Source organism: Nyctereutes procyonoides, unplaced genomic scaffold (genome assembly GCF_905146905.1).
Source record: "Nyctereutes procyonoides isolate TBG_1078 unplaced genomic scaffold, NYPRO_anot_genome, whole genome shotgun sequence".
Lineage (NCBI taxonomy): Eukaryota > Metazoa > Chordata > Mammalia > Carnivora > Canidae > Nyctereutes > Nyctereutes procyonoides.
The window spans coordinates 93,572-165,371 of record NW_026575091.1 but is presented as its reverse complement, the minus strand read 5'-3'; the positions used below and the strand labels follow the sequence as shown (position 1 = coordinate 165,371).

General features: G+C 43.9%; 2 protein-coding genes and 2 gene segments (V, D, J or C); 1 reads left to right on the top strand and 3 right to left on the bottom strand.

The window, feature by feature from the left end:
* Positions 1-7,894: 7,894 nt before the first annotated feature.
* On the bottom strand, positions 7,895-8,486 carry LOC129514709 (immunoglobulin heavy variable 3-74-like). The segment is given in 2 exon segments: positions 7,895-8,274; positions 8,378-8,486. Coding segments are annotated over 2 exon segments (426 nt in total).
* A 21,827-nt stretch (positions 8,487-30,313) lies between these two features.
* LOC129514728 (immunoglobulin heavy variable 3-74-like) lies at positions 30,314-30,840 on the bottom strand (the record flags this gene model as incomplete). The annotated part of the segment is given in 2 exon segments: positions 30,314-30,621; positions 30,721-30,840. Coding segments are annotated over 2 exon segments (354 nt in total), but the record flags the coding sequence as incomplete, so codon positions are not given.
* Positions 30,841-34,335: 3,495 nt separating this feature from the next.
* On the bottom strand, positions 34,336-54,487 carry LOC129514708 (disintegrin and metalloproteinase domain-containing protein 21-like). Its single transcript, XM_055333444.1, has 5 exons — positions 52,343-54,487; positions 44,648-44,669; positions 42,274-42,399; positions 35,271-35,434; positions 34,336-34,380 (listed from the first exon to the last, which is right to left on the bottom strand). The coding sequence occupies exons 1-5, from the start codon at positions 54,485-54,487 to the stop codon at positions 34,336-34,338; spliced, it is 2,502 nt and encodes an 833-aa protein (XP_055189419.1).
* A 2,854-nt stretch (positions 54,488-57,341) lies between these two features.
* Positions 57,342-62,874, top strand: LOC129514707 (disintegrin and metalloproteinase domain-containing protein 29-like). The gene is made up of 2 exons (XM_055333443.1): positions 57,342-59,459; positions 62,815-62,874. Exons 1-2 carry the CDS (start codon positions 57,342-57,344, stop codon positions 62,872-62,874), a joined length of 2,178 nt encoding a protein of 725 aa, XP_055189418.1.
* The last annotated feature ends 8,926 nt before the right edge of the window (positions 62,875-71,800 follow it).

Genomic DNA, 71,800 nt, shown 5'->3' with positions numbered 1-71,800 from the left:
CCTCAAGAATTAAAGATAGAGGGATCCCTGGGTCGCGCAGTGGTTTAGCGCCTGCCTTTGGCCCAGGGCACGATCCTGAAGACCCAGGATCAAATCCCACGTTGGGCTCCCAATGCATGGAGCCTGCTTCTCCCTCTGCCTGTGTCTCTGCCTCTCTATCACTCTCTCTCTGTGATGACTATCATAAAAAAAAGAATTAAAGATAGAGCTACCAGAGGTCCCTGGGTGGCTCAGTGGTTTGGCACCTGCCTTTGACCCAGAGCGTGATCCTGGAGTCCCAGGATCAAGTCCCACATCGGGCTCCCTGCATGGAGCCTGTGTCTCCCTCTGCCTGTGTCTCTGCCTCTCTCTCTCTCTCTCTGTGTGTGTGTGTCTCTCATGAATGAATACATAAAATCTTTAAAAAATAAAAATAATAAAAAATAAAAAGGAAAGATAAGAAAACAAAAGATGCTGTATTTTTCAAATGTTTTTTCTGCATCTAGGATGCAGAAAGGATCATTTGGTCTTTTTTGTTTTAAAGATTTTATTTATTCATGAGACACACACAGAGAGGCAGAGACACAGGCAGAGGGAGAAGCAGCTCCTTGCAGGGAGCCTGATGTGGGACTCGATCCCAGGACCCCGGGATCACACCGTGAGCAGAAGGCAGATGCCCAACCAGTGAGCCACCCAGTAACCAGATCAATTGGTCTTGTCTGTTCTTTTATAATGTATTATATTGAATGATTGGCAGATATTGAACCGCCTTTGCATCCCAGGGATAAATCCCACTTGGTCTTGGTGAATAATCCTCTTAATGGATCCTACCCACTAGTATCTTGGTGAGAATTTTGGCTCCGTATTCATCAGGGATATTGATCTGTAATTCTTCTTTTTAGTGGGATCTCTGTCTCGTTTTTGGATCTGCTAATGCTGGCCTCATAGAACGATTTAGGAAGTTTTCCTTGTATTTCTTTTTTTTTTTTTTTTGGAACAGATTCAGAAGAATTGTTATTAATTCTTCTTTAAGTGTTTGTCAAATTCCCCAGGAGGCCATCTAGCCTTGGACTGTTTGTTGAAAGACTTAATTACTTTTTGATCTTCTTTGCTGGTTATGGAACTGCAGCTTTTCCATTTCTTCCTGTTTCAATTTTGGTGGTTTGTCTTTTTCTAGGAATGCATTCATTGCTTCTAGATTGCTTAATTTGTTGGCATATAATTTCTCATAATATGTTCTTATAATTGTGTTTTTTTTCTGTTTTGGTTGTGATCTCTCCTCTTTCATTTATGGTTTTATTAATTTGGGTTGGTACTCTTCTTTTTGATAAGTCTGCACAGGCATTTACCAATTTTATTAATTTTTTCAAAGAAACAGCTCCTACTTCCATTCATTTATTTTACTGTTTGTTTTTTTACTTCTGTATCATTGATTTCTGCTCTAATTTGATTATTTCACTTCTCCCACTGGATTTAGGCTTTCCTTGCTGTTCTTCCTCCAACGCCTTTAGGTGGAAACTTAGCTTGTGTACTTGATACTTTTCTTCTTTCTGGAGGAAGGCCTGTATTGCTCTTTCCTTCACTCTGAAGACTGCTTTTGCTATACCCTAAAGGTTTCTAAGGGTCGTGGTTTCATGTTCATTACTTCCATGTATTTGATTTAATTCTTCTTTAATTTCTTGGTTGACCCATTCCTTCTTCAGTAGGAAGTACGTTTACCTCCATGTATTTGTGTTCCTTCCATATTTTTATGGTGGTTCCCTTCTAGTTTCATCGCATTGTGGTCTGAAAGTGTGCATGGAATGAATTCAGACTTTCTGTACCATTTGAGACTTGATGTGTGACCCTCTATGTGATAAATTCTGGAGTATTACCCGTGTGCCCTGAAGAAGAATGTGAATTTTCTCGCTTTAGGATGGAATACTGCATATATATCTTTAAAGTTCATCTGGTCCAATGTGTCATTCAAAGCCCTTGTTTCCTGGTTGAGCTCCTGCTGAGATGATATATACCTGCCATCAGTGGGACATTAGTGTCCGCACTGTTATTGTATTATTATCACTGATCCCCGGGACACAAGGCTGGTTCAACACTCGTAAAACAATCAGTGTGATTCATCATATCAGCAAGAGAAAAACCAAGAACCATATGATCCTCTCATTAGATGTATTATTATCACTGAGTTTCTTTAATTTTGTTGTTAGTTCACTTATATACTTCAGTGCTTCCAAGTTAGAGTCATAGATATTTACAAATGTTAGACACTTCTATTATGATATAGTGTCTTTCTTCATCTCTTATTACAGTCCCTGGTTTAAAATCTAGTTTGTCAGATATAAGGATGGCTACCCCAGGTTTCTTTTGATGTCCATTGACATGATAAAGGGTTCTTTACCCACTCACTTTCAATCTGGAGTTATCTTTGGGTCTAAAACGAGTCTCTTGTAATTGGTGTATCAATTTTTTTTTAAATCCGTTCTGATACCTATGTCTTTTTTATTGGACCAGGGGAAATGTACTCAACATTTAAAGAAGAGTAAATGCCTATTCTCAATCTATTTCAAAAAATATGAATGGAAAGAGTACTATGAAACTCATTCTTTTTTTTAATAAATTAATTTTTACTGGTGTTCAATTTACCAACATACAGAGTAACACCCAGTGCTCATCCCGTCAAGTGTCCCCCTCAGTGCCCATCACCCACTCACCCCCACCCCCCGCCCTCCTCCCCTTCCACCACCCCTAGTTCGTTTCCCACAGTTAGGAGTCTTCATGTTCTGTCTCCCTTTCTGATATTTCCCACACATTTCTTCTCCCTTCCCTTCTATTCCCTTTCACTATTATTCATATTCCCCAAATGAATGGGACCATATAATGTTTGTCCTTCTCCGATTGACTTATTTCACTCAGCATAATACCCTCCAGTTCCATCCACGTTGAAGCAAATGGTGGGTATTTGTCGTTTCTAATGGCTGAGTAATATTCCATTGTACACATAAACCACATCTTCTTTATCCATCATCTTTCGATGGACACCGAGGCTCCTTCCACAGTTTGGCTACTGTGGACATGGCTGCTAGAAACATCGGGGTGCAGGTGTCCCGGCGTGAAACTCATTCTTGAGGCCAGCATGACCTTGATTCCAAAACAAGACAAAGACCTCACCAAAAAGAATTACAGGCAAATATCTCTGAAAGGTATGGATGGAAACTTTCTCAATAAAATACTAGGAAATTGAATTCAACATTACTTTAAAGGAATTTTTCACCAGGACCAAGTGGGATTTATTACTGGATTGCAGGGGTGGTATTACGCTAAGTGAAATAAGTCATCCAGAGAAAGAGAAATACTATATGTTCTCACTCACATGGAATTTAAGAAAGAAAAGAGATAAAAATGATAAAGGGGAAAAAGTAAAAAGGGAGAGAGGGAAACAAGCCATTAAAAGCTCTTATTGGTAGGCAACAAACTGAGGGTTGATATTGGGAGATGGATTGGAGATGGGATAGACAGGTGAAGGGAATTAAGGAGGGCACTTGTGATGAGCAGTGGTTGTTGTATGCAAGCCATGAATCACTGGATTCTACTAACAACAATGCTCCTAACAACATTTAAATAAAAAAATAAAAGGAAATGAGGGAGATGTTGAAAAAAGGAAGACACATTTCTTAGGTTCATCAGAAAGCAGAGTTTATAGAGGGAACCATTGGCTCAAACTACAGAATGGCATGTGCCTCCACAGACACAGCTGAGGTCTATGTGCCTTGCACAGAAGCCATAGATTTCCATAGAAGTGAGCTTGTTTCCAGGTGAGATTATCATTGGATTCCTGGGCTGAGTGAGGTATATTTCCCTCTTGAATGGAGATGAGCATCATCCCACCCATCGAGAGCCTGAATAGAACAAAAGTCAGCGGAAGGTAGACTTCACCCGTTTTCATTCTACTTCAATGCCTGTGTTGGTCACCTCCTGTTACCTTCTCTTACTCCTATACTGAGCAATATGCCAGTACACCTGGTTTTCAGTCCAACAGACTCATAAAGATGTATACTACTGTCTTTCCTCTGTCTGCAGATTGCAAAGGACAGACCATGGGACTTCTCAGGCTCCATGATCACATGATATATTTATATATATATTTTTTCCAGGTGAAATTTCATCTGGAAAGTAAGGAGAGTCCTACTTTCTGTATATTCTTGTTGGCATTTGGTATTATCAATCTTTTTGTATTTTAGCCATTATTAGTGGACATGTGAGGATAAACATATTTACATATATCACTTATCTCTTTCTGGAAGAATAGAAGATTACTCTGACACATGCTCCTGGAAAAACTGCTGAGATTACTGCCACCATCATGGATAAGGAAGTTTTAGGGGTGGTAAGGCTCACTCCATGCTTATTCACCACTCCTATTTAGGCTGCATAAGCTGTTAGGAGCTGTGGTAGCCGGGTATAGGTAAATCATAGCCTTGGATTTCAAGATTTTGGAGTAAATCCCTGCCATTATCTGCAGATTGTGACTCTTTTGCTAAATAGCTCCTATCTGTTCCCAGATCTTGGAACCTAAGGGTTGAAACCTGGGTCACTAAGTTACCCTGCACATTGGACCGCTCACCTTGAACTGGGTATTATTGACTAACTCAGCCATAATGTTTGTCATGCACAGTGACCCTACTTCATAAAAAGGGAGAAGATTTGGAGTCTGAGGAGATCCTGAAGACACAGCATGCCACATGAAATAGTTTCAAAATGCTCATGATCCCCAGTTGAGCTCCACTACCTTCTCTCTCCCAACCTGCACCTGTGGTCTGATGAGGAAAGTCCTACAAATAAGTCAAAGAGGAAAAAAATAGTTGAACCTAGTCCACATGAGTTTCTGCATACTATTCAGAAACCAGTTAAAGGCAGAACTCACGAGTCTTATTATGTTTTCCCCAACCCTGAAGCACCTGGTTTTTTAGAAGAGAAATTTCCTAATGAAGACACGATCACAGCACTAACTCAGCGACAATATCTTGCAAATTTGAGGCAAAGTTGAGGTCCTTCAGGAAATGAAGATTTAGTCATCTTGCCAGGTAATGGATTGGGACAGGCTGAAGAGCTGGCTGACAACAAAGATAATATATTATTGATAGAAGATGAAAGTAATTATAAATAGCAGTTTTCATCCTTTTCCAGTTACAGAAATGAGGACCTTAGCTATCATGCATATTTCCTCATTTTTAAAAAAATTTTTTTCAAATTTTTATTTATTTATGATAGTCACAGAGAGAGATGGAGAGAGAGGCAGAGACACAAGCAGAGGGAGAAGCAGGCTCCATGCACTGGGAGCCCGACGTGGGATTCGATCCCGGGTCTCCAGGATCGGGCCCTGGGCCAAAGGCAGGCGCCAAACCGCTGCTCCACCCAGGGATCCCTATTTCCTCCTTATTTTTCTGTAAATACGTGTGTGTGTTTGTTTTCTTCCCTGATTTACTTTTCCATTTGACATAGATGTATTGACTTTATATCACTGCATTTAAGAATTCTTAATTTTGCATCATAATAGTTCAGTTGAGGGATATTGAGAAGAGTAAGCACCACTTAAGAGCTTCGCCTGCTCTTCTGGGGATGGGGTTTGTGTGTTTTTCATTGCATGCAGAATACTTGTCTCATATAAGGTGAAATCATGACCTTATTATTTGCTTTAGTTGCAGAATGAATGTGATTTGAGGAGATGCATATGTATGCCTAAGTTTCCAGAAGGCTGACTAGTCAGTGATGGTTAACTCTCTGTGTCAAAGTGACTGGGATGTGGGTGCCCAGAGTAAGCATCATTTCTCTGGGTGTCTGCGATGCTGTTTCCAGAAGAGATTGGTATTTGCATCCATGGTCACTGTGTAAGTGGGCATCATTCAACCCATTAAGATTCTGAATAGAATGAAAAGCAGAAGGAGGAAGAATTCACTCATTTTTCCTTCCTGCATTCATGCCTGTATCGGAACATTGGATCCTCCTTCCCTGGGACTGAGAGTTACACCGTCAGGTCTCCAGGTTCTCAGACTAGATAGCAGTGCACAATCACATGAGAAAACTCCACTAGCTTTCCAGGGTCTCCACCTTGGGATCGGAGATCATGGAACTTCTCAGCCTACTCAGTCATATGAGCCAATGGATGACGGGTTCTGTTCCTCAGGAGAGCCCTGCCTATCTGTATGGAGATTCTAGTATGTCTTGTGGTTTACAATAACTGAAAAATACGTCACACATATAAAGGCTTGAGAAGCAAAATTCTCTGAAGGAAGTGTCATGTTGTGTGTTTGGGACAAGAAGGGGGTGATGATAGTGAGGAGCTATGAGATCCTGAAGAGATCACCTGATCCAGGAAGGGAGAGACCCCTGGTCCTTGAACACATAAAGGGGAATCCTGCTTCTGCTCATCCTGGGGCAATCCTACAAGTCTTTTTTTTTTTTTTTTAATCCTACAAGTCTTGCAGAAGCAAGAGTGCAGATGAGAATCTCCGGATGATGTCATCTTTCCAAAACACAGAGCAATAAAGATTTTGACTAATGAATAAATAGAGTACATTTGAGTGAAAAATAAAAATTAATTTATGTATGATATGTGGACATATTGAAGTCAGATATGGATAACCAAAATCACTGATATTTTGTCCATCATTAAATTTTATTATTTAGGAATAATTTATGGAGCTATTTTATTTTTATTAATGTTTATTAATTTTTTACTAATAATAGCATTTGATAGTATTAAAATATTTACTATATTTTATCATTATTTATTAAAATATTTAATGAATAGGTTACCCTACAGATTTGTGTATTTACCCATTTATAGTTGTATATTAAAATCCAATAACTGTGTAATTAGAAATATCAATAAATATTAATAAAGCTCTGAAAGGATAAGAGGAGATAGTTACAAATTATTATTTCTTCCAAATTGATATTTTTATCTTTTATTTCCAGAGAGCGCTCAAAATATATTTGTGTTGAGCTTAAAAATTATTACAAAGTAAAGCCTAACAATCACAAGATAATACTAAAAATATCACAACTGGTAAAAATCCAGACCCACAAACATATTTTTCTAGCAGAAAAGAAAAACAATTCACCTGCACTTGTAACTTTACCTACGCTGTATTTGGTGTATCCTGAGCGCCCCCTGGTGCCCTGAGCGCCCCCTGGGGACCAGACAGTCCCCTGCTGACCTGAGCGCCCCCCTGGTGCCCTGAGCGCCCCCTGGGGACCAGACAGTCCCCTGCTGACCTGAGCGCCCCCTGGTGCCCTGAGCGCCCCCTGGGGACCAGACAGTCCCCTGCTGACCTGAGCGCCCCCCTGGTGCCCTGAGCGCCCCCTGGGGACCAGACAGTCCCCTGCTGACCTGAGCGCCCCCCTGGTGCCCTGAGCGCCCCCTGGGGACCAGACAGTCCCCTGCTGACCTGAGCGCCCCCTGGTGCCCTGAGCGCCCCCTGGGGACCAGACAGTCCCCTGCTGACCTGAGCGCCCCCTGGTGCCCTGAGCGCCCCCTGGGGACCAGACAGTCCCCTGCTGACCTGAGCGCCCCCTGGTGCCCTGAGCGCCCCCTGGGGACCAGACAGTCCCCTGCTGACCTGAGCGCCCCTCTGGTGACTGAGCGCCCCCTGGGGACCAGACAGGCCCTTGCTGACCTGAACGCCCCCTGGTGACCAGACAGTCCCCTGCTGACCTGGGTGCCACCTGGGGCCCTGAGAGCCTCCTGAGTGCCCCCTGGTGCCCTGAGCAACTGCCAGTGACCTGAGCTCCTCCTAATGACTTGACCACTCCCTGGTCACCTGAGTGCCCCCTAGCGCCCTGAGCATCCCCTGGTGTCCTGAGCACCCCCTGGTGACCTGAGAATCTCCTAAGTGCCCCCTGGTGACCTGAGCATCCCCTACAGCCGAGTCCTGCTTGTGTCCCTGCGCGGAGGTTTGTGTCTGGGCTCACTCTGAGGTCCCCTCACTGTGCCCCTCGCACAGTAATACACGGCCGTGTCCTCGGCTCTCAGGCTGTTCATCTGCAGATACAGCGTGTTCTTGGCGTTGTCTCTGGAGATGGTGAATCGGCCCTTCACAGCGTCTGCATAGCTTGTGCTACTTCCATCATAGCTAATACCTGCGACCCACTGCAGCCCCTTCCCTGGAGCCTGGCGGACCCAGCTCATGTCATAGTCACTGAAGGTGAATCCAGAGGCCACACAGGAGAGTCTCAGGGACCCCCCAGGCTTCACCAGGTCTCCCCCAGACTCCACCAGCTGCACCTCACCCTGGACACCTGCAGACACAAGACATCCTGGTCAGGAAATTGTCTCACATCCTCTGTTTCTCTCACTCACCTCCACTCACATACTCAAGGTCTTTGGTTCTCCCTGAATTACCTTTTAAAATAGCGACAAGGAAAACCCAGCCGAGCACAGACTCCATGGTGGTTTGTCTGTGTTCTGTCCTGATCACTGAATGGTGTCACCTAGAGATCCTGGGGCTGGGTCTTCTCTCCCAGCTGCAGGGTCAGGGCTGGGCTGATTTAATCAGCAGATGGAGGGCCCTATTTGCATGCCCTCTGACTATATAGGCAAGCTCCAGACTTAGATTTGATCTTACAAGTCATAAACAAGGATTGCATCACAATTCTAGGTCACTTTGTGTAGATGGTGCTGTGAATATAGGAAGTTCTAATCTGTCAAAGTAGTTATCTTTGCATTTCTGTGTGCCTTTTTTACAGACGTTCATTAATGCAGTTCATTTTTAGTAGATGATTTTGTATCCCTATTGAAGTTTAATCATGAATATTTGTTTTTGTTATTTCTGTTTTTTTTTAAAAAAGACTTTACTTATTTATTCATAAGAGACCCATAAGAGAGGCAGAGACATAGCAGAGAGAGAAGCAGGCGCCCTACAAGGAGCCTGATATGGTACATGATCCTGGATGCCTGGATCATGCCTTGAGAGAGGCAGACACTCAAACCACTGAGCCAAATATTTATTTTTGATACCAGTGTAAAGAGGATTGTTTTGTTAATTTTATATAGATAGTTTGTTGTTAGTGTGTAGAAATTAGCTTTATCGTATATGTTGAGTTAACATCCTGAATTTTCCCTGAGCTAATTAGTTACTTCTAAGTGTTTTTTGTAAGATTTGTCCTCATTCACTATGTATAAGACAATGTCGTATGCAGGCAAATTATTTTTCTTCCTGTTGACTGATTTTAATATATTTTATTTTTTTATTGCCTAATTTCTATGGTAATCTTCGAGTTAGGGTCAAAAAAGTTTTCCCTCTGTCAGCCCGGGTGGCTCAGTGGTTTAGCACCGCCTTTAGCCCAGGGCCTGATCCTGGAGTACCAGGATCGAGTCCCACCTCGGGCTCCCCGCATGAAGCCTGTTTCTCCCTCTGCCTTTCTCTCCCCTCTCTGTGTTTCTCATGAATAAGTGAATAAAATCTTTAAAAAATGTTTTCCTTCTTTTCTGTCAGATTCTTTGCTCTAATATTTGGTTTGATATATGGCAAATCTAGGAATGCCTGGGGGGCTCAGCGATTGAGTGCCTATCCTCAGCCCAGGGCATGATCCTGGAGTACATGGACCAAGTCCTACATCAGGCTCCCTTCATGGATCCTGCATCTATCTCCTTCTGCCTGGGTCTCTGCCTCTCTCTCTCTCTGTGTGTGTGTCTTTCATGAGTAAACAAATAGAATCTAAAAAAAGATATATGGCAGATCTAGGAGAGCAAATGAATTTAGTTTTGCATGCGAATGAGCTTCCTATATATATGGTGTGATGTGGGAACTCAGGACAGGACAGGAAGTTTGTTCACAACTTCTGCCCAATTCTGATTAGAGATACATGGTGGCTGTTGAGCTTGATAAGTTCATTGTAGCTTTTTTAAAATTTCTTTTTATTGGAGTTCAATTTGCCAACATTAACATAACACCCAGGGCTCATCCCATCAAATGCCCCCCTCAGTGCCTATCACCCAGTCACCCCCAACCCTGGCCCAACTCCCCTTCCACTGCCCCTTGTTCGTTGCCCAGAGATAGGAGTCTTCATGTTCTGTCTCCCTCTCTGATATTTCACACTCATTTTCTCTACTTTCCCCTTTATTCCCTATCACTATTTTTTATATTCCCCAAATGAATGAGACCATATGTTTGTCCTTCTCCGATTGACTTACTTCACTCAGCATAATACCCTCCAGTTCCATCCACGTTGAAGCAAATGGTAGGTATTTGTCGTTTCTAATGGCTGAGGAATATTCCATCGTATGCATAGACCACATCTTCTTTATCCATCATCTTTCGATGGGCACCGAGGCTCCTTCCACAGTTTGGCTATTGTGGACATTGCTGCTAGAAACATTGGGGTGCAGGTGTCCCGGCGTTTCATTGCATCTGAATCTTTGGGGTAAATCCCCAGCAGTGCAATTGCTGGGTCGTAGGGCAGGTCTATTTTTAACTCTTTGAGGAACCTCCACACAGTTTTCCAGAGTGGCTGCACCAGTTCACATTCCCACCAACAGTGCGAGAGGGTTCCCCTTTCTCCACATCCTCTCCAACATTTGTGGTTTCCTGCCTTGTTAATTTTCCCCATTCTCACTGGTGTGAGGTGGGATCTCATTGTGGTTTTGATTTGTATTTCCCTGATGGCAAGTGATGCGGAGCATTTTCTCATGTGCATGTTGGCCATGTCTATGTCTTCCTCTGTGAGATTTCTCTTCATGTCCTTTGCCCATTTCATGATTGGATTGTTTGTTTCTTTGCTGTTGAGTTTAATAAGTTCTTTATAGATTTTGGAAACTAGCCCTTTATCTGATATGTTATTTGCAAATATCTTCTCCCATGCTGTAGGTTGTCTTTTAATTCTGTTGACTGCATCCTTTGCTGTGCAAAAGCTTCTTATCTTGATGAAGTCCCAATAGTTCATTTTTTCTTTTGTTCCTTTTGCCTTCGTGGATGTATCTTGCAAGAAGATACTGTGGCCAAGTTCAAAAAGGGTGTTGCCTGTGTTCTCCTCTAGGATTTTGATGGAATTTTGTCTCACATTTAAATCTTTCATCCATTTTGAGTTTATCTTTGTGTATGGTGCAAGAGAGTGGTCTAGTCTCATTCTTCTGCATGTGGATGTCCAATTTCCCAGCACCATTTATTGAAGAGACTGTCTTTCTTCCAGTGGATCGTCTTTCCTCCTTTGTCGAATATTAGTTGACCATAAAGTTCAGGGTCCACTTCTGGGTTCTCTGTTCTGTTCCATTGATCTATGTGTCCGTTTTTGTGCCAGTACCACACTGTCTTGATGACCACAGCTTTGTAGTACAACCTGAAATCTGGCCTTGTGATGCCCCCAGATATGGTTTTCTTTTTTAAAATTCCCCTGGCTATTCGGGGTCGTTCCTGATTCCACACAAATCTTAAAATAATTTGTTCTAACTCTCTGAAGAAAGTCCATGGTGTTTTGATAGGGATTGCATTGAACGTGTAAATTGCCCTGGGTAACATTGACATTTTCACAATATTAATTCTGCCAATCCATGAGCATGGAATATTTTTCCATCTCTGTGTGTCTTCCTCAACTTCTTTCAGAAGTGTTCTATAGTTTTTAGGGTATAGACCCTTTACCTATTTGGTTAGGTTTATTCCTAGGTATCTTATGCTTTTGGGTGCAATTGTAAATGGGATTGACTCCTTAATTTCTCTTTCTTCAGTCTCATTGTTAGTGTATAGAAATGCCATTGATTTCTGGGCATTGATTTTGTATCCTGCCACGCTGCCAAATTGCTGTATGAGTTCTAGCAATCTTGGGGTGGAGGCTTTTGGGTTTTCTATGTAGAGTATCATGTCATCGGCGAAGAGGGAGAGTTTGACTTCTTCTTTGCCAATTTGAATGCCTTTAATGTCTTTTTGTTGTCTGATTGCTGAGCCTAGGACTTCCAGTACTATGTTGAGTAGCAGTGGTGAGAGTGGACATCCCTGTCTTGTTCCTGATCTTAGGGGAAAGGCTCCCAGTGCTTCCCCATTGAGAATGATATTTTCTGTGGGCTTTTCGTGGATAGCTTTTAAGATGTTGAGGAATGTTCCCTCTATCCCTACACTCTGAAGAGTTTTGATCAGAAATGGATGCTGTATTTTGTCAAATGTTTTCTCTGCATCTATTGAGAGGATCATATGGTTCTTGGTTTTTCTCTTGCTGATATGATGAGTCACATTGATTGTTTTACGAGTGTTGAACCAGCCTTGTGTCCCGGGGATACATCCTACTTGGTCATGGTGAATAATTTTCTTAATGTGTTGTTGGATCCTATTGGCTAGTATCTTGTTGAGAATTTTTGCATCCATGTTCATCAGGGATATTGGTCTGTAATTCTCCTTTTTGGTGGGGTCTTTGGTTTTGGAATTAAGGTGATTCTGCCCTCATAGAATGAATTTGGAAGTACTCCATCTCTTTCTATCTTTCCAAACAGCTTTAGTAGAATAGATATGGTTTCTTCTTTAAACATTTGATAGAATTCCCCTGGGAAGCCATCTGGCCCTGGACTCTTGTGTCTAGGGAGGTTTTGATGACTGCTTCAATTTCCTCCCTGGTTATTGGCCTGTTCAGGTTTTCTATTTCTTCCTGATCTAGTTTTTGAAATTTGCGTCTTTCCAGGAATGCATCCATGTCTTCTAGATTGCCTAATTTATTGGCATATAGCTGTTCATAATATGTTTTTAAAATCGTTTTCATTTCCTCTCTCCTTTCTCATTCATGGTTATATTAATTTGAGTCTTCTCTCTCTTCTTTTTAATAAGGTTGGCTAATGGTTTATGTATCTTATTAATTCTTTCAAAGAACCAACTCCTGGTTTCTTGATCTGTTCCACAGTTCTTCTGGTCTCGATTTCATTGAGTTCTGCTCGAATGTTTATTAACTCCCTTCTTCTGCTGCGTGTAGCATCTATTTGCTGTTTTTTCTCTAGCTCCTTTAGGTTAAAGGTTAGCTTTTGTATTTGAGTTCCCTCCAGTTTTTGGAAGGATGCTTGTATTGCGATGTATTGCCCCCTCAGGACTGCTTTTGCTGTATCCCAAAGATTCTGAATGGTTGTATCTTCTGAATATTCTGAATGTATCCCAATATTCTGAATGGTTGTCATTAGTTTCCAGGAATCTTTTTAAGTCGTTTTTAATTTCCTGGTTGACACTGTCATCTTATAGCAGGATGGTCCTTAATCTCGACGTGTTTGAAATCCTTCCAAACTTCCTCTTGTGATTTAGTTCTAATTTCAAAGCATTATGGTCTGAAAATATGCAGGGGATGATCCCAATCTTTTGTTATCAGTTCAGACCTGATTTGTGACCCAGTATGTGGTCTATTCTGGAGAAGGTTCCTTGTTCACTTGAGAAGAATGTGTATTCAGTTGCTTTTTTACTTTTATAAATTTATTTTTATTGTTGTTCATTTTGCGAACATATTGAAAAACACCCAGTCCTCATTTCTTCAAGTGTCCCCCTCAGTGCCCATCACCCAGTTACCCCCACACCCCTTCCACCTCCCCTTCCACCTCCCATAGTTCATTTCCTAGAGTTAGGAGTCTCTCATGTTCTGTCTCCCATCAGTTGTGTTTAGATATAAAGTTCTGTAAATATCTGTGAAATCCATCTGGTCCAGTGTATCTTTTAAAGCTCTTGTTTCTTTGGAGGTGTTGTGCTTAGAAGATCTGTCAATTGTAGAAAGCGCTACATTCAAGTCACCAATTATAAGTGTATTATTATATAAGTATGTCTTAACTTTGTTTATTAATTGATTGATATACTTGGCAGCTCCCACAATCACGGCATAAATATTCATGATTTTTAGGTACTCTTGTTGGATAGATCCTTTGAGTATGATATAGTGTCCATGTTCATCTCTTACTACAGTCTTTGGGATAAACTTTATCTGATATAAGAATGGCTATCCCTGCTTTCTTTTGAGGAGCATTTGAATGGTAAATGGCTCTCCAACTTTTTTTTTCAGGCTGTAGGTGTCCTTACATCTAAAATGAGTCTCTTGTAGACAGGAAATAGATGGGTCTTGCTTTTTTATCCAGTCTGAAACCCTGCGCCTTTTGATGGAGTCATTAAGCCCATCCACGTTCAGAGTTACTATGGAAAGACATGAATTTAGTTTCATCATGATACCTATTCAGTCCCTGCTTTTGCAGATTGTTCCCTTTGACCTCCTCTTTCTATTACAGAGTCACCCTTAGTATTTCTGCGGAGCTGGTTTGGTGATCACACATTCTTTCAGTTCCTGCCTGTCTTGGAAGCTCTTTATCTCTCCTTCTATTCTGAATGAGAGCCTTGCTGGATAAAGTATTCTTGGCTGCATGTTTTTCTCATTTAGGACCCTGAATATATCCTGCCAGCCCTTTCTGGCTGGCCAGGTCTCTTTGGGAGTTCTGCTGTTAATCAAATATTTCTCCCCATAAATGTTAGAGATTTCCTTGCTGCTTTAAGGATCTTCTCTTTATCTTTGGAATTTGCAAGCATCACTATTAAATGTCAAGGTATTGAGCAAATTTTATTGATTTTAGGGGGATCTCTCTATCTTCTGGATCTGAATGCCTGTTTCCCTTCCTAAGTTCTGGAAGTTTTCAGTTATGATTTGTTCAAAAACACATTCTGGACCTCTGTCCCTTTCAGCGCTCTTGGGAACCTCAATTAAATGTAGATTTTTTCCTTCTGAGGCTTTCATTTATTTCCCTTAATCTATCGTCATGATCTTTAAATTGTTTTTCTCTTTTTACCTCAGTTTCACTCCTTGCCATCAACTTGTCTTTTATGTCACTTACTCATTCTTGTACCTCGTCAACCCTCGTTGTAGCCTCCAGTTTGGATTGCATCTCATTTAATTGATTTTTAATTTCAGCGTCATTAGATCTAAATTCTGCAGTCTTGAAGTCTCTTGAGTCTTTTATGTTTTTTTCTAGAGCTACCAGTAGCTTTATAATTGTGCTTCTGAATTGGCTTTCTGATGTTGAATCGTAATCCAAATTTTGTAACTCTGTGGGTGAGAAGACTGTTTCTGATTCTTTCTTTTGAGGTGAGTTTTTCCTTCTATTCATTTTGCTCAGTGCAGAGTGGCCAAAAACAAGTTGTATTGGGAAAAGGAGAAAAAGAGAGAAGAGGAAGAAGAAAAGAAAAAGAAAAAATAAAAGGAAGGAAAAAAAAGAGGAGAGAGGAAAAAAAACGGGACGGGAGGGGGGGAAGCAAACAGAGACCAAAAAACAAAAAACAAGGGGGAGTATCCTCTGATTCTGTATACTGTAAATCCCTGATTCTGTATACTGTAAATCCCTCAACTTCCAGTGCTGCTGGAAAGTGTCAATAATTTTTCCCCCCTGTCCGTCTAGCTGGTCTTCTGGGGAGGGGCCTGCTGTGCTGAATCTCAGGTGTTAGCACTTGGGGGAGCTGCTCAGCCCCCAACCTGGTGCAGGGTTCAGTGAAGGTTGTTTAACCTCTTTATCCTATGAGGTCACTGTGAGGCTCAGTGGGGGTTGTTTACCCTGGGAGGGCCCAGGAGGAACAACCACAGTGGCGGCAGCCTGCTCTGGAGCCCTGGAGTCAGCTCCCGCAGTAGCTACAGAGCTCTCAGTCTGCAGGGGCCTGAATGCTCTGGGGCGGGGCCACTGATCTGCTCAGCTTGGGGCAGGAGTGTCCTCGCTGTCCTGTGCCCTCCTGGCTTCTGCCTGTCCGGGGGGGAGCACCGGATCCTGAGCTGTGTCCGCGGCACCCTGTGATCCTGGGCCTGCGCTGTTGGATTCGTGCTCCTGGCCGTGCCACCCCCTCTGCGGAGCTGCTGCCTGAGCCCCTCTGAGCTGCTCCCTGGGCCGCGTAGCCCCCTCCACACTGAGCCTCCACCCAAGCCCCTCTGAGCTGCTCCCGAGTCCAGCCAACCTGCGGCAGCCCTTTAGGGAGCTCGGCTGCAGGGTGTGGTGCACTTTCCCCGGGGTGTAGGTCCTCTTTTCGTGCCCCAGGGAACCTGAGGGCATCCCCGCCCTCCTGGAGTCCTGATGTAACTCCCTGTGAGCGCCTTTCCACCCAGGAAGATTGGTGAAACTCCTGCTTCTGTCCTGGGGACACTCGCCCCAGCCTTAGCCTGGCTCCTCGTGGGACCCCTCCCCCTTGGATGCCTTTTGTTTCTTTATTTCTTTTCCCCCCATCTTCCTACATTGATAGAAGTGTGAACTCTTCTCACAGTAGCATTCCAGCTGTTCTCTCTTTAAATCTCAGGCAAATTCATAGGTTTTCAGGATGATTTGAAAGTTATCTAGGTAACTTGGTGGGGACAGGTGACTTGGGGACCCTGCTCTTACGCCATCTTGCTCCCTCCTCCGGTATTGGGGATAATATTCATTTGGCTTTGTGAGCTTTCCGAGCAGACTTGTTGACTTTGCCAGCTTCACCTGCCTCTTGTCCATTTCTTTGATGACACCCACAGCAACCACCTGTCTCCTGTCACGAACAGCAAAACAGCCAGAGGAGTAGAGTCAGAGAATCTCTTAACACACGTAGGCTTGCCAGGAACCATATCAACAATGGCATCATCCCCAGATTTCAAGAACTTGGGACCATCTTCCAGCTTTTTTCCAGAACGACAATCTATCTTCTCCTTCAGCTCAGCAAACTTGCAAACAATGTGAGCTGTGTGACAATCCAGTCCAGGTGCATATCCAGCACTGATTTGGCCTGGATGGTTCAGGATAATCACCTGAGCCATGAAGTCAGCTGTTTCCAGGGGTGGGTCATTTTTGCTGTCACCAGCCATGTTGCCATGACGAACATCTTTGACAGATACGTTCTTTTTTTTTTATGATAGTCACAGAGAGAGAGAGAGGCAGAGACACAGGCAGAGGGAGAAGCAGGCTCCATGCACCGGGAGCCCGACATGGGATTCGATCCCGGGTCTCCAGGATCACGCCCTGGGCCAAAGGCAGACACCAAACCACTGTGCCACCCAGGGATCCCGACAGATACGTTCTTGACATTGAAGCCCACATTGTCCCCAGGAAGAGCCTCACTCAAAGCTTCATGGTGTATTCCGACAGACTTTACTTCAGTTGTAACATTGACCGGAGCAAAGGTGACTACCATGCCAGGCTTATGAACACCAGTCTCCATTCCACCCACTGGGACAGTACCAATACCACCAATTTTGTAGACGTCCTGGAGAGGCAGACGCAAGGGCTTATCAGCTGGACGAGTTGGCGGCAGAATGCAACCTAGAGCTCCAAGCAGTGTGCTTCCACGGGCACTCCCATCTTTACAGGGGACTTTCCATCCCTTGAACCAAGGCATTTTAGCACTTGGCTCCAGCATGTTGTCACCATTCCAACCAGAAATTGGCACACATGCTACTGTGTCAGGGTTGTAGCCAATTTCCTTAATGTAGGTGATGACTTCCTTAACGATTTCCTTGTATCTCTTCTGGCTGTAGGGTGGTTGCGTGGAATCCATTTTGTTGGCACCAACAGTTAGTTGTTTTACACCCAGTGCATAAGCCAGAGGGCATGCTCATGGGTCTGCCCATTCTTGGAGATACCTGCTTCAAATTCACCAACACTAGCAGCCACAATCAGGACAGCACAGTCAGGACAGCACAGTCAGCCTGGGATGTGCCTGTAATCATGTTTTTGATAAACTCACTGTGTCCTGGGGCATCAACGATGGTCACATAATACTTGCTGGTCCCGAAGTTCCACAGGGGGATATCAATGGTGATACCAAGTTCATATTCAGCTTTCAGTTTATCCAAGACCCAGGCATACTTGAAGGAACCCTTTCCCATCTCAGCAGCCTCCTTCTCAAATTTTTCAATAGTTCTTTTGTCAGTTCCACCACATTTGTAGATCAGATGGCCAGTAGTGGTAGACTAGCCCAAATGTATGTGTCCAATGATGATGATGTTGATGTGAGTCTTTTCCTTTCCCATTTTGGTTTAGGTTTAGTGGTGGTTTTCATGACACCCATGTTCTGGCAGTTAACCCATTGTGAAAAAGCAGAATATGCTTTTGGAACCTAATCCATTACAGAGACAGAATTGCATCCTTAAATGGAGAGGAGGTAAAATCAGAGAATTTGTCTTTTTTTAAAGATTATATTTATTTATTCATGAGAGACACACAGAGAGAGGCAGAGACACAGGCAGCGGGAGAAGCAGGCTCTATGCAGGGAGCCTGATGTGGGACATGATCCTGAGATTCTAACACACCCTTGGCCGAAGGCAGGTGTTCAACCGCTGAACCACACAGGCGTCCCAGAGCATTTGTCTTATTCAGCATCTTCCAGGTCCTGAATTGATGAGGGCTCAGGAGCCCCCGATCATTTCCCCAGAGGGTGAGGGACACTGAGACCCAGAGGCAGATAAAAGTCCAAAGAGGCTCTAAACGTGGATCTGTTCTCAGGCACAGAAACTGCAGAGCCTGACAGGAGAGCCCTCACTTCCCAGCCTCACTCTGCACTGTTCCTGGGGCTGGAACCTGTGGTCAGAGGGTCCTGAGGACCCCAAGGGACCAGATACCTCCTCCTCACCAGGGCTCACTGCTCCCCTACCTGGTGGTCCACGTTCTCAGTTCACAGGGGTCCTGAGCCATGGAATGTACACAGACCTACTGTTTCCAGAGTAGTGCACCAGGTGCATCCCCACCAACAGTGCAAAAGAGTCCCCCTTCTCTGCATCTTCACCAGCATCTATTATTTCCTGACTTGTTAATTTTAGCCATTCTGAGCAGTGTGAGCTGATATCTCCTTGTGGTTTTGATTTGTATTTCCCTGAACCTGAGTGATGTGGAGAATTTTTCATGTGTTTCTTGGCCATTTATATATCTTTTTTGAAAAATGTCTGTTTGCGTCTTCTGCCCATTTCTAGACTAGATTCTTTGTTCATCGAATGTTGAGTTTTCTAAGTTCTCCATAGATTTTGGATATTATCTCTTTATCTGATTCATCATTTGCAAATATCCTCACTCCCTCTGTAGGCTGTCTAGGTTTCTTAACCGTTACCTTTGCTGAACAAAATTTTTATTCTATTGAACTGCAAATAGTTTATTTTTACCATTGTTTCCCTGGTTTTTGGAGATACATCATGCAAGAAATTACTGTGGCTGAGGTTAGAGAGATTGCTACTTGTGTTATTCCCTAGGATTTTGAGTAATTCCTGGCTCACATTTAGCTCTTTACTCCATTTTGAGCATATTTTTAAGTCATCTAAGAAACTGGTCTAGTTACAGTCTTCTGTTTATGGCTGTACAAGTTTTCCTATGCCATTTTTTTTAAAGAGAATATCTCTTCTCCATCGGCTATTCTTCCCTGTTTTGTCAAAGATAAGGTGACCAGGGACATCTTGGTGGCTCAATCGCTGACTGTCTGTCTTTGACCGGGGTCGTGATCCCAGTGGTCTTGGGATGGAGTCCCGCATCAGGATCCCTCCAGGGACCCTGCTTCTCTTCTGCCTGTGTCTCTCCCTCTCTCTGTATCTCTCATGAATAAATAAATAAAATCTTAAACACATAAAAACAAGAGAACAGAAAGATAAGTTGACCATAGAGTTGAAGGTCCTTTTCCGAATTCTCTATTCTGTTCCATTTATCTATGTGTCTGATTTTGTGCCAGTATCATACTGTCTTGATGACCACAGCTTTGTAATACAGCTAAGTCCAGAAATATCAGGACTCAAGTTTTGGTTTTCTCTTTCTACATTCCTTTGCTATGTGGTGCCTTTTATGCTTCTATACAAATTTTTGGATTTTCCTTCTATTTTTTCTATATTTTTTTATTGGAGTTTGATTTGCAACATATACTATAACACAGTACTCATTCCGTGAAGTGCTTCCCTGTGCCCATCACCCAGTCACCCCATCCCTCCATCAACCTCTCTTCCACTACCCGTTGTTCATTTCCCAAGATAGGAGTCTCTCATGTTCTGGCTCCCTCTCTGATATTTATCACTCATTTCTCTCCTTTCCTCTTTAATCCTTTTCAGTATTTCTTATATTTCCCATATGAGTGAAACCATATAATGTTTGTCCTTCTCCAATTGACCTACTTCACTCAGCATGATACCCTCCAGTTCCATCCACAATTAAGCAAATGGTGGGTATTCGTCATTTCTCATGGCTGAGTAATATTCCATTGTATACATAGACCACATCTTCTTTATCCATTAATCTTTGGATGGACACAGAGGCTCCTTCCACAGTTTGTCTATTGTGGACATTGCTGCTATAAACATTGGGGTGCAGGTGTTCCAGCGTTTCACTGCCTCTGGATCATTGGGGTAAATCTATTCTGGAGAAAGTTCCATGTGCACTTGAGAATAATGTGTATTCAGTTGAGTTTGGATGTAAAGTTCTGTAGATATCTGTGAAATCCATCTGGTCCAGTGTATCATTTAAAGCTCTCATTTCTTTGGAGATGTTGCACTTAGAAGACCTATCAAGTATAGAAAGCACTAGATTGAAGTCACCAAGTATAAGTGTATTATTATCTAAGTATGTCTTAATTTTGGTTATTAATTGATTGATATATTTGGCAGCTCCCACATTCGGGGCATATATATTGAGGATTGTTAAGTCCTCTTGTTGGATAGATCTTTTAAGTATGATATAGTGTCCCTCTTCGTCTCTCACTACTGTCTTCGGAGTGAATTTTAGTTTATCTGATATAAGGATGGCTACACCTGCTTTCTTTTGAGGACCATTTGAATGGTAAATGGTTCTCCAACCTTTTATTTTCAGGTTGTAGGTGTCCTTCTGTCTAAAATGAGTCTCTTGTAGACAGCAAATAGATGGGTCCTGCTTTTTTTATGTAGTCTGACACCCTGTGCCTTTTGATGGGGTCATTAAGCCCGTTCACGTTCAGAGTTACTAATGACAGATATTATTTTAGTGTCATCATGATACATATTCAGTCCCCGTTTTTGTGGATTGTTCCACTGAACTTCTTCTTAAAGGGGGATTTTAAGAGTCCCCCTTAAAATTTCTTGCAGAGCTTGTTTGGAGGTCACATATTCTTTCAGTTCATGCCTGTCTTGGAAGCTCTTTATCTCTCCTTCCACAGTTCTGAATGAGAGCCTTGCTGGATAAAGTATTCTTGGCTGCATGTTTTTCTCATTTAGGACCCTGAATATATCCTGCTAGACCTTTCTGGCCTGCCAGGTCTCTGTGGAGAGGTCTGCTGTTACCCTAATACTCCTTCCCATAAGAGTCAGGGATTTCTTGTCTCTTGCTGCTTTAAGGATCTTCTCTTTATCTTTGGAATTTGCAAGCTTCACTATTAAATGTCAAGGTGTTGAACGGTTTTTATTGATTTTAGGAGGGGATCTCTCTATTTCCTGGATCTGAATGCCTGTTTCCCTTCCCAGGTTAAGAAAGTTTTCAGCTATGATTTGTTCAAATACATATTCTGGCCCTGTGTCCCTTTCGGCACCCTCGGGAACCCCCATTAAATGTAGGTTTTTCTTCCTCAGGCTGTCATTTATTTCCCTTCATCTATCCTCATGATTTTTTAATTGTTTGTCTCTTTTTTCCTCAGTGCCCTCTGTGCCATCAGCTTGTCTTCTATTTTTTTAAATAACAAATTTATTTTTTATTGGTGTTCAATTAGCCAACATACAGAATAACACCCAGTCCTCATCCTGTCAAGTGCCCCCCTCAGTGCCCATCACCCATTCACCCCCACCCCCCGCCCTCCTCCCCTTCCACCACCCCTAGTTCCTTTCCCAGAGTTACGAGTCTTCATGTTCTGTTTCCCTTTCTGATATTTCCTACCCATTTATTCTCCCTTCCATTCTATTCCCTTTCACTATTATTTATATTCCCCAAATGAATGAGACCATATAACGTTTGTCCTTCTCTGACTGACTTATTTCACTCAGCATAATACCCTCCAGTTCCATCCATGTCCAAGCTAATGGTGGGTATTTGTCATTTCTAATGGGTGAGAAATATTCCATTGTATACATAAACCACATCTTCTATTTTGTGGTCTTTTTAAAAAATAAATTTATTTTTTACTGGTGTTCAATTTACCAACATAAAGAATAACACCCAGTGCTCATCCCGTTAAGTGCCCCCCTCAGTGCCCACCACCCATTCACCCCCACCCTCACCCTCCTCCCCTTCCACCACCCCTAGTTCATCTTTATGTTCTATCTCCCTTTCTGGTATTTCCCACACATTTCTTCTCCCTTCCCTTATATTCCCTTTCACTATTATTCATATTCCCCAAATGAATGAGAACATACACTGTTTGTCCTTCTCCGATTGAATTACTTCACTCAGCATAATCCCCTCCAGTTCCATCCATGTTGAAGCAAATGTTGGGTATTTGTCGTTTCTAATGGCTGAGGAATATTCCATTTTATACATAAACCACATCTTCCTTATCCATCATCTTTCGATGGACACTGAGGCTCCTTCCACAGTTTGGCTATTGTGGACATGGCTGCTAGAAACATCGGGGTGCAAGTGTCCTGGCGTTTCATTGCATCTGTATCTTTGGGGTAAATCCCTAACAGTGCAATTGCTGGGTCGTAGGGCAGGTCTATTTTTAACTCTTTGAGGAACCTCCACACAGTTTTCCAGAGTGGCTGCATCAGTTCACATTCCCACCAACAGTGTAAGAGGGTTCCCCTTTCTCCACATCCTCTCCAACATTTGTGGTTTCCTGCCTTGTTAATTTTCCCCATTCTCACTGGTGTGAAGTGGTATCTCATTGTGGTTTTGATTTGTATTTCCCTGATGGCAAGTGATACGGAGCATTTTCTCATGTGCCTATTGGCCATGTCTATGTCTTCCTCTGTGAGATTTCTCTTCATGTCTTTTGCCCATTTCATGATTGGATTGTTTGTTTCTTTGGAGTTGAGTTTAATAAGTTCTTTATAGATCTTGGAAACTAGCCCTTTATCTGATACGTCATTTGCAAATATCTCCTCCCATTCTGTAGATTGTCTTTTAGTTCTGTTGACTGTATCCTTTGCTGTGCAAAAGCGTCTTATCTTGATGAAGTCCCAATAGTTCATTTTTGCTTTTGTTTCTTTTGCCTTCGTGGATGTATCTTGCAAGAAGTTACTGTGGCTGAGTTCATAAAGGGTGTTGCTTGTGTTCTCCGCTAGGATTTTGATGGAATCTTGTCTCACATTTAGATCATTCATCCATTTTAAGTTTATCTTTGTGTATGGTGCAAGAGAGTGGTCTAGTTTCATTCTTCTGCATGTGGATGTCCAATATCCCAGCACCATTTATTGAAGAGACTGTCTTTCTCCAGTGGATAGTCTTTCCTCCTTTATCGAATATTAGTTGACCATAAAGTTCAGGGTCCACTTCTGGGTTCTCTATTCTGTTCCATTGATCTATGTTTCTGTTTTTGTGCCAGTACCACACTGTCTTGATGACCACAGCTTTGTAGTACAACCTGAAATCTGGCATTGTGATGCCCCTAGATATGGTTTTCTTTTTTAAAATTCCCCTGGCTTTTCGGGGTCTTTTCTGATTCCACACAAATCTTAAAATAATTTGTTCTAACTCTCTGAAGAAAGTCCATGGTATTTTGATAGGGATTGCATTAAACGTGTCAATTGCCCTCGGTATCATTGACATTTATTTTTTATTTTTTTAAATTTTTTTATTTATGATAGTGAGAGAGAGAGAGAGAGAGAGAGAGAGAGAGAGAGAGAGAGAGGCAGAGATACAGGCAGAGGGAGAAGCAGGCTCCATGCACCGGGAGCCTGACGTGGGATTCGATCCCGGGTCTCCAGGATCGCACCCTGGGCCAAAGGCAGGCACCAAACCACTGCGCCACCCAGGGATCCCAACATTGACATTTACACAATATTAATTCTGCCAATCCCTGAGCATGGAATATTTTTCCATCTCTTTGTGTCTTCCTCAATTTCTTTCAGAAGTGTTCTATAGTTTTTAGGGTATAGACCCTTTACCTATTTGGTTAGGTTTATTCCTAGGTATCTTATGCTTTTGGGTGCAATTGTAAATGGGATTGACTCCTTAATTTCTCTTTCTTCAGTCTCATTGTTAGTGTATAGAAATGCCATTGATTTCTGGGCATTGATTTTGTATCCTGCCACGCTACCAAATTGCTATATGATTTCTAGCAATCTTGGGGTGGAGGCTTTTGGGTTTTCTATGTAGAGTATCATGTCATCGGCGAAGAGGGAGAGTTTGACTTCTTCTTTGCCAATTTGAATGCCTTTAATGTCTTTTTGTTGTCTGATTGCTGAGGCTAGGACTTCCAGTACTATGTTGAATAGCAGTGGTGAGAGTGGACATCCCTGTCTTGTTCCTGATCTTAGGGAAAGGCCCCCAGTGCTTCCCCATTGAGAATGATATTTGCTGTGGGCTTTTCATAGATGGCTTTTAAGATGCCGAGGAAAGTTCCCTCTATCCCTACACTCTGAAGAGTTTTGATCAGGAATGGATGCTGTATTTTGTCAAATGCTTTCTCTGCATCTAATGAGAGGATCATATGGCTCTTGGTTTTTCTCTTGCTGATATGATGAATCACATTGATTGTTTTACGAGTGTTGAACCAGCCTTGTGTCCCGGGGATAAATCCTACTTGGTCATCGTGAATAATTTTCTTAATGTGTTGTTGGATCCTATTGGCTAGTATCTTGCTGAGAATTTTTGCATCCACGTTCATCAGGGATATTGGTCTGTAATTCTCCTTTTTGGTGGGGTCTTTGTCTGATTTTAAGATTAAGGAGATGCTGGCCTCAAAGAACGAGATTGGATGCATTCCATCCCTGTGTATCTTTCAGGTCAGCTTTAGTAGAATTAATATTTTTTCTTCTTTAAACGTTTGATAGAATTCCCCTGGGAGGCCCTGTGGCCCTGGACTTTTGTGTCTTGGGAGGTTTTTGATGACTGCTTCAATTTCCTCCCTGGTTATCGACCTGTTCAGGTTCTCTATTTCCTCCAGTTCCAGTTTGGTAGTTTGTGGCTTTCCAGAAATGCGTCCATATCTTCTAGATTGCCTAATTTATTGACATATTGCTGCTCATATTATGTTTTAAAAATCGTTTATATTTTCTTGTTCTTAGTTTGATGTCTCCTTTTTCATTCATTATTTTATTAATTAGAGTCTTTTTTCTTTTAAACAAGGTTGGCTAATGGTTTATCTATCTTAGGAATTCTTTCAAAGAACCAACTCTGGTTTTGTTAACCTGTTCCACATTTTCTGGTCTCTATTTCTTTGAGTTGTGCTCGAATCTTCTTTAACTCTCTTCTGCCCGTTGTAGGTTTCATTTGCTATTCTTTCTTCAGTTCTTTTAGGTGCAAGGTTAGCTTGTACATTTGGTTTTTTTCCAATTTTTTGAGGAATGCTTGTATTGTGATGTATTTCCCTCTCAGGACTGCTTTTGCTGTATCCCAAGTTTTGAAGGGTTGTATCTTCAGTCTCATTAGTTTCCATGACTCTTTTTTTTTAAATTTTTATTTATTTATGATAGTCACAGAGAGAGAGAGGCAGAGACACAGGCAGAGGGAGAAGCAGGCTCCATGCACCGGGAGCCCGATGTGGGATTCGATCCTGGGTCTCCAGGATCGTGCCCTCGGCCAAAGGCAGGCGCCAAACCGCTGTGCCACCCAGGGATGCCTCCATGACTCTTTTTAATTCTTCTCTGATTTCCTGGTTGAGCCTTTCATCTTTTAGCACAATGACCTTTAATCTAGACGTGTTTGAGCTTCTTCCAAAATTCCTCTTGTGATTGAGTTCAAGTTCTGAAGCATTATTGTCTGGAAATATGCAGGAAACAATCCCCATCTTTTGGTAGCAGTTATCCCCATCTTTTAGTAGCAGTTTAGATTTGATTTGTGACCCAGTATGTGATCTATTTTGGAAAAAGTTCCATGTACACTTGAGAAGAATGTGTATTCAGTTGCGTTTGGATGTAAAGTTCTGTAAATATCTTTGAAATCCATCTGGTCCAGTGTATCATTTAAAGTTCTTGTTTTTTTGGAGATACTGTACTTAGACTATATCTCATTTGCAGAAAGGTCTGTGTTGAAATCTATTGATAGTAGTGTATTATTATCTACCTATGTATTTCCTTTGATTATTAATTAATTGACATACTTGGCAGCTCCCACATTTGGGGCATAAATATTCATGATCGTCAGGTCCTCTTGTTGGATAGATCCTTTAAGTATGATATAGTGTCCCTCTTCATCTCTTACTACAGTCTTTGGGATAAACTTTATCTTACATAAGGATGGCTACCCCTTCCTTCTTTTGAGAACCATTTGAATGGTAAATGGCTCTCCAACCTTTTATTTTCAGGCTGTATGTCTTAAATGGGTCTCTTGTAGACAGCAAATAGATGGGTATTGCTTTTTTATCCAGTCTGAAACCCTGTTTCTTTTGATGGGATCATTAAGCCCATTCACTTTCAGAGTTACTTTTGAAAGATATGAATTGCTGTCATCATGATACCTATTCAGTCCCTGTTTTTGTGGATTATTTCTTTGGGTGCCCTCTTCCTTTCATAAAGTCCCCCTTAACATTTCTTGCAGAGATGGCTTCATGGTCACACATTCTTTCAGTTTCTGCCTATCTTGGAAGCTCTTTATCTCTCTTTCTATTCTGAATGAGAGCCTTGCTGGATATATGATTCTTGGCTGTATGTTCTTCTCATTTAGGACCCTGAATATATCCTGCCAGCCCTTTCTGGCCTGCCAGGTCTCTGTGGAGAGGTCTGCTGTTAACCTAATACTTCTCCCCATAAAGTTTAGGGATTTCTTGTCTCTTGTTGCTTTAAGGATCTTCTCTTTATCTTTGGAATTCGGAAGCTTCACTATTAAATTTCGAAGTGTTGAATGCTTTGTATTTATTTTCTGGGGGATCTCACTATATCTCCCAGTTCTGAATGCCTGTTTCCCTCCCCAAATTAGGGAAGTTCTCAACTATGATTTGTTCAAATATGTTTTCCGGTCCTCTGTCCCTTTCAGCGCTCTCTGGAACACCAATTAAATGTAGATTTTTCCTTCTGAGGTTGTCATTTATTTCCCTTAACCTTTCCTCATGATCTTTTAATTGTTTTTCTCTTTTTTCCTCAGTCCCCTCCTTGCCATCAACTTGTCTTCTATGTCACTCACTCGTTCTACCTCGTTATCCTTCATCGTTAGGACCTCCAATTTGGATTGCATCTCATTTAATTGATTTTTAATTTTGGCGTCATTAAATCTAAATTCTGCAGTCATGAAGTCTCTTGCATCCTTTGTGCTTTTTTCTAGAGCTACCAGTAGCTTTTTAATTGAGCTTCTGAATTGACTTTCTGACATTGAATTGTAATCCAAATTCTGTAATTCTGTGGCAACGAGTACCATTTCTGACTCTTTTGTATATAGTTCAATGCAGTGTGGATATAAAGGAGTTGTACTGGAAAAAAAGAAGAGAAAAAAAGGAGGGGTATCCTCCGGTTCTTTTTTCTTTTCTTAAAGACTTTATTATTTATTTATTTATTCATGAGAGATGAGAGAGTCAGAGAGAGAGAGAGAGAGAGGCAGAGATACAGGCAGAGGGAGAAGCAGGCTTCATGCAGGGACCCTGATGTGGGAGTTGATCCCGAGACTCCAGGATCATGCCATCGGCAAAAGGCAGGCGCTAAACCCCTGAGACACCCAGGCATCCCCTCCTCTGGTTCTATATACTGTAAATCTCCCAACTTCCCCTGGAGCTTTCCAGTGCTGCTCAGTCAATAATTTGGTCTTTCCCTGTCCTTTCAGCTGGTCTTCTGGGGGATGGGTCACTGTGCTGATTCTCAGGTGTGTGCACCTGGGGGAGATGCCTGCCTTCCACTGGGTGCTGGGCTCAGTGGGACCTGTTTACCCCATGAGGCCCTTGTACCTTAGTGACCCCGCCCCTCCCAGGTATTGTGTGACACCAGGAGGAACAAGCCCTTGGCGGTGGCCATGTCTCCAGCCCTGGAGTCAGGTCCCACAGTAGCTACCCAAGTCTCCCAGTCTGAACTGGCCTGGATGCTCCGGGGGTGGAGGGGGGGGCGCTGGTCTGCACAGGTTGGGGGCGCCCAGTGGCAGAAGCATCCTCATTGTCCTGTGCCCTACCCGTCTCCACCTGCCCTGGAGGTGTGCAGTTTCCTGGGCTTTTTCCACTGTGCTGCTGGATTCGTGCTCTCCGGCTCAGCTCCAAAAGGCAGCAGGGTGCAGCCCCCTCTGTCCAGAGCCACCTCCTGAGCTTCTCCAGAGGCCTCGCCTGGTGCACGCTCCAGCCGTTTACTGAGATCGGCCCACAGTTGTGGCGCATCCTCCCCAGGAAGGCACTTCCTCTGTTAGTGACTCCAGGAGACTGGAGGCTCCATGGCCCCTCCTGTGGTTCTGCCTGAATTCCCTGCTAAGCCCTTTTGTGTCCGGGAAGAATCCGGTGTTGATTTTTGAAGTTCCTGCTTCTCTGGGACTGCACTTTCCTGTCCCAGAGATTTTTCTGCCTGGCCTTAGTGTGGCTCATCCCGGTGCCACGCCCCCACTTGATTCTTTTTTTCCCCCACCTTCCTACCTGTAAGAAGCACAAACTCTTCTCTCTGCAGCGTCCCAGCTGTTCTCTCTTTAAATCTCAAGTTGAATTCATAGGTTTTCAGGATACTTTGAAAGTTAACTATGTAAGTTGGTGGGGACAGGTGACTTGAGGACACTACTCCTCTGCCATCTTGCCCCGCCCCCTCTTCACTGCTTTCAAGACACTAATTTTAGTCCCAAAGTCACCTTCAGATTAAGAGTTTGTGGAGAATCATTTATCTTGCTAGTGGTCATGAAAGAACACTGGGTTAACTATCCTTTTTATAAAAGATATTTATTTATTCATGAGAGGTGGGAGAGAGAGAGAGAGAGAGAGAGAGAGAGAGAGAGAGAGAGAGAGAGGTAAAGGGAGAATCAGGCTCCCTGTAGGGAGCCCAATGTGGGACTTGATCCTGGATCCTGGGATTCCACCCTGAGCTGAAGGCAGATGCTCAACCAGTGAGCCATGCAGGGGTCTCAGAAGCCATCCTTTGTTTAGCCAACTGCATTCAATCCAAAGGCTGAAATAAGAAATGAAGAAGGACATTATATCCTAAAATGTGTCTATCCAACATAAAGATCTAAAAATCGTATATATTTATGCCCCAATATGAGAGCAGGCAATTATCTAAATGCAGTAATTACAAAATTAAAGAAACTCATTGGCTATAGAACAACAATAATAGGATAATTTACAAACCCACTCAAATTAGTGGACACATCATCTCAGTAAAAGATCAACAAGGAAACATGGGCTTATAATGACACAGTGGACCAGAAGGAGTTTTGTGTTATTTATTTGGGTTCTTTCTCTTTTCTTTTTGATAAATACAGGTCAAGGATTCTCAATTTTATTGTTTTTTTTTCCAACCAGGCTCTAGTTTCTATGACCAGTTGTTTTTGAGATTTTATATCATTGATTTTAGCTCTAATCTTTACTATTTCCTTCCTCCTGCTGAGTTTTGGTTTCAGTTGTCCTTTCTCCAGCTCTTTAGCGATTGGGCTAGGTTTTTTATTTGAGATTTTCCTTGTTTCTTGAGGCAGATGTGTACAGCTGTCTACTTCTCTATATGGACCAACTCTAATGCAGATAAATTAGGTAAAGGTGATAATGGTTTTATACTGTCGTGTGTGTGTGTGTGTGTGTGTATGTGTCTGTGTTTGTGTGATTTTCAGACCCCACATCCACATATGTCCTGGTGGGGGTTCCACTGCTTTCATAGGCTGTCAATGGCATTGAGGCTGTGAGCATGGTCCAAGATAGCGACCCCACCAGGGGCCTTTGTTCTGTTGCTTGGATTGTTGTTGCCTCTGTAGCCCCATATCCAGCAAGCACTTTATGCTGCTTCTAGCAAGCTTGTTCCTTGAGCTGGGTGGTCTGTGATGCACAGTGAGTACATCTGTGACTATTGCAAAGCTTAATTATATGAGAATCAGGATATTTGTAAATTTTTGGTATTTAAGAACAAGACTAAGTCAAATGTAGTTGACTCTGTATTTTCTGCATGTTAGTATATTCGTCTTCCTATGACAACTATGTTTGTGAGTTAGAGATGAATAGTTGTGAACAGAATCCTGTGTCCAGAGAGGCCTCCTGGGGGAAACTGATCCATGGAGAGGAATCCCAGGCCCCTACAGAAAACCTTCTCAGAACATTCATCTGCACCTGCTCCTGGACCTTCAAGACAGAAGTGGTGAGGAGTGTGCACCCCCTGGTGGTCCCGATCCCCTTCTACAGGGAGGTTTGTGTCTGGGCTCACACTGAGGTCCCCTCACTGTGTCCTTTGCACAGTAATACACGGCCGTGTCCTCGGCTCTCAGGCTGTTCATCTGCAGATACAGCGTGTTCTTGGCGTTGTCTCTGGAGATGGTGAATCGGCCCTTCACAGCGTCTGCATAGCTTGTGCTACTTCCATCCTTGTTAATGTGTGAGACCCACTGAAGCCCCTTCCCTGGAGCCTGGCGGGCCCAATACATGTAGTAACTACTGAAGGTGAATCCAGAGGCCACACAGGAGAGTCTCAGGGACCCCCCAGGCTTCACCAGGTCTCCTCCAGACTCCACCAGCTGCACCTCACCCTGGACACCTGCAGACACAAGACATCCTGGTCAGGAAACTGTCCCCCGTCCCCTGTTTCTCTCACCGCCACTCACAGACTCAAGGTCTCTTGTTCTCCATGAATTACCTTTTAAAGTAGCAACAAGGAAAACCCAGCTGAGCACAGACTCCATGGTGAGTTGTCTGTGTTCTGTTCTGATCCCTGAATGGGATCACCTGTGGATCCTGGGGCTAGGGCTCCTCTCCCAGCTGCAGGGTCTGGGCTGGGCTGGTTTAATCAGCGGAGGGAGGGCCCTATTTGCATGCCCTCTGACTATATCTTTAGATCTTGACTAAAATTCATTCTAACAATTTGATAGCAACGACTGCATTACCTGCGCAGATCATTGTGCAGATGGCGCTGTTGAAATATGAAGTTCTAATCTGTGAGCAATGCTAACTTTGCATTTCTGTTTCCCTTTTAAAAAGTCCTTCATCAAATAGGTCATTTTCAGTATGGTATTCTACCTTTATTAAATTTAATCCTAAATATTTATTTTTGATGCCAGTGTAAAGGGGATTTTTAAAAATTTTTATATAGATAATTTTTTTAGTGTGAAGAATCCTATCTTCCTTTTAATTGTTGATTTTATATTCTGAATATTCCCTGAAATCGTTATTTAACTATAAGCATTTTTGGAGTTTGTAGAGTTTTCCCCTGTAGCAGATCATGTCATATGGATATAAATATTTTTTCTGCCTCTAAAGTGATTGATTATTATTTTTTTATTGCCTTATTCTCTTGGATAGGTCTTCAATTTGATGGGGCAGAAATATTTCTTTTCTTCTGGTTTCTTTGGTCTAATAGCTCAGTAGACATAAGTCAGATATAGGGAGAAATGTATTTCATTTTGCACGTGCATGAGCTACATGAATATGACAGCCAGGCAATGACCACAGTAGGCAGCCCTTTTGCTTGTGACAATAAGTGATTGGGTTTGTGGAGATTTAAGGCCAGGATTTGGATTTGAGTCGGTGAATGAGTGAGGAACTGGCAAAGTTTCATCACAGCCTTCTGGGTACTACGTTACCTACTCTGGTGCTGAGGATGGTTCTCCCAACAATCCTCAGACATCACATTACTCCCTATACAAATGTATTTTAGAGGCACATTTGGTACATCGTTGTGTGACTGGCATAACATCAGACATGATCACAGCGCAGCACATTACGGAGCCCAGAAGTAAATGTGTGCATATACAGTCAGAAAACCTCCACAGGATATCTAAGAATACACATTGGGGAAAGGATAGTCTCTATAACAGATGGTGTTGGACAGCCTCATGCAAATAATGACACTTGGTCCTTATCTTACATCGTACAGATACATGAACACAGAAAAATCTCAAAATGGATTAATGACAAGCAGAAGACACGATGCTAAATCTTGCAAATGAAAACAAATGGGAAAACATCATGACTGTGCTTTTTGTGATTTATTTGATATAGCAGCAAAATCACAGGCAACAAAATCAAAACAGATAAGTGGGCTACATCAAAGTAGTAAGTAAGTAAGAACACATATTAGCAAAACAATAAGGAGGGCACATGATAGGATGGGCACTGAGAGTTGTATTTTGGCAATTTAAATTTAAATAAAAATATAAAAAATAGTAATAATAAAAAAATAAAACTATAACAGTGGAAGAAGTCAGCCTATGACATGGGACTCAGTGTGCTCAATCACATATTGAGGAGTTAGTATCCAAAAATACAGAAGGGAAACTTACTCATCAATAGAAAATACAACAAACACATAACAACAGTAAACCAATCCTCTGATTAAAAATTGGGCCAAGGGGACTTCTGGTGGTTCAGCGGTTTAGCATCTGTCTTAAGTTCAGGTCATGATCCCAATCTAGAGACAGAATCCAACATCAGGCTCCCTGTGAGGATACTGCTTCTCCCTCTGTCTATGTCTCTGGCACTCTCTCTCTCTGTCTTTCTCTCATGAATAAATGAAATAAAAATATTTTAAAAATATTGGGCCAGGGTTGGGGCCTGTGTGTGTCTCACTTAGTTAAGCACCCAATTCTTTTTTATATTCTTTGTATATATATTTTATTCCATAAAAGTTAAATTTGCCAACATATAACACCCAGTGCTCATCCTGTCAAGTGCCTCCCTCAGTGCCCATCACCCAGTCCCCCCCATTACCCCGCCCACCTTCCCTTCCACTACCCTTTGTTTACCAAAGTTAGGAGTCTCTTATGTTTTGTCACTCTCTCTGACATTTCCCACTCATTTTCTCCATTTCCCCTATAATACCTTTCACTATTTTTTATATTCCTCCTATGAGTGAAACCATAGGATGATTGTCCTTCTCCAAGTGACTTCACTCAGATTAATACCTTCCAGTTCGATCCACGTCGAAGCAAGTGGTGGGTATTTATCATTTCTAATGGCTGAGGAATATTCCATTGTATACATAAACCACATCTTCTTTATCCATTCATCTCTTGATGGACACAGAGGTTCCTTCCACAGTTTGACTATTGTGGACATGGCTGCTATAAACATCGGGGTGCAGGTGTCCTGGCGTTTCACTGCATCTGTATCTTTGGGGTAAATCCCCAGCAGTGCAATTGCTGGGTCGTAGGGCAGGTCTATTTTTCACACTTTGAGGAACCTCCACACAGTTTTCCAGAGTGGCTGCACCAGTTCACATTCCCACCAACAGCGCAGGAGGGTTCCCCTTTCTCCACATCCTCTCCAACATGTGTTGTTTCCTGTCTTGTTAATTATCACCATTCTCACTGGTGTGAGGTGGTATCTCATTGTGGTTTTGATTTGTATTTACCTGATGGCCAGTGATGCAGAGAATTTTGTCATGTGCTTGTTGGCCATCTCTATGTCTTCCTCTGTGAAGTTTCTGGTCATGTCTTTTGCCCATTTCATGATTGGATTGTTTGTTTCTTTGCTGTGGAGTTTAATAAGTTCTTCAAAGAACTTGGATACTAGCCCTTTATCTGATATGTCATTTGCAAATATCTTCTCCAATTCTGTAAATTGTCTTGTAGTTTTGTTGACTTTACCTGGCTGTGCAGAAGCGTTTTATCTTTATAGAGTCCCACTAGTTCATTTTTGCTTTTGTTTCCCTTGCCATCAGAGATGGATCTTGCAAGAAGTTGCTGTGGCCAAGTTCAAAAAGGGTGTTGCCTGTGGTCTCCTCTAGGATTTTGATGGATTCTTGTCTCACATTTAGGTCTTTCATCCATTTTGAGTTTATCTTTGTGTCTGGTGTAAGATAGTGATGTAGTTTCATTCTTCTGCATGTGGATGTCCAATTTTCCCAGCACCATTTGTTGAAGAGACTGTCCTTTTTCCAGTAGATAGTCTTTCTTGCTTTGTTGAATATTAGTTGACCATAGAGTTGAGGGCCCATTTCTGGGTTCTCTATTCTGTTCCATTGATCTATGTGTCTGTTTTTGTGCCAGTACCACACTGTCTTGATGATCACAGCTTTGTAATACAACCTGAAATCCGACACCTTAAACACTGCACGGTGCTCCCCTGCATGAGCGGGGATTCATTGCATATGAATAAAATCAACTCATAGCCACACTACAATGATGGAAATAATCATATTTTATTGAAGATATAATCCCTAACTTTCACAAATCCTGGTGGTTGGTTTGGCCACCATGCAGGTAACTGTCTTTGATGGTACTGATCTTGAAACATCATTTTTCTGCATGTGATTTTACATAGTGTTGAGGACAATCTCCATGGAGGGATTCTCCAAGACCTGACATGAAATGGGACCGTATCCAGTTCAGGTACAGGTTAGGATAGGGGTGAATATGCTGACAGCCAGCTGCCTAGCATCCCTATGTCGTATTGGGCTGATGAAGAGGGAAGAGCATCATGTGTGGTATCCTGTGTCTCAAACCTGACTGTGCAATCAACATATTCATGGACTATTCCTAAGGGAAAGTACACACCACATACGTATCTCTAGACATGTCCTTGTTTCTACATTCTATGAAAATGATGTGTCTATTGACCCCGTCTTATTGAACAATGTCATCCCTCTCTCTCCTAATCATAGTGACGCTAGCACAAGGTCCTCAGAATAGATTCCTGCTCTTTGAAGGATGACACCACCACCTCAGCAGGCAGGAGGAGTGCCCCCAGTCTATACCTCTATACCAAATCCTCTAGTAGAGAAGCCCCAGGGTGAGGGTTCCTGGATCAAGTTGAGGAGAGGATTTTGTGAGGGCTCCAGTCCTGAAAGTTGGAGTGTCCCCTTTGGGATTTAGGACATGAGATCTCAGATCTGAGTGCTCCCTGTTCCTCCCAGACAGTCTCAGTCTCCATGTGGCAGGGCCCTGAGTCCCACCCACATGTGATTCAAGACATTTATGAGGATGGAAACATCCCCAAATCCTCCCCTTGGTTGAAAAGCCAAGCACTGGGTTTAGAGCAGTGAATCTTACATCCCAACCTGAGCATGCTGTGCTCCTCATCCCTGCTGCTGACCATCATTTCCTCTGAGTGCTCATGTTGGAGGCTCCCTCAGGGAAGGCAAGTCTGTTTCCATCCTGTGATGTCTTTCTCCACAGTAGATCTGTCCCAGGTCACCCTGCCAGAGTCTGCATCTTGACTGGGGAAACCCAGGTAGACCCTTACACTAACCTGCTCATTCTCTGGGTTCTCACTGCGCATGTCAGTGTGGGTATCACATGGGTCCACCAGCTTCCCGGATAAGGCAATGGAGTCAATGCCAGCATCTGGTGGGAGAGTGCTAAGCACCACAACCTGTCTCTGAGGAGCATCAAGATGTATAGAAATTCCAAAACCTGGAAAGATAAAGGATTCTGTTTCACATGAGAAGCATATCTATTCAACGTGATGAACAACCAGCCTGATGATATACAGCAGAGCATCTGCCATGAAATCACAAGTTCATGTTTGAGCAGGAGAACAGAATTGCTACCATTTATGAAAACAACACCATGAAAATCAATTGCCAGAGTCTATATTCATATAAAATAAAAACACCGAGTTACTAAAGACCAAGTTGGGAAGACAGCAACACTGAGGAGACCTGGGGAAAAAAAGGCTTTTCAATATATTGTCAATGGAGAAATTATTCATAGGCAATCATTAATTGTGAAATCCAAATGTTATAGATAAAAATCAATATGCATAACACCAAACATTAAGAATACACTTTGTGAAAATCAACTACATTTTTTCTATCCACATATTTATCAAGGTAATGAAAACAAGATATGGACCAAGGGAAAACATGCACAAGTTTCATAACCAACAAAAATGTTCACCTGCATATCTAAAGAACCCTCAAGACTCAGAAAAAACAGCATTCATCTATAAAACAGGCAGAGCCTTGTGTGGACATGTTATACAGGAGTGTACAGATACATGAAGTAAGCACAGAGGACACATCCCACCAGGATCTGTGAGGGAAATTCACATCCACCACAATGAGATGCCCTATACACTCATCACAGGAGCTCAGGTATGAAAGAAGCACTGACCAGAACATCCTGGGGAGCATACAGGACACCTGGAGCCTCAACCCTGCAGGTAGGAATGAAAAATGAAACAGAAGCCCTGGAAAATAATTTTTCTGTTCCTCCTGAAATTAAAGATGGATAATCTACCACGTGACCCAGAAATGCCGCTCCTCATTGGTTGCTCCAGAATAACGAAAACCCATGTTCATGTAAATATTGCATGTGATGATTTATAGGGTCTTCATTTCTGTTAGAAGCCTAGAACGCCCCCAGAAGCCTTCGTGATTTATTTTTTTATTTTTTTAATAAATTAATTTTTATTGGTGTTCAATTTACCAACATACAGAATAACACCCAGTGCTCATCCCGTCAAGTGTCCCCCTTAGTGCCCGTCACCCATTCACCCCCACCCCCCGCCCTCCTCCCCCTCCACCACCCCTAGTTCATTTCCCAGAGTTAGGAGTCTTTATGTTCTGTCTCCCTTTCTGATATCTCCCACACATTTCTTCTCCCTTCCCTTATATTCCCCTTCACTATTATTCATATTCCCCAAATGAATGAGAACATACACTGTTTGTCCTTCTCCGATTGACTTACTTCACTCAGCATAATACCCTCCAGTTCCACCCATGTTGAAGCAAATGGTGGGTATTTGTCGTTTCTAATGGCTGAGGAATATTCCATTGTATACATAGACCACATCTTCTTTATCCATTCATCTTTCGATGGGCACCGAGGCTCCTTCCACAGTTTGGCTATTGTGGACATGGCTGCTGGAAACATCGGGGTGCAGGTGTCCCGGCGTTTCATTGCATCTGAATCTTTGGGGTAAATCCCTAACAGTGCAATTGCTGGGTCGTAGGGCATGTCTATTTTTAGTTCTTTGAGGAACCTCCACACAGTTTTCCAGAGTGGCTGCACCAGTTCACATTCCCACCAACAGTGCAGGAGGTTTCCCTTTTCTCCACATCCTCTCCAACATTTGTGGTTTCCTGCCTTGTTAATTTTCCCCATTCTCACTGGTGTGAGGTGGTATCTCATTGTGGTTTTGATTTGTATTTCCCTGACGGCAAGTGATGCGGAGCATTTTCTCATGTGCGTGTTGGCCATGTCGATGTCTTCCTCTGTGAGATTTCTCTTCATGTCTTTTGCCCATTTCATGATTGGATTGTTTGTTTCTTTGCTGTTGAGTTTAATAAGTTCTTTATACATTTTGGAAACTAGCCCTTTATCTGATATGTTATTTGCAAATATCTTCTCCCATTCTGTAGGTTGTCTTTGAGTTTTGTTGACTGTATCCTTTGCTGTGCAAAAGCTTCTTATTCGACAAAGGAGGAAAGACGATCCACTGGAAGAAAGACAGTCTCTTCAATAAATGGTGCTGGGAAAATTGGTCATCCACATGCAGAAGAATGAAACTAGACCACTCTCTTGCACCATACACAAAGATAAACTCAAAATGGATGAAAGATTTAAATGTGAGACAAGACTCCATCAAAATTCTAGAGGAGAACACAGGCAACACCCTTTTTGAACTTGGCCACAGTAACTTCTTGCAAGATACATCCACAAAAGCAAAAGAAACAAAAGCAAAAATGAACTATTGGGACTTCATCGTGATTTAAAGAATAATCCCAGTAGAAAACATCCATCAATGGGAGAGGATTCTGCGATAAGACATCACACTATTGATGCACACCCATGATCCCAGGGGAACCTCAAGGACATGATGTTCCATGAAGGTCAGCAGTCTCAGAGAGGACAGGCCATGCAGCCTGGGGCATTAGTACAGCCAGGCCAGGGTCACAGTGGTTTGGTTGGGCTTTTTTTCCCTCTCTCTTCCCCAAACCCAAATGATGAGCTCCTCTGCATCAGGCTGCATGCTGCCCTCCTGTACACAACATCCTCATGTATGGAGGCTTCACAGACTGACCCAAACCAGCTTGGGTCCTCTGATGGGGAGCTCCTGAGACCAGAGTCTGATGTGTATTCTGACAGCAGGTGTCCCCTCCAGCGTCTTAGTCTCAGGCTCTCTCCTTCAGGAGAGCAGGACTACATGAGGACACCTCCACTGAGTCCATCCGTCTCCTGCTACTGCCTCTCCCTACAACCTGAAGTAGAGACCTTCCTCTCATTCAGCTGGAAATGAGGTCAGGTATTTCGAACAGAGTTGATGTCAGAATTTTAATTAACTGTCCACACAGGATCCCACTATTGTTTGTTTTCTATAGAGAAATAGATATAGAAGAACTTTTCCTAATTTAAAAATATAATTTATATATTTATTTAGAGAGAAAGAGGAGAGGAGCAGGAGAGAGAAAAAGAAAATCTCAAGCAGTTTCCCCACGACCAGAGCCTGAGTTGGGACTCAAATCCAGGATCCTGAGATCACAACGTGAGACAAAACCAAGAATTAGATGCTTAACCACCTGAGTTGCAAGGGGGCCCCATCCTTGAGAAACTATTTAATGGAGGGTTTGGATTTGTTATTATTGTGTTTCGTCAGACTTTCTATTGAGGTTGAGTCCCTCATGTATTTTGGATACTAAGTCCGTCTCAGTATATAGTTGAACACACAGTATCCCATTTCATAGGCTGCCCTTGTTCTGCTAATATTTGTTCTGCACACTTTGGGCATGAGGTAGCCCCAATCATCTGTCTTTGTTTTTTTACTGTGATTTTAATGTGATATCAAATAAATCACAACCAAGCAAACATCATAATGTTTTCCCCTTAGTTTACATGTATAAGTTCTAAGGTTGAGACTTCTGCTTAACTCTTTAATCCATTTTTAGATTTTCTGTGTCCTTGTATCTGTGTGATGTTTGGTAAGGAACAAGAGTCATTATTTTCATGAGGATGTCCAACACCATTTGCTCTAGAGACTATCCTTTCCCCACTGTGTATTCGTAGATATTTTTGGAGGATTTCTGACTGTATATGCACACGTTTACTTCTGGACTCCATCATGTGCTGCACTGTCTACATGTCTGACATTAGGTAGTCACACACTGAAATGCTAAATGTGTGACTAAAATACATTTCTGTAGAGAGATGTGTGATGTCTGACTATTGTTTTTATTTCTTATAATTGTATGGTCACTATCATGTGATTTTATTTTTCATATGAATATGGAGTTTTTCTATAATGTAAGAAAACAATTGGTATTTTGATTAACTCAATCAACATTAAATTTCTTAGAACAAAAAATTCATCTATTCCATTGACAAATAAAAATAAGAAGATTTAAATAAGCATATAGAAAATAAAAATGAAATTTTGATAGCTCATAGGCTCTTAGGTATTCATTGGAACTAAGGGATAGAATATTGGTATACCTATTAATGCATCGGTTATATATTTTGTTAAGTTTCATGACTTACTTTTTTAACCAAATGCCTCCCTTATTAATAAATATTTATCATATTTCAAAGAGAAGAAATTACTGACACCAAAAAAAAAGGAGCTTGAATAAAATTCTAAGATTTTAAGACAATAAATATTGGATAACCACAGAAAATTACAAAATTACTAGTATTATCAATAAACAAAACTCATTCATGAAGAAATTTAAAAAATGAGCAAAACAGAACAAATATGAAGCCTGAAACTATTATCTAAAAATTCTCCCTGGGGCAGCCCAGGTGGCTCAGGGGTTTAGCACTGCCTTCAGCCCAGGGCCTGATCCTGGAGACCTGGGATCCAGTCCCATGTGGGACTCCCTGCAGTGAGCCTGCTTCTCCCTCTGCCTGTGTCTGTGCCTCTAATGAATAAATTAATAAAATCTCTAAAAAGTATTCTGCCTCAAAAAAGACAATGGAAATTATAAAAACAATAAAGAAAAGGTCAAAATCAGATGGCTATATCTATGAATATTCAAATATTTTAAGAATTAAGGCCCAAACTTTTAAATCTCTTCCAAAACAAAATGAGAATAGAACATGACCAAGTTGATTTAAGGAGGCCAGGAGGAGTCTGACAACAAACCCACACCACAGACCCCACAAGAAGGGTCTCATGGACAACATCTCAGATGCAGATAAATGCAAAAATCCTGGCATCCTGAATCCAACAGCCCATGGACAGATCGCACAGGATGACCTAGAGGGAATCATCCCTGGATGCAAGGATGCTTCAACACACAGAGATCATAAATGGGGCCCTGTATTAACAGAGTGAAGGAATGGGTGTACATGATTCTTTCCTATGATGCCTAAAACCGCTTGACAATGTCTAATATGCTGTTATCTTCAAAACATCTTAACAATTGAGGCAGGAGAGATTGCTTCCTATCTGATGGAAGTAGTCACATTCTATGAAAAACCCACAACCAACACTGCATTCAAAAGTGAAAACCTGAAGCCCTTCTATCAAGTCAGGACCCACACAGGAGGTCATTCCCACCCTGAGTATTCAACATGTTATACTGAAGGAGAATAAACTGTGCCACCCCATATGTCAGCTGGTTCCCTGGATTATTGTGAAAAAAATCACACAAGAATCATCCGGTGGACAGAGAGGCTGAACCTCCTATGTTACCCTGATGAAAGGAAATAAATCTCCCATGGGACAATGCCCTTCTCCCTACCGGGAGGGGTGAACCATCCTCAGCACCAGAACCGTCTGTAGGGCCCAGAAGGCTGTGCAAACATCCCTTATCAGTTCCTCACTAATTCACTGACCCAAACCCAATATCCTGGCCTTCTATCTCCACAGACCCAACGTATTGTGTGATAAGTACACAGGTTGCCTACTTTGGTCATTGTCTGCGTGTTGTGTTCTAGGGAGCTCATGCACATGCAACATGAAATACATCTCCACTGAGGCCTGTCATAAGTCTAGAGAGTAATTAGTCCAGAAAAATAACCGTATAGAAGAGAAGGAAAATATTACTGGGGCAACGACTGGATTTCCAATCCAGGAAATTTAAGAAACAAAGAATAACAGATACTTAATATATACAGAAAAACATATTTGTATCCATATGACATGATCTGTTGCAGGGTCAAACCACAGAAGGTCCAAAACCAAACCCTTAGTTAATAATCAATTTCAGGGAAGCTTTAGGATACAAAATAAACATACAAAATATATTTAGGTTTCCACACACTAACAACAATTTTTTTACATTTTAAAGGTTTTATTTAATTATTCATGAGAGATACACAGAGGCAGAGACACAGGCAGAGAGAGAAGCAGGCTCCATGCAGAGAGTCCAATGCAGGACTGGATCTCTGGACTCCAGGATCCCTCCAGGAGCAGAAGGCACACCTCAACCGCTGAGCCACCTAGGCATCCCTACAAATAAAGTATTTAAAAGCTAATTAATAGGGGAATCCCTGGGTGGCTCAGAGGTTTAGCAACTCCCTTGGTGAGTCCCAGGATGGAGTCCCACATCAGGCTCCCTGGATGGAGCCTGCTTCTCTCTCTGCCTGTGTCTCTGCCCCTCTCTCTCCTTCCTCTGTGTCTTTCATGAATAAATAAAATCTTAAAAAAATAAAAGGTAATTAATAAAACCTTATTACATTGACATCGCTGTTAAAAACATAATATATAGGATTAAATATTCTGAAGGAGGTAAAATACTGTAAACTTAAAGTACCTACGTTGATGAGAGATTTTTAAAAAGTCATAAAAGAAATGCAAAAGTAATTTTTTTCATAGATTTGAACACTTCATAATGTCACAAGACATTACACACAGTGGCCGACAAATGTAAAACAATCCTTGATAATAACTTGTAAAGAATCAAATTCAGGTGTGGAACTGATTATATATTCAAGGATGTGCAAATAGGGCCCTCCCTCCACTGATTAAACCAGCTCAGCCCCGACCCTGCAGCGGGGAGAGGAGCCCCAGCCCCAGATCCCCAGGTGACCCATTCAGTGATCAGGAGTGAACACAGACAAACCACCATGGAGTTGTTGCTCTGCTGGGCTTTTCTTCTCACAATTTAGAAAGTAATTCATGGAGAACAAGAGACATTGAATATATGAGTTGAGTTAAGTGAGAGAAACAGGGGATGTGGGACAGTTTCCTGACCAGGATGTCTTGTGTCTGCAGGTGCTCAGGGTGAGGTGCAGCTGGTGGAGTCTGGGGGAGACCTGGTGAAGCCTGGGGGGTCCCTGAGACTCTCCTGTGTGGCCTCTGGATTCACCTTCAGTGGCTACTGGATGTACTGGATCCACCAAGCTCCAGGGAAGGGGCTGCAGTGGGTCACATGGATTAGCAATGATGGAAGTAGCAAAAGCTATGCAGACGCTGTGAAGGGCTGATTCACCATCTCCAAAGACAACGCCAAAAACACGCTGTATCTGCAGGTGAACAGCCTGAGAGCCGAGGACACGGCCGTGTATTACTGTGCGAAGGACACAGTGAGGTGACCTCAGTGTGAGCCCAGACACAAACCTCCCTGTGGAAGGGGATCGGGACCACCAGGGGGTGCGCACTCCTCACGACTTCTGTCTTGAAGGCCCAGGAGCAGGTGCAGATGGAGGTTCTGGGCAGGCTTCCTGTTGAGGTCTGGGCTTCCCCTCCAAGGAGCAGTTTCCCCCAGGGAGCCTGTGAGGACCAGGAATTTGTGCTAAGCTATTCGGTTTCCGATTTGAAAAATTAGATTCTTTAGGAAAACAGCTACTTTATAAGCACAGAAGACAGATTTGCTTACACTTATTTACTATTTCCCTAAATATGAAAAATATACAAATATCTCCATGTACTTCAAGGATTAGAGGGATCAGGGGATCTCTGGGTGGCTCATATAGTGTTGGCCTTCAACCTAAGGCATGATCCTGGAGTCTCGAGTTCAAGTCCCACATCAAGCTCCCTGCATGGAGACTGCTTCTCCCTCTGCCTGGGTCTCTGCCTCTTCTCTTTCTTTCTATCTCATGAATAAACAAATAAAATATTTTTTAAAAGAGGGATCTACAATCCCTGTGGGAAAAAAATAATACCTGACATCCTGAAAAATAGGAATGATCACAGAGAAGTAGCAAATTTATGATATGATTATAGATAGAAGTAGACCAACGACTCACCCAGAATCTCAAATGGAATCTGTCCTCTTGCCAAAGTTTTCAGCTGGTTCTGAAGGTTATATGTGTGCTTGTGCAGGGACCAGAAGCATGTATTTCAGTTTTTTCAAAAATGTGACTGAAGAAAGAGAAATTAAGAAATCAACCCAATTAACAATTGGACTCAAAAGCATAAGATACCTAGGAATAAACCTAACCAAAGAGGTAAAGGATCTATGCCCTAAAAACTACAGAACACTTCTGAAAGAAATTGAGTAAGGCACAAAGAGATGGAAAAATATTCCATGCTCATGGATTGGAAAAATTAATATTGTCAAAAGTCAATGTCACCCAGGGAATTTACACGTTGAAAAAGAAAACCAGAGCTGGGGCATCACAATGCCAGATTTCAAGTTGTACGACAAAGCTGTGGTCATCAAGACAGTGTGGTCCAGGCACAAAAACAGGCACATACATCAATGGAAGAAAGTAGTGAACCAAGAAATGACCTCTCAATTCTATCAAATAATATTCGACAAAGCAAGAAATACTATAACAGTCTATGAGCAGTCTCTTCAATCAATGGTGCTGGGAAAATTGGACAGCCTCATGCAGAAGGATGAAACTAGGAGGGGGGAAGATAGATCCATGAAGGCAAGAGAAACAAAAGCAAAAATGAACTATTGGGACTTCATCAAGATAAGAAGCTTTTGGAGGTGGGGCAAGATGGCGGAAGAGTAGGGTCCCCAAGTCACCTGTCTCCACCAACTTACCTAGATGACTCAAATCATCATGAAAAACTATGACTTCAGCCTGAGATTTAAAGAGAGAACAGCTGGAATGCTACAGTGAGAAGAGTTTGCACTTCTTTTTTTTAATAATAAATTTATTTTTTATTGTTGTTCAATTTGCCAACATACAGAATAACACCCAGTGCTCATTCTGTCAAGTGCCCCCCTCAGTGCCCGTCACCCACTCACCCCCACCCCCCGCCCTCCTCCCCTTCCACCACCCCTAGTTCGTTTCCCAGAGTTAGGAGTCTCTCATGTTCTGTCTCCCTTTCTGATATTTCCTACCCATTTCTTCTCCCTTCCCCTTCCTTCCCTTTCACTATTATTTATATTCCCCAAATGAACGAGAATATATATAATGTTTGTCTTTCTCCAACTGACTTATTTCACTCAGCATAATACCCTCCAGTTCCATCCACGGTGAAGCAAATGGTGGGTATTTGTCATTTCTAATGACTGAGTAATATTCCATTGTATACATAAACCACATCTTCTTTATCCATTCATCTTTCGATGGACACCGAGGCTCCTTCAACAGTTTGGCTATTGTGGACATTGATGCTATAAACATCGGGGTGCAGGTGTCCCAGCATTTCATTGCATCTGTATCTTTGTAGTAAATCCCCAACTGTGCAATTGCTGGGTTGTAGGGCAGGTCTATTTTTAAGAGTTTGCACTTCTATCAAGGTAGGAAGACGGGGAAAAATAAATAAAAAAAAGCATCCACGAGGGAGGGGCCCCTCAGGGATCTGGGCTTATAGGGGGTGGCGAGAGCTCCCAGGACAGAAAGCCTGCGTCTGGAGAAGCAGGAGGTTCACCAATCTTCCCGGACGGAAAGGCGCTCACAGGGAGTTGGTGCAGGATCCCAGGAGGGGTGGGGATGCCCTCAGGCTCCCTGGGACACTAACAGAGCACCTGTGCCCCGGGGAGAGTGCACCACACACCATGGCTGAGCTCCCTAAAGGGCTGCAGCACATCCAGCGGGGCCCAGGAGCAGCTCGGAGGTGGCTCAGGCAGAGGCTCGGTGTGGAGGGGGCTGCGTGGCTGGGAGCGCGATTCCAGCAGCACAGGCCCACTAGGAGCCCAGGGTGCTGGGGGACACAGCATAGGTTCCAGCGCTCCCCCTGGGACACAGAGGCCGCGAGGACACAGGATAGCAAGGACACTCTTGCCGCTGGGCGGCCCCGAGCTATGCAGACCAGCAGCCTCCGCCCCCAGAGCATCCAGGCCCCTGTGGACTGGGAGCTGTGGAGGTTACTGTGGGAGCTGACTCCAGGGCTGGAGAGCTTGCCACCACCGCTGTTGTTGTTCCTCCTGGTGTCACCTTGTGCCTGATTCTGAGCAGGGGACTACAAGGATAAACAGCTCCCACTGAGCCGTGCACCTGGCAGGGGGCTGGGCAGCTCCCCCAAGTGCTCACACCTGAGAACACAGCAGACCCCTCCCCCAGAAGACCAGCTAGAAGGACAGGGGTAGTGCAAGTTATTGACCAAGCAGCACTAGAAAGTTCCAGGGGGAAGTGGAGGGATTTACAGTATATAGAATCAGAGGATACTCCCCCTTGTTTTGTTGTTTTCTGTTTGTTTCCCCCACCCCATTTCTTCTCTCTCTTTTTCTCCTTTTCCAGTACAACTTGTTTTTGGCCACTCTGCACTGAGCAAAATGACTAGAAGGAAAAAGTCACAACAAAAGAAAGAATCAGAAACAGTCCTCTCTCCCACAGAGTTACAAAATTTGGATTACAATCCAATGTCAGAAAGCCAATTCAGAAGCACAATTACAAAGCTACTGATGGCTCTAGAAAGAAGCATAAAGGATTCAAGAGACTTCATGACTGCAGAGTTTAGATCTAATCAGACAGAAATTTAAAATCAATTAAATGAGATGCAATCCAAACTGGAGTTTCTAATGACGAGGGTTAACGAGGTAGAAGTACGAGTGAGTGACATAAAAGACAAGTTGATGGCAAGGAAGGAAGGTGAGGAAAAAAGAGAAAAACAATTAAAATATCATGAGGATAGGTTAAGGGAAATAAATGCCAGCTTAGGAAGAAAACATCTATGTTTAATTGGGGTTCTGAGGGCGCTGAAAGATACAGAGGACCATAAAGTGTATTTGAACAATATACCAGAGAACTTCCCTAACTTGAGAAGGGAAACAGGCATTGTTTCCAGGAGATAGAGAGATCCCCCCGCCCCCGAAAATCAATAAAAACCGCTCAACACCTGACATTTAATACTGAAACTTGCAAATTCCAGAGATAAAGAAAAGATCCTTAAAGCAGCAAGAGACGAGATCCGTAACCTTTATGGGGAGAAGTATTACGTTAACGGCAGACCTCTCCACAGAGACCTGGCAGGCCAGAAAGGGCTGGCAGGATATATTCAGGGTCCTACATGAGAAGAATATTCAGCCAAGAATACTTTATGCAGCAAGGCTCTAATTCAGAATAGAAGGAGAGATAAAGAGCTTCCAAGTTAGGCAGAAACTGAAAGGATATGAGACCACCAAACCAGCTCTGCAAGAAATATTAAGCTGGATTCTGTAATAGAAAGAGGAATTCCAAGGGAACAATCCACAAAAACAAGGACTGAATAGGTATCAAGATGACACTAAACTCATATATTTCAATAGTAACTCTGAACATGAATGGGCTTAATGACCCCATCAAAAGGTGCAGGGTTTCAGACTGGATAAAAAAGCAAGACCCAACTATTTGCTTTCTACAAGAGACTCATTTTAGATGTAAGGACACCTACAGCCTGAAAATAAAAGGTTGGAGAACCATTAACCATTCAAATGGGCCTCAAAACAAAGCAGGGGTATCCATCCTTATATAAGATAAATTAAAGTTTATCCCAAAGACTGTAGTAAGAGATGAACAGGGACACTATATCATACTTAAAGGATCTATCCAACAAGAGGACCTAACAGTCATGAATATTTATGCCACAAATGTGGGAGCTGCAAGTATATCAATCAATTAATAACCAAAGTTAAGACATGCTTAGATAATAATACACTTATACTTTGTATCTTGAACACAGCTCCTTCTACAATCGACAGATCTTCTAAGCACATCTCCAAAGAAACAAGAGCTTTAAATAATACACTGTACCAGATGGATTTCACTGATATTTACAGAACATTACATCCTATTCATGAGAGACACACACACAGAGGGAGAGAGAGAGGCAGAGACATAGGCAGAGGGAGAAGCAGGCTCCATGCAGGGAGCCTGACGTAGGACTTGATCCTGGGTCTCCAGGATCAGAACCCGGGCTGAAGGTGGTGATAAACAGCTGATCCACCAGGGCTGCCCCTAACTTTACATCCAAAGGCAACTGAATGCACATTCTCAAGTGCACATGGAACTTTCTCCAGAATAGACCACATACTGCACCACAAATTATGTCTTAACCTATATCTAATAATTGGGATTGTCCCCTGCATATTTTCAGACTGTAATGCTTTGAATCTAGAACTAAACCACAAGATGAAATTTGGAAGAATTTCAAACACGTGGAGGTTTAGTACTATCCTGATAAAATATGAAAAGGTCAATCAGGAAATTAAAGAAGAATTAAAAAGATTCATGGAAACTAATGAGAATGAAGATACAAGTGTTCAAAATCTTTGGGAACAGCAAAAGCAGTCCTGAGGGGGAAATACATCTCAATACAAGTGTCCATTAAAATACAGGAAAGAACTCAAACACAAAAGCTAACTTCTCACCTAAAGGATCTGGAGAAAAAAAACAGCAAATAGATCCTACACCCAGAAGAAGAAGAGAATTAATAAAGATTTGAGCAGAACTCAATGAAATAGAGACCAGAAGAACTGTGGAACAGATCAACAAAACTAGGAGTTGGTTCTTTGAAAGAATTAATAAGATAGATAAACCATTAGCCAACCTTATTAAAAAGAAGAGAGAAAAGACTCAAAATAATAAATTCATGAATGAGAAAGGAGAGATCAATACCAAGGAAATACAAATGATTTTAAATACCTATTATGAACAGCTATATACCAATAATTAGGCAATCTAGAAGAAATGGACACATTTCTGGAAAACCACAGACTACCATACCTGGAACAGGAAGAAATAGAAAACCTTATCAGGCCAATAACCAGGGAGGAAATTGAAGCAGTCATCAAAAAAACCTCCCAAAATACAAAAGTCCAGGGCCAGAAGGCTTCTCAGAGGAATTCTATCAAAGGTTTAAAGAAGAAACCATACTTATTCTACTAAAGCTATTCAGAAAGATGCAAAGAGATGGAATACTTCCAATCTCCTACTATGAGACCAGCATCACCTTAGTTTCAAAACCAGACAAAGACCCCACCAAAAAGGAGAATTATAGACCAATATCCCTGATAAACACGGATGCAAAAATTCTCAAAGATACAAGCCAATAGGATCCAACAGTACATTAAGAAAATTATTCATAATGACCAAATGGGATTTATCCCCGGGATGCAAGACTGGTTCAACCCTTGTAAAGCAATCAATGGATTGATCATATCAGGAAGAGAAAAAACAAGAACCATTGATTTTATCAATACATGTAGAGTAAGCATTTGACAAAATAAAGCATCCGTTCATGATCTAAACTCTTCAGAGTGTAGGCATAGAGGGAACATTCATCAGAATCTTAAAAGGGGTCTACAAAAATCCCACAGCAAATATCATTCTCAATGGGGAAGCACTGGGAGCCTTTCCCCTAAGATTAGGAACAAGACAGGGATGTCCACTCTCACCACTGCTATTCAACATAGTAGTAGAAGTACTAGCCTCAGCAATCAGGCAACACAAAGAAATAAAAGGCATTCAAATTGGCAAAGAAGAAGTCAAACTCTCCCTCTTCACCGATGACATGATACGGTACCTAGAAAACCCAAAAGACTACACCCCAAATTGCTCATACAGCAATTTGGAAGTGTGTCATGATACAAAACCAATGCCCAGAAGTCAGTGGCATTTCTATACACTAACAATGAGACTGAAGAAAGAAATTAAGGAGTCAATCCCATTTACAATTGCACCCAAAAGCATCAGATACCTAGGAATAAGCCTAACCAAAGAGGTAAAGGATCTATACCCTAAAAACTATAGAACACTTCTGAAAGAAATTGAGGAGGACACAAAGACATGGAAAAATATTCCATGCTCATGGATTGGAAGAATAAATATTGTGAAACTGTCAGTCTTACCCAGGGTAATGTACACGTTTAATGCAATCCCTATCAAAATACCATGGACGTTCTTCAGAGAGTTGGAACAAATCATCTTAAGATTTGTGTGGAATCAGAAAAGACCCCGAATAGCCAGGGGAATTCTAAAAAAGAAAACCATATCTGGGGGCATCACAATGCCAGATTTCAGGTTGTACTACAAAGCTGTGGTCATCAAGACAGTGTGGTACTGGCACAAAAACAGACACATAGGTCAATGGAACAAATTAGAGAATCCAGAAGTGGACCCTCAACTTTATGGTCAACTAATATTCGACAAAGGAGGAAAGACGATCCACTGGAAAAAAGACAGTCTCTTCAATAAATGGTGCTGGGAAAATTGGACATCCACATGCAGAAGAATGAAACTAGACAATTCTCTTACACCATACACAAACATATACTCAAAATGGATGAAAGGTCTAAATGTGAGACAAGATTCCATCAAAATCCTAGAGGAGAACACAGGCAACACCCAACATCCATGAAGGCAAGAGATACAAAAGCAAAAATGAACTATTGGGACTTCATCAAGATAAGAAGCCTTTGCACAACAAAGGAAACAGTCAACAACACTAAAAGACAACCTACAGAATGGGAAAAGATATTTTCAAATGACTAGATAATGGACTAGAATCCAAGATCCATAAAGCACTTATTACCTGAACAGCAAAGAAACAAATAATCCAATCATGAAATGGGCAAAAGACATGAACAGAAATCTCTCACAGAGGAAGACAGACACAGGCAACAAGCACATGAGAAAATGCTCCGCATCACTGGCCATCAGGGAAATACAAATCAAAACCACAATCAGATACCACCTCACACCAGTGAGAAGGGGGAAAATTAACAAGGCAGGAAACAACAAATGTTGGAGAGGATGTGGAGAAAGGGGAACCCTCTTACACTGTTGGTGGGAATGTGAACTGGAACAGCCACTCTAGAAAATTATGTGGAGGTTCCTCAAAGAGTTAAAAATAGATCTGCCCTATGACCCAGCAATTGGACTGCTGGGGATTTACCCCAAAGATTCAGATGCAGTGAAATGCCGGGCACCTGCACCCCGATGTTTCTAGCAGCCATGTCCACAATAGCCAAACTGTGGAAGGCGCCTCAGTGTCCATCGAAAGATGATGGATAAAGAAGATGTGGTCTATGTATACAATGGAATATTACTCAGCCATTAGAAACGACAAATACCCACCATTTGCTTCAACGTGGATGGAACTGGAGGGTATTATGCTGAGTGAAGTAAGTCAATCGGAGAAGGACAAACAGTGTATGTTCTCATTCATTTGGGGAATATGAATAATAGTGAAGGGGAATATAAGGGAAAGGAGAAGAAATGTGTGGGAGATATCAGAAAGGGAGACAGAACATAAAGATTTCTAACTCTGGGAAATGAACTAGGGGTGGTGGAAGGGGAGGAGGGCGGGGGGTGGGGATCAATGGGTGACGGGCATGGAGGGGGACACTTGACGGGATGAGCACTGGGTGTTATTCTGTATGTTGGCCAATTGAACACCAATAAAAATTAATTTATTAACAAAAAAAGAATAAAGTTCCTTCAGTCTCTAATAAAACATCAAATTTAGGGGAGCTATGAGTTCCTGGAGGAGCATCACACTTTGCATGTCTCAGCGATTCATCAGGGGCTGCAGGTTGTAAGGAGATTGACTGTTAGCCTATATTTTTGCCTTTGTTCTCCTCAGCAGTAATGCCTTTACAATTAAATGGAATTATACTATGAAAAAAAAGAATAAAATTTCAAGTAAAATTAACAAAGGACTCAACAAACATTTCAGTAAAAATTTCAGACAGAATGGAAAGTTATTAGTGATACAAGGAATTGTACAAAAACCCTGATGTCCTGAATTAAGAACACATAGACAATGACCTGCTGGAGGAGGAGGCTTTACTGCCCACACGGAGGTGATAGGTGGCTTCCTTGGCCTCAGAGCTCCCAATTAGAGATTGTGTGACTGGAAGGCTATCTTGACTGAATGTCGGGTTTCAGTTCACCCCTCGACTGAAGCAGACTCATAAGTTTTAATAGGTTCAGAGCCCAGAAATGAGGGTTTACGATGACCCAGGAAGGGGGGACTCCCATCCTGGGTCCCCAGGGAACAGCAGAAAGAGCACAGGGTAGCAAGTAGCCAATTACACAAGAGGTGGAAGGGATTGAGGTCTGTAGCCTTTCATGGGCTCCACCCTGGTTGGAGATTGTAAAAAGCTGCCTGGGACAGCCAGAGAAGGAGTTACAGGCTAGTCCTTATCAAGGGTTATGGGGGGTGAGAGTGGGTGTGATTTCATGTCTGATGCCCATGCAGGAGCTCAGAAATACAAGTTGAATTTCCACTGCACCTACTCAGCTATGGTCACTGCTCAACTCCCTGAAATTCAGGGGAGAGGGAAGGGAGGGAAAAACAAACATGCATAGGGGTCCTGAAGGGTGGTAGAGGCAACATTGGCACTTCTACCATCCTTTATGATTGAGTTTATGGGATGCAATCATGAGGATCATGGCCCAGGTTCCCTGCATTCAGAAACATGCTGTCCAGGGTGGCAGTGGTTGCATTAGGTGGTATCAAATCCCAGGCACCCTCCCATACAGCCCACAGCTACCCCAGTGTCGGACACACAGTGTGGGTGCTGATAGACCTCCATTGCCATGAACCCACTTTTGGACTGGAGCAGGAGAGATTACCCGGAGGGTGAGAAAAACCTCAGTGCCCAAGGGCACAGTTTTGAAGGAACATAATGAATTTGCCTAAAAGAACCAGTAGCAACCTCCCTGAATTCTGCAACTGGGGACCTCAGCTCAAGGCCAGACTACTGATTCAGGTCTTCCTGACAGAGTCTCAGGCTCAGGTTGGGCGCTTACAGGCTTATAAACATGTGGAGAGGCCACCAACATGTACTTTTCAAGATTTATTTCAGGACGGCTTGTTGGAGACCAGTCGCAGACGTGGAACCCCATGATATGCATGGGACCCTGTGTCTCCTGCAGAGCCCTGGGAATGTGGATTTCGTTCTGGCCACCAACTTGCCATAGATTCACTCATGTTCCTGTGGATTGCCAATTGTTGTTCAGGGGTCTGGAGGCTGACTTATGGATTGGCTTGTTGCTTCACTTTCTCAAGTTGTATTTCAGATTGGCTTCATCAACTATTTCCTCTTTTACTGTGACTGTCTTGATGGTTCTAACATTGGTGGCAACGCCAAAGAGGAATGCAGTTATCAAGGCATAGATGCGAGCAAAGACCACTCTCAGATATATCACTGACTCATGACTTTGCCTGACTGCCCGCATTCTTCTTGGAGGGGGTCCACTGTCTGTGCTCCCACCAGCACCTCGATCAATGCACCGAGGAGGATCCCAGCCTATGTGGCAATGACAATTCCTCCTGTTGTTGCATATCCCCCTGCGATTGCATTTCTCAGGGATACAGTCATAATTTAGCTGAGCTATACTGCCATTGCAGTAGGTATTTTGACAGAACTTTCCAGGAGCACACAGAGTACCAGGTCTCACATGACCAACATCATTTGTTCCTGTGCCACGATGGGAATCCAATCCAAAACACCAGACCCCTGATATCTTAGACTGATGGAATCCCACATGTTCTTGCAACCGTGGGAGATGAGTGACATTGCTACACTGCAGTCTTCCACACTGAATATTTTCGACCTCACAAGAGGTACTGGTTTTTTTCCCAGCTGGCCTTCGGCAGTGTCCATATCTATCACCTCTTCTATTTATGGTATAGCAGACATCTGCACCGTTCACAGCATTTTTACCAAAGATTTCTTTGCAGTGCACAGAGCGGTCAGTACAGTTTCCATGATAGCAGTAGCCCACTTCAGTGCATGGGGTTCCATCTTGCATATAGAAATCATCAGGGCATGTCGAGGACTCTCCTCGGCAGTACTCAGGAAGATCACAGATATTTTGGATTGGTCTGCAGAGTGTCCCAGCAGGGGAATAGGTGCAGTTTGTGCAGCATGTGCCTGTATTACATATGCTTCCAGTAGTGAAGGTACAATCACTCTGACAGCAGGGATTGTTGTAACACTGTTTGAAGGAGCCACAGTCACACTGTTCAAGTGGATCCACTATGTAGTTTCCACAGCGATCATGAGTCAGGCTTTTATTTAAGTACACAACGTTGGTGCTGTACATGCACTCAGCTTTAATAGTACCCAGAACGCTTAGGACATGTTTAAAAGAACAGTTACTGAAAGCATCAGTCAGACCCATGTATCTGTTCATAATGCATGTAGTCCTTCTCTGACAGACACAATACCTGTTGTCATAATACAACCCCAAACTTCTACCCACCTTCTGTGCTGCTATGATAGACAATATTAAATAATGTTTGTCTAGATACGCAAGCACGAGGAGGTTTTGCGTTTTGCATAAACCATAAATTATAGGTTCTGTATTATTATCCAGTGGCCCTTCTTTAGTTACAATTAAGGTTGAATGTGGAAGAAAAATTGGATAAAGTTTAGAACGGTAATATCTAGCTAATGGACTTTGAATTGGATGAAAACTGTTCATGGTAGCTGGCTCTCCCTGAGTGTAAATAATCATGGATCCAATATAGTAATTCACATCAAGTGCTTGATAGAATGTGTCAATTAAACTAAAAATCCTTATCAGGAATTGGGCACATTTAGACACGTTGTTGAACACTCTATACATTGAGTTGGAACTTAAGGAAAGTGCTTTCACCTGTCCGTGATGAGATGCATACATCTTACTTGAGAACCGGGGAATGGCACTGGTATTTGCTTGAGAGAACAAGGGGTCCCTGTCCTCCTTCAGTCCCAGTTTATAGGTAGGGCCTGTTGCATTGGTGTCTGCCACTATCTGAGAAACAATGTGTTCAAATCTTTGGGAACTGCTGAGGGGTTTGATCTCATAGGCAAGGTCATCCAATTTCATAATACCTTCCAGTCCCCCATAGCACGTGTCCAGGGTGACCATGGAAAGAGGAACCTCCTCCAGGTAGCCGAGGTAGTAACAGTCAGGAGGGACGAAGGGGTAGTCCATCTGCAAGGCACCTTGGTCATCCTGAGTCATCACCAGCAGATGCCTGGACCAGAAGAGTTTCTTGCGCCGCATGTGGATAACGTGCCTCTTGCCCCCAAAACGCAGGCTGTAGGACAGCCAGCCTGGCATCTGGATGCCTTTGCCATGGTGCAACTCCTTCCTGGGAATGACCATCTCAGAGGAGACGTAGCGCCATGAGGGACGGCCTTGAGAACCCTGGGCGGGAGCCAGCCCTGCCCAGAGCACAAGCAGCAAGAGGAGCCCTCTCATGGTACCCCGGCCCTGTGCCAGCCTCACCCCCTGCTCAGGGACATCTGGCAGTGAGGTAGATAAAAGGAGGACCCTCAGCACAGCCAGGTCTAGAGGATCTGACAGAACAGAGGACTGCCTCAGGCTGCCAGGTCCCTACACCTGGCAACCAGCTATGGGGAGTAGGTCACAGACACTGGGTGTGGCAGAGGGTGGGTCTGCACATCAGTTCAGCTGGGGTGGATGTGCGAGAGGTGGGGAGGGGGATGAACCCAGAGGAAGCCCCTTTCCCACACGTTCAGTCTTTCCTCCAGAGATCCTTGAATATGTACCATAAGGTTATACAGCAATTACTTTCTCTACCAGTTCCATCTACCATGGCTACCCGGGGTCACGTTCTGTGCAAGGCCACTATCCCTCCCTGTGGAGACCACTGCTAGCTCCTTCGTTGGCTTGTTGAGGGAGATGTGACAAATTTTACCATGTGGCTTTGAACGGCACGGCTTTGTAACTATTTGTCTTATTCTGCTTTGCCACCAATCTGCCAGTCATTTGATCCTTTGGTATTTTCTTGGAAGCCTCCTTTGAGCTCACTGAATAAAACATTACCCAGTGTTCTGGGCGAGGACAGGTGAGGTCCCAGGTTGTATTTTATTGTTTATCATGCCAGGTTGCGAGAACAGAATATACTTTTGACCACATGGGTGACCCTGGGGTTGTTTGCTGTCCTCCTCTACTGTGGTTCTTTCCTGGCCTTGAGCAGCATGGGTGGCTGCCCTGAGCAGAAGACCCAGGGATGGGGGTGTACTGAGGCAAGGATGGTAGCCAGCACCTGAAAGCCTGCGTGTGGGAAAGAAATGTTTCCAAGCTCCGCACTCCCTTGTATGATTAGCTTCCAAAAACCCTTTAATATCCTCTGCGTTAGGAAAAACCTCACAAGTGTGCTCCTCCAGCCCATGTGAGTGGCCTCCTGAACCAAGCTCCCTTACTTTCCAGTCAAAACTCATCTCTTGAATATCGGCCTTGTCAACAATGGGCACCTGAAGTTGGGTTTTGGGAACAATGAAGCAGAGAATGGATTGGCCGTTGCCAGGGACTGCTGGGAGGAGCAATGGGGACTTGCATCTCTAGGGTTATGGTTTTCTGTCATGCAACATGACTTGATTCCAGAGGTTTGCTCCAGAACCCTGCACATGTAAATCACAATAGTGTGCCTACAGGTACAATTTTGATAAGAAGGTAGATCTCATGTTGTGGAGAAATTACCACAATACAAAGTGAAAGACGGGAACTCTGCTCCTCTCATGACAGTGTGCTAAGCTCCATGGACATGTTGTCTACTGAAAATGTGAAAAAAAAATCCTAATGAAGTGCTGGATAGTTTGCATACTAGCCCATTATCAGATGCGGCCCATTATCAGATGCGGCATCTGCAAATATGTTCTCCCATTCCATCGCTTGCCTTTACCTTTTGTGGCCTATTCCTTCAATGTGCAGAAGTCCTTGTTTTGTTTTGTCTTGATAAAGTTCAGAATGTTTATTTTTGTTTTTGGCTTCCTCTCCTCTGGAGACACTTCTAGAGAGAATTTGTCTGGGTCCTATGAAGGACTTGGCTGCCTGTGTTCTCCTCCAGGACACTTGTGGTTCCCTGGCCCACATTTATCTTTCATCCATTTTGACCTTATCTCTGTGTATGGTGGAGACAGTGGTCCAGTTCCATCCTTCTTCAAGCAGCTCTCCAGTTTTAGCAACACCGTGTGCTGTAGACACTGTCTTTTTTCCATAAGATATTTTTGTCTGCTTTGTCAAAGTTTAGGTGACCATAGAGTGGAGGGTCCTATTTTTTCTATGTTCCATTCCATTGATCTATGTGTCTGTTTTTGTGCCAGGACCATGTCATCTTGATGATCGCAGCTTTGTAATATACCTTGACATCAGAATCTTGATGCCTCCAGCTTTGCTGTTCTTTTTCAGGATTGCTTTGTCTATTTAGGTTTTGTGTGTTCCCATACAAACTGTAGGATAGTTCGTTACAGTTCCAAAATTTGCTGGTGGTATTCTGGTAGGGACTGTATTGAATGTGGACACCGCTTTCAGTATTATAGACATTTATGTGTGTAGGTATGTAAGTATGTGTGTATGTTTGTATGCATGTATCTCTATATCTTTTATTGTCATTATAACTACTGGTTTTATTTTTTTTAATATATATTATTTTTTAATTGGAATTCGATTTGCCAACATATAGTAAAACACCCAGTACTCATTTCGTCAAGTGCCCCCTCAGAGCCCGTCTATACCTTAAAAGAGTTTGGTTATCCTTTGAGAGAGAGGGAGAAGAGTGATGAGCAGGAATGAGGGAGGGATCAAGGGAGAGAGAGAAGCAGACTCCTAATTAACAGGGAGCCCGACCCAGTGCTGGAGCACAGGATGAGTATGTCTTGACCTGAGTAAAATGCAAAATTGAAACAACACTGACACCCTGGTGACCAAGGTAATATAGAAATTTTAATAGTCATTTTTCTTTCTACCTGTGAGTATTCCATATCTCTTTTTTTTGTCATCTTCAATTTCTTTCATCAGTGGATCTGGAGGAAAGACTGAACGTGTGGGGCTTCCTCTGGGTTCATCCCCCTCCCCACCTCTCGCACATCCACCCCAGCTGAACTGATGTGCAGACCCACCCTCTGCCACACCCAGTGTCTGTGACCTACTCCCCATAGCTGGTTGCCAGGTGTAGGGACCTGGCAGCCTGAGGCAGTCCTCTGTTCTGTCAGATCCTCTAGACCTGGCTGTGCTGAGGGTCCTCCTTTTATCTACCTCACTGCCAGATGTCCCTGAGCAGGGGGTGAGGCTGGCACAGGGCCGGGGTACCATGAGAGGGCTCCTCTTGCTGCTTGTGCTCTGGGCAGGGCTGGCTCCCGCCCAGGGTTCTCAAGGCCGTCCCTCATGGCGCTACGTCTCCTCTGAGATGGTCATTCCCAGGAAGGAGTTGCACCATGGCAAAGGCATCCAGATGCCAGGCTGGCTGTCCTACAGCCTGCGTTTTGGGGGCAAGAGGCACGTTATCCACATGCGGCGCAAGAAACTCTTCTGGTCCAGGCATCTGCTGGTGATGACTCAGGATGACCAAGGTGCCTTGCAGATGGACTACCCCTTCGTCCCTCCTGACTGTTACTACCTCGGCTACCTGGAGGAGGTTCCTCTTTCCATGGTCACCCTGGACACGTGCTATGGGGGACTGGAAGGTATTATGAAATTGGATGACCTTGCCTATGAGATCAAACCCCTCAGCAGTTCCCAAAGATTTGAACACATTGTTTCTCAGATAGTGGCAGACACCAATGCAACAGGCCCTACCTATAAACTGGGACTGAAGGAGGACAGGGACCCCTTGTTCTCTCAAGCAAATACCAGTGCCATTCCCCGGATTGGTAGTAGGGTCTTTTCCTCCCATAAAGCCATGCTGAAAGGATTTGCTCAAAGTTCCAATTCTATGTATCGTCTATATAATAATGTTACAACCTGTGCAAAGTTTCTGATCAGTATGGTTAGTTTAATAGACTCAATATATAAAGGTCTTGATATAAGGTACCATCTTACTGCAGTCCTGATATTTCATGTGAGAGATCCAGTCAACATGAATGATTATAGATTGCCAGCTGGCGAATACTACAGATATCATGCGAACAACTTGTTCAGGATCATAAACCCTAGTTCATCCTTTGTTTTGGTTAGAGACGGGCCACAAGATTATCAAAATGAACCTACATTAGGTGGCATATGTTCTGCTCGATGCCTACATATGATTGGTCTCCTAGGCAGACATTATGTATTGCTTGCAGTGATAATGTCCCAATATGCTGCGAGAAACTTGGGTCTGTATTATGATAATGCTGATTGTGGTTGCCAGAGGAGGTCCACCTGTATCATGTACAGATACCCTGTGTTGACTGATTCCTTTAGTAACTGTTCTTTCATGCACTTACAAAACATCCTGAGTGTTAACAAGCACTGCCTATTCAATGAAGAGGTGGTATTCTTTAATGCAAGTCTGACACACATACGTTGTGGAAACTCTATAGTGGAGGGTAGGGAAGAATGTGACTGTGGTTCCCTTAAGGAGTGCAGCAGCAACCCCTGCTGCAGTAATGACTGCAGACTTGAAAGTACATTTCTCTGTGATAAGGGACTATGCTGCACAAACTGCTCCTTCTCTGCTGCTGGGACACTCTGCAGACCAATCCAAAACATCTGTGACCTTCCAGAGTATTGCAAGGGGGGATCCAATCAGTGCCCCGATGATTTCTATATGCAAGATGGAACCGCATGCAGTGAAGGGGGCTACTGCTATCATGGAAACTGTACTGACCGCACTGTGCACTGCAAGGAAATCTTTGGAGCATCCACTGTGGAGGCTCCAGATGCCTGCTACCAAATTAATAAAAAAGGCCACCGATTTGGACACTGTAAAAGAGAGTATGCAGCCAGACGTTTTATTCCTTGTCAGGACCAAGATGTCAAGTGTGGAAGGCTGCAGTGTAGTAATGTCACTCATCTCCCTCAGTTGCAAGAACATGTGGGATTCCATCAGTCTAAGATATCAGGGGTCTGGTGTTTTGGAGTGGATTCCCATCGTGGCACAGGAACAAATGATGTTGGTCATGTGAGACCTGGTACCCCCTGTGCTCCTGAAAAATACTGTGCAAATTCTGTCTGCAATGGTACTATAAGTGACATGAATTATGACTGTATCCCTGAGAAATGCAATCACAGGGGCATTTGCAACAACAACAGGAACTGTCATTGCCACATAGGCTGGGATCCCCCATTCTGCAAATTGCGAGGTAAAGGAGGGAGTATAGACAGTGGACCCCCTCCAAGAAGAAGGCGGGCAGTCAGGCAAAGTCGTGAGGCAGTGGTATATCTGAGAGTCGTCTTTGCTCGAATCTATGCCTTCATTGCTGCACTCCTCTTTGGTGTTGCCACCAATGTAAAAAAAATTAAGACAGTCACAGTTAAAGAGCAGATAGTTGACACAGGAAATCCATAAATCAGCCTCCAGACCCTTGAACAACAATTAACAATCCAAAGGAGCATGATTGAAATTATAGACAGCTTGTGGCTGAGCCAACAACCATATTTCCAGGGGTCTTCAGGAGACATGGGGTCCTACGCACTTCATGGGACTCTCATACCAGGTCTGCGATTGGTCTCCGATCAGCTGCTCTGAAATAAATCTTGAAAAGCACACGTTGGTGGCCTCTCCACATGTTTGTAAGCCTGTAAGCGCCCAACCTGAGCCCGAGACTCTTGTCAGGAAGACCTGAGTCAGTAGCCTGGCCTTGAGCTGAGGACCCTGGCTGCAGAATTCAGGGAGGTTGCTACTGGTTCTTTTAGGGAAAATGCATGATGTTCCTTCAAACTTGTGCCCATGGGCACTGAGGTTTTTCTCACCCTCTGGGTATTCTCCCCTGATCCAGTGCCAAGTGGGTTCATGGCAATGGAGCACTATTCACACCCACACTGCACATCCCGCACTAGCGTGGCTGTGGGCTGTAGGGTAGGGTGACTGGGATTTGATACCACCTAGTGCAAGCACCTCCACCCTGGACAGCATTTCTGAATGTGGGAGACCTGGGCCATGATCCTGATGGTTGCACCCCATGAACTCGATCATAAAGGATGGTAGAAGTGCCAGCGTTGCCTCTAGGATCCTGAAGGACCACTATGCATGTCTGTTCTTCCCTCCCTTCCCTCTTGCCTGCATTTCAGGGAGCTGAGCAGTGACCTTAGCTGTCATGGTAAATGACAGATGCCATTCTTCAGAACATGACTATGGGGTAGAATGCCAGTCTGTCTGTATCTAAAAAATTTTTCAATGAACTATTATTCTAGAATGAAGTGTACTATCGATAAAAATAAAATAAACAAATGAATAACAACTTTTATTCCAAATTGAAATCTATATAGTTTTCCCAATGCAATACAGATAAATCATATATTTTTAAAGATTTTATTTATTTATTCATGAATACACAGTGAGAGGCAGAGACATAGGCAGAGGGAGGAGAAGCAGGCTCCATGCAGGAGCCTGATGTGGGACTCAATCCTGGAACTCCAGGACCACATCCAGAGCCGAAGGCAGATGCTCAATCACTGAGCCACCCAGGTGTTCCCATAGAGTATTTATAATACAACAACTCCCAATAATTTGAGGACATTAACTTCTCCCAGCATCCACAGAAAACCCCCTTTAGCCTATAACTAGGTTTTTCCCCAGTGTTTTCCAGAATGCTTATAGTGTGTGTTGTTTTATTTTATTTATTACTTTCAGATTTTATTTATTTATTCATGAGAGCCATTGACAGGGAGGTAGAGACACAGGCAGAGGGAGAAGTAGGCTTCTGACAGGGAGTCTGATGTAGGACTTGATCCCAGGACCTCGGGATCACGACCTGAGAGAACAGCAGGTGCTCGACCCCTGAACCACCCAGGCGTCCCTGTGTTGTGTTATATACATTGTTTGAGCCCAATCCTATTTTCTTCAAATATATGTTGTTGTTCTACCTCTGAGCTTCCTTCCAGTGTCAAACTTTAGTCTACATTGCAGGTCCTGCTCAATTTATCTGCCCTATAATTCCATTATTTTAGGGGTGAATACCAAAGGCAAAGGTACATAGGAGATGAGGTACCCATTCACCACCGAGTCCTTGAAATATGGATGGTCAATGGCAAGCCTCCACACCGTATGAGCACCCTCCTCCTGTGCCATCCCAGTGCAGACTCCCCTGTGACTGGGAGGGTCTCTCTGTCAAGGTCCCTTCCTATGTTCTTTTTTTTTTAAAGATTTTATTTATTTATTCATGATAATCACAGAGAAAGAGAGAGAGAGAGGCAGAGACACAGGCAGAGGGAGAAGCAGGCTCCATGCAGGGAGCCCGATGTGGGATTCGATCCTGGGTCTCCAGGATCGTGCCCCGGCCAAAGGTAGGCACTAAACCGCTGCGCCACCCAGGGATCCCCCTTCCTATGTTCTTAAGGCTCATCTGCACTTCAAATACACTGTTTGGTGATAAGTCTTCATCACATAGGAATTCCTGACTTCTTTGTGTGTGTGTGTGTGTGTGTGTGTGGTGTTATTTTATTTTATTTTTTATTATAAATTTATTTTTCATTGGTGTTCAATTTTCCAACATATAGAATAACACCCAGTGCTCATCCTATCAAGTTCCCACCTCAGTGCCCGTCACCCATTCACCCCCACCCCCCGCCCACCTCCGCTTCCACCACCCCTTGTTCCTTTCCCAGTTAGGAGTCTCTCATGTTCTGTCTCCCTTTCTGATATTTCCCACTCATTTTTTCTCCTTTCCCTTTTACTCCCTTTCACTATTTTTTATATTCCCCAAATGAATGAGACCATATAATGTTTGTCCTTCTCCGATTGACTTATTTCACTCAGCATAATAACCTCCAGTTCTATCCACGTTGAAGCAAATGGTGGGTATGTGTCGTTTCTTTTTTCTTTTTTTAATAATAAATTTATTTTTTATTGGTGTTCAATTTACCAACATACAGAATAACACCCAGTGCTCATCCCTTCAAATGCCCCCCCCTCAGTGCCCACCACACAGTCACCCCCACCCCCCACCCTCCTCCCCTTCCACCACCCCTAGTTCATTTCCCAGAGTTAGGAGTCTTCATGTTCTGTGTCCCTTTCTGATATTTCCTACCCATTTCTTCCCCCTTCCCTTATATTCCCCTTCACTATTATTCATATTCCCCAAATGAATGAGAACATACACTGTTTGTCCTTCTCCGATTGACTTATTTCACTCAGCATAATACCCTCCAGTTCCATCCACGTCGAAGCAAATGGTGGGTATTTGTCGTGTTTCTAATGGCTGAGGAATATTCCATTGTATACATGAACCACATCTTCTTTATCCATCATCTTTCGATGGACACCGAGGCTCCTTCCACAGTTTGGCGACTGTGGACATGGCTGCTAGAAACATCAGGGTGCAGGTGTCCCGGTGTTTCATTGCATCTGTATCTTTGGGGTAAATCCCCAGCAGTGCAATTGCTGGGTCGTAGGGCAGGTCTATTTTTAGCTCTTTGAGGAGCCTCCACACAGTTTTCCAGAGTGGCTGTGCCAGTTCACATTCCCACCAACAGTGCGAGAGGGTTCCCCTTTCTCCACATCCTCTCCAACATTTTTGGTTTCCTACTTTGTTAATTTTCCCCATTCTGACTGGTGTGAGGTGGTATCTCATGGTGGTTTTGATTTGTATTTCCCTGATGGCAAGTTTTGTTTCTTTTTCTGATTTTTGGTCATTCCATTATAGCTCCTGGCATACTTCATAGCTTATGATGAGAATCCGGAGATGCTGTATGAGAAAGTGTGAAGTTTCTGGGTCATGTGACTTTTTTCCAGGGTGGAATGCCTTCCCAGGATCCCCCACCCCCATGAGGCAGAGTACAGGCAGGTCACAGTGTTCCATGCAGGACTAAGCTGTGTGGGTAGTTCTCTTGATTGTTTTCTTTTGTGCACAGAGCATGACCTTTCAGTGGTTCTGGATGTCTCCTCAGTGTTGGGCTGGCTGAGAGACAGGGGCACTTAAAATGGCGGACATCTCAAATTGGGTCAAAATGGCTGATCTTCCCGTCAAAGCAGCCATGACCACCACATCATCTCCAGTAAATTGAAGCCTAAACGGGAAACTGAAACTTTCCATCCAGGACTTTCCAGCCAGGGACCACCCCCCATCATCTGTACTATCCCACCTCCAGCCAATCACCTAGGGACACGGTGTTCCCTTGCCTAATTTGGCAAGGGACCCACTTGATACCAGACCCAGAATGAATAGGGCTTGAAAACCCCCACACTCCCCAACCCCTGCACGACTTCCCTGACTCGGGCCACCTCTCCGAGTCACAGAACCTGGCCCAGGAGCGCTCCCCATTAAAAGCCCTCTCGAACCTACTGCCTGGCTCTGCTGTTTTGTTTTGTTTTGTTTTTTATTTCTCCACCGTTCATTTTGGAAAAAAACTAACATTTGGTGCCGAAACCCAGGAGGAGAACTGTGACTGTGACTTGGGATTCTTGAGAACTGTGGGATTCAGGCCTTGCTCCAGGAGGGGGCCTCTCTCCTCTCGCCACTAGGACCTCAGCTGAAACCCAGGAGGAGATCAAGGCCCCACAGTGGTGGGGAGTCTCTCTCCTCTCACCACCAGTACCTTAACTGAACCCAAAGCCTGGAAACTTTGGGTAAGTTCCCTGATTCCGTGCCCCCATCCAGGTGGTCCTGCCTGAAGCTGCAGCCGCACAAGGGCACCTCCACCAAGCCACCAGGTGGCTCTCCGCTGGTCCCTGGGGACCAGAAGATGTCCTCATCCTCACGGGACCTCCGTTTCTGTCCGTGACCCTGAGCTGCAAACGGGGACACCTGTTTTCAGTCTCTGGGTTACCCGGCAGGAATCATGGGAACTGCCTGATCCAAATTCAACCCCAAAACCCCATCGGGCTGCCTGCTGGCTAACTTTAAAGTCTTGGGATATTTCCATGACCTGAGGAAACAACGCCTTATCCATTACTGTACTGTAGCCTGGCCTCAATACCAGTTAGACAATCAGTCTCAATGGCCTTCTGAGGGTACTTTTGATTACCAAATTCTTATGGATCTTGATGACCTTTGCAGATGCCAAGGCAAATGGCTTGAGGTTCCTTATATATAAGCTTTTTGGGATCTGCGCTCTCATCCATCCCTCTGCTCTCACTGTTCAACTACCCAAGTCCTGCTTGCCCGTTCCACAGCTCCTAACATACTTCCTACCAATTCCAATGACCTCAACTCCTACTCCCCTTCTCCCCTTTCCAAAACACTTGAGAATCTCACACATCCTCTCACCCGCTTGGGACCATTGGTCATCCAGCACCCCCCCTTACTCTAAACCTAACCTTGTCCCTCCTACTCCCTCCCCTCTGGCTCCCCTATCTCCTCCAACTTCCCCTCCAGTCACCACCCATACTGGGTCTCAGCAAACACCGAGGGACTTTGTCCCTTGTGGGAGGTGGCGGGGGTTGAGGGAGTGGTCTGTGTTCACGTTCCTTTCTCTTTACAAGATCTCTCTCTGATTGGAAAATGGCTGGGCTCTTTTACTGCCAGCCCAGATAACTATACTAAAGAATTTCAGTATTTAGCTCAGGCCCATGACCTCACATGGCACGACCTCCATGTGGTGCAGACCACAACTCTCACTCCTGAAGAGAGAGAGCACATTCAGGCCGCAGTGGGAACACGCCGACCAGGCCCATCTCATGGCCGCCACGATGCCCGTGGGCACCCAGGTGGTCCTGGGGTGCATCCTGGGTGGGATTATCAGGCCGGCCAGGAGGGCTGCTGATGCCATGACCTCATGGTGCAATGCCTCCTGGTGGGTAAAAGAGTGTCCTCAAACAAGGCGGTCAATTATAACAAACTGAGAAATTGTTCAGAACCCCAATGAGGATTGCACCATGTTCTTAAATAGACTTATGGAAGCCTTAACTCAGTATACTCATTTAGACCCGGCTTCCCCAGCGGGGACGACTGTGCTGGCGACACATTTTATTTCCCAGTCGGTGCCAGACATTCGAAAAAAACTTTAAAACGTGGGGGAGGATCCTCAAACTCCCATCTCAGACCTGGTGAAAATGGCCTTTAAAAATTTTAACACCTGGGAGGAGGCTGCCGAGCAGAAACTGCAAGCCAGACTCCAGCAGAAAGTCCAATTACAAACCCAAGCCTTGGTTGCTGCCCTGAGGCCGGAAAACTCTGGGGATCAGAAAAAAGGAGGAAACAGTCGTGCCCCTCCGGGAGTCTGTTTCAAATGTGGGACCAAGGGACACTGGGCCCGTCACTGTCCTAATCCAAATGAGCCCACACAGCCATGCCCTCAATGTAAGATGATGGGCCATTGGAAGTCCGACTGTCCCAGACTCAGAGCATCCTTGGCGCCTCCACATGGAGGAGACCCTGAAACGGTGAGTCCGGCTTTCCAACTCTGGGTATGGAGGACGACTGATGGCACCCAGACTCAGACATCCCACTCACCCATGCCAAGCCCAGGAGTATGCTCCAGGTAGTGGGTAAGTCCATATCCTTCTTCCTGGACACGGGGGGCCTATTCTGTCCTGCCCTCCTACTCAGGACCTAGTCAACCCTCCCCAGTGATGGTGATGGGAATTGATGGCACCTCCACCAGTCCTAGGTGAACCCCGCCCCTCACTTGTAGCTTGGAAGGGTTCCCTTTTGCTCACTCTTTCCTTATCATTCCCTCTTGCCCAGTTCCCCTTCTTGGAAGGGACATTCTCCATAAACTAAAGGCCACTATATGGCTCTCACCCTCTCCCACCACTCTAGTAACTTAATTCTTCCCCTTCTGGCATCCGAATCCCCTACACCCCCTTCCCGCCTTCTGTTTGTCAATACCCAGGCCTGGGATACCTCCAGGCCAGTTGTGGCATCACACCATCAACCTAAAAAAATCAGACTCAAAGACCAATCTATGTATCCAGCCCATCCTCAGTTCACCATTTCCTGACACACTGACAAGGATTAAAGCCCATCATAGACTGCCTCAAACAACAGGGGCTCCTTATACCTATCAGCTCACCCTGTAATACCCCTATCCTCCCCATAAGGAAGCCCACTGGGGCATATCGCCTCGTTCAGGACCTAAGACTCATCAATGAGGCCATTATACCCCTTCACCTGGTAGTGCCCAACCCGTGTACTCTTCTTTCCAAAGTCCCACCCAACACCACTCATTTTTCCATCCTAGACCTGGACGCCTTCTTCACTGTCCCCTTACACCCCGATTCCTACTTTCTCTTCACTTTTACCTGGGAGGACCCAGACACACACATCTCGGGGCAGCTTACGTGGATGGTCCTCCCTCAGGATTTTCGAGATAGCCCCCACCTCTTTGGGCAGGACCTCGACTTCCCTACCAAAGTGGCCATTATACATTGCCAAGGACATCGGATATCCCAGGACCTTGTTTCTTGAGGGAACAACAAAGCCTACACTGTGGCCAAAAAAATGGCTAAAGAAACTTCCCCAGGCCCTCCCTGTTCCTGAATACACCTCACACCCCTTCATATACAGATGAGGAACTTAACATCCTCAAACAAATGGGGGGGAAACCTGGAGATAAGGGATGGATCTTTCTTCAGGAAAAATTTCCCTCCCAAACAAACTCCTCCATACCCTACTTACTGAAATCCATGTCTGCACACATAGGATCTAAGGCTTTATATCACTCCCTGTCACCCATTTTATATCATCCTCATCTCCATAGGGCTATCGAGACTGTCCACCATGCATGTAAAACATGCTACTCTGTTAACTCACAAGGAGGGATCCATCAACCAGGACCCAACCACCAACTGAGGGGACACCAACTGGGCAAGGACTGGCAACTTGACTTCACTCATATGCCCCATCATAAAGCCTTCCGATATGTATTAACTTTAGTGGATATCTTTACAGGTTGGATCGAAGCTTTCCCCACTGCTTGAGAGACTGCTGATGTTGCTGAAATACTCATTGAACACATTATTCCCAGATTTGTTCTCCCTTGAACCTTACAGTCAGATAATGGGCCGGCTTTCACATCCAGCATCACCTAGCAGGTCTCCGAAAGTCTCAACATCTCCTGGAAACTGCATGTACCTTACCATCCCCAGTCCTCGGGTAAGGTAGAGGGCCAATGGCCTTTTCAAGGAACAGCTTACCAAATTAACCCTTGAGACACGCTTGTCATGGCCTTCCCTCCTCCACCTTGCCCTAACCAGGCTTAGGGAAACCCCAAGGGGACCCTCGGGACTTAGCCCTTTTGAATTACTGTATGGGCGACCCTTTCTACTTACTCATAACCTTCCCTCATCACCACCCCCCTCCTCTCCTATCTACCTTACCTGACTCTCTTGAGAGCCCCTTCTCCGAGCCCATGCCAATTCTGTCATTCCTGTTCCAGGGGTCCCAACTCCTGACATGTTACAGGATCTGTCCCCCAGAGATAGTGTTTTACTGAAATAATTACACCCTAATACTCTACAACCCAGGTGGACACGCCCCCATATAGTAATCCTTACTACTCCAACTGCAGCAAAACTTTTAGGATACCCCTCCTGGGTCCACCTATCTAAACTAAAACAAGCTCCCTCTCAAGATGAGTGGACAGCCTAACCTCTGGGACCTACTAAGATATGGCTTTCATGCCACCCTCCTCCTCCTGACCCTTTTACCCACTTAACTGGGGCAGCTGATTCTAGCCAATGCATGCATGGCACAGGAAGTAGCCGCTATTTCCAATCCTATACTTTCAGACCCCAGCAATGTTACCAGGGAAAAACTCCGACCACTTATTGGGTCAGGCCTGACCACAGGTGTTGCCACTGGAGCGGCAGGTCTCAGAACTTCAATAAACTTTTATTACAAACTTTCCCAAGCATTTAATGATGACATGGAACAGATCGCTGATTCCCTTGCCATCCTGCAGATGCCGATTACCAGCCTTGCAGCCATCGCCCTACAAAACAGATGAGCCTTAGATCTCCTAACAGCAGAAAAAGGGGGGACTTGCCTCTACTTAAATGAAGAATGTTGCTATTATGTTAACCAGTTGGGCATAGTCACCTCCAAAATTCGTGAACTCAGAGACTGGATACAGTCGAGATGCCAGGATTCCCACCTATGGGGTCTAGACCCCTGCACTTGGGTAACTTGGCTCCTCCCCCTAGCGGGACCCCTGTGCTTAATCTTGTTACTAATCTCTGTTGCTCCTTGCCTTGTTAGGTGCCTACAAGAACGCCTTTGAGAGATGACGTGAGTTGCAGTAAATCTGCTCCTCCTACAGCCCTACTCTCTCCTGCCCACCTCCGACTACCCACGTCCAACCACCCCTTTAATGACTATCCCTATAACGATGCCCAACTGTCAGCAGGAAGTAGCCAGAATGGAGTCGAAGCCCCTCACACCATTATATAGAACAAAAGGTCAGAACGTTGGGCTGGCTGAGAGACAGGGGCACTCAAAATGGTGGACATCTCAAATTGGGTCAAAATGGCTGATCTTGCCAAAGCAGCCATGACCACCACATCATCTCCAGTAAATCGAAGCCTAAACCGGAAACCGAAACTTTCTACCTAGGACTTTCCAGCCAGGGACCACCCCCATCATCTGTACTATCCCCACCCCCACCCAATCACCTAAGGACATGGTGTTCCCTTGCCTAATTTGGCAAGGGACCCACCCGGATCCGGACCCAGAACTAATAAGGCTTTAAAAACCCCACACTCCCCAACACCAGCACAACTTCCCTGACTCAGGCCACCCAGGGGAATTCTATCAAATGTTTAAAGTTGTAGTGACAACTTTCCCATCTTTATTATTTATTAATTTCTCTAGGCTTGGCATAGGGTCACAGAGGGCATTTGTGAGCTGTGTGGTGTAATGTGACATAGCAGCAGACTCATCAGGTGTGAACAGAGAGCATTTTGTTTGGTAATGACACAGGCTCTCCTTTGTGAGGTGGTGAGGTCCTACTCTGAAGGAAAACTTTCTCTAGTAGTCTTTTCAGGATTCAGTAAGGAATTTGGTAAGGATTGTTGTGCCCAAGATTGTGAATCTGAGAAACCACCAAGGAGCCAACACCCATGCAAGTCCACGAGGGTTTATTAACAAGCTCAAGCTTGGGTTCAAGTATACCCGACACAGCGGAGTAGGGACTTGGATCCTGAGGTGGGTTCCAGCTTAGTTTTATGGGCTGGTCTAGGGGACCTCCAGGAGGGAGGGAGGAATTTCTCAAGTTCTGTTTACATTCTGATATGGGGCTTTCAAAGCCATTAAGCTCTGTTCTCATTCTGATATGGGACTTTCTGCCATGGGTGGTGATCTCTGTTCTCATTCTAATATGGGGCTTTCTAGGGTGTTAAGCTGTTTCTTCCTGTAACTGAAGTAAGGTAAAGTTCATCTGTTAATCACAGGGGCCTGAGATGGCTGTACTTATGCTAACACTGAAGTTAAGGTAGAATGGCCTTAATTTTCTTGGCCTCCACATTTCCCCCTCTCAGAGGAACCTAAGGAAGGACTGAATCATGGGTCTAGGTTGCTCTCCTCTCAGGGTGATCCAGGGGGAATGATTAAACCAGGATTTGAACCAACCTTGTTGCTCTTCTCATTCCCATTTATGTCCCAGTGAAGAAGCAACATCCTACGTTTAAGGCAGCACATAACCACCCCCCTTTGTTGTAAGAAGACTAAGTCTAATCTCCTTCTATTTTGAAGGACAACCTGGGATCCCTGGGTGGCACAGCGGTTTGGTGCCTGCCTTTGTCCCAGGGCGCGATCCTGGAGACCCGGGATCGAATCCCACGTCGGGCTCCCGGTGCATGGAGCCTGCTTCTCCCTCTGCCTGTGTCTCTGCCTCTCTCTCTCTCTCTCTCTCTCTCTCTCTCTCTCTCTCTCTCTCTGTGACTATCATAAATAAATAAAAATTTTAAAAAGTTGCATGCTCTACAAACTGAGCCAACCAGACACCCCATCCCCATTATAAAAAAAAAAAGGACAACCTCAGACTAGGGAGTCTTAGAGGTGGGAAATAAATGAGAACAGTGCTGTCTTAGCTTTAGGGGATTGTCCTTGTCTGGTTGGCTTTTCCATTCTGGAACAAAGTCCTTGAGAATGGCGTGTGGGTCAGCTGGCTGGACATGGGTGTAATGGACCCAGGGAGTAATCCCATTGACCTTGATAGCGGTGGGGGTGGTCAGGATCACGATGTAGGGTCCCTTCCAGCGAGGTTGAAATGTCTGGTGTTGGTATCTCCGCACGTACACCCAGTCACCCGGCCGATATTGATGGGGGTCCGGGGGTGGCCCAGTCTCATAGAGGGCCCTCAGCTTAGGCCACACCTGCTCATGGGTTCGTTGTAACATTTGGAGGGAGAAAAGAAGTTGTTGATCATCAAGTCCAGAAAGCACCTCAGGTTTTGAATTGGGGATAATAGGTGGAGGAAGACTGAACATGATCTCGTAGGGAGTCAGTCCCATCTTATATGGGGAATTCCTCACTCTATATAGGGTGAAGGAGAAGAGAGTCACCCAGTCCCCACCAATCTCCAGGGCTAATTTAGGCTACCTGTCCTGAGCTTTGGGGCCTATATGCACAATGTAATTTCCAATCTGCCCCCAAGTACTAGTGCCACACCCTGTGTTACCTTAGAGACGAATCCTGGTCCGTTGTCTGATCCAATCTTAACAGGAACACCATACCTCAGTAAGATGTCTTCCAGCAGTTTCTTGGTTGTGGTCTGAGCTGTTTGATGTTTGGCGGGAAATGCCTCTGTCCATCCTGAAAAAGTATCTACAAACACTAGTAAATACCTGTATCCGTATTTTACAGGTTTTACCTCAGTGAAGTCCACTTCCCAGTAGGCTTCTGGGTGGTCCCCTTGGAGCCAGGTGCCTGGGTTAGATCCATGGGTGGTGGCATTAGTTAACTGGCATGCGTGGCAGCTTGCAACAATCTGCTCTAGCTTTGCCCAAGACTCTTTAATAGTGATATTTGCATGTCATATGAGGTCTTCCATCTTCCTTGTTCCCATATGAGTACTCCGATGCATTTTGGATAGGACTCATTGTCCTAGTTCCTCTGGCAGGATGATGCTGGAGTCTGTGGCCCTCCACCAGCCACATAAGCACTGGATCATAGGCAAGCGTTTGATCCAGTGTAAATCAGCATCAGTATAATTGGGGGTGTCTGGCAGGGTCAGTGCCCCCGGATCAGGTAGCATGGTTGTTAAGACCTGGGTCACCGAAAGGGCCACCTCCTTTGCTTTTGAATCGGCTAGCCGGTTTCCCCCGGCTACTGGTGTGTCTATCTTTTGGTGTCCCGGACAATGGATGACAGCTAGTGCCTTGGGCAGCCAGAGGGCCCTCAGGAGTTCAAGGATCTCTGTTTTGTTTTTAATAGTCTTTACTTCTGCTGTCAGAAGCCCTCTCTCTCTGTAAAGGGCTCCATGGATGTGAGTGGTGGCAAAGGCGTACCTGCTGTCGGTGTAGATGCTTATTCATTTACCTTCTCCCACGGTCAGTGCCTTGGCCAGTGTGATCAGTTCTGCCCATTGAGCCGACATTCCGGCTGCCAATGGCTCTGCCCAGATGGTCTCCATTTCCATGGTTATGGCTGCCCCTGCATATCTGATTCCCTCTTGGACAAAACTGCTGCTGTCCATGTACCGGTGGTGTCTGCATTTGGCAGTGGCAGGTCCTGGAAGTCAGCTCTGATT

What these genes read in the sequence shown, in the direction of transcription:
- LOC129514708 (XM_055333444.1), bottom strand. Translation starts at nt 54,487, where the DNA reads ATGAGAGGGCTCCTCTTGCTGCTTGTGCTCTGGGCAGGGCTGGCTCCC. An exon ending in ACATCCAGTAGCCACTGAAG is followed by an intron (nt 35,435 to 42,273) that starts GTGAATCCAGAG and finishes TTATCTTTCCAG; the next exon opens with GTTTTGGAATTTCTATACAT. An exon ending in AGAACCCAGAGAATGAGCAG is followed by an intron (nt 34,381 to 35,270) that starts GTTAGTGTAAGG and finishes ATTTCATGTCAG; the next exon opens with GTCTTGGAGAATCCCTCCAT.
- LOC129514707 (XM_055333443.1), top strand. Translation starts at nt 57,342, where the DNA reads ATGAGAGGGCTCCTCTTGCTGCTTGTGCTCTGGGCAGGGCTGGCTCCC. An exon ending in TCTTTGGTGTTGCCACCAAT is followed by an intron (nt 59,460 to 62,814) that starts GTAAAAAAAATT and finishes ATTCCATTATAG; the next exon opens with CTCCTGGCATACTTCATAGC.